This window comes from Pinus tabuliformis, chromosome 5_2 (genome assembly GCF_031772625.1).
Source record: "Pinus tabuliformis cultivar Carrire ecotype Pingquan chromosome 5_2, CPIR1, whole genome shotgun sequence".
NCBI classification, from domain to species: Eukaryota; Viridiplantae; Streptophyta; class Pinopsida; order Pinales; family Pinaceae; genus Pinus; species Pinus tabuliformis.
The window spans coordinates 1139886521-1139958609 of NC_142306.1; the positions used below are offsets into that span (position 1 = coordinate 1139886521).

The window sequence follows — 72089 nt, forward strand, 5'->3', positions numbered from 1 at the left end:
TGTTGGGTCTCCTGTAGTTTTGACAGTGTCTCCTGTAGAACTGTCTGAGCCTCCTATAGGACTGTTTTTGGGTCCTATAGTACTACCTTTTCCTTCCATGTGGAAGATCTAGGAGTCCCCCTTTCATATGTGATAGGTGCCTTGGAAGGGGATTCTTTCCCTTTGGCAGAGGGTGAATCTTCAATTGTAATTGGCACTTTTGAAGAGGGCTGAGGTTTGCCTGTTTTGATTCTTGTGCTCTTCCTAGCCCTGAAATACATGGAGGCTTCCCTTTTCCTCTTTTTCTTTGACTTGATTGGTGTATTGAGGGTAGCGAGGGCAGCTGCTGCCTCCCTTTCCAGAGTCTCAGGGGACCCTTCTCCTTATTCTGCCTTTTCTGCCACTTTTTCTCCTCTTTTTGTCTCTTTTTCTATCTTTGTTTGCTCTGTTTCTTCCTACTCTGTTTCTTCAGCTTTCTCCCCCTCTATCTTAGTTTCTTCCTCCTTCCTTTCTTGTTATACTAAGCCACCAGTGGCTTCACCTTCTCTCCCTTGCTGCTCTTCCTCCTCATTTCCAGTAGGACTGACATCATAGGTTAGGGCCTTTATGTCATCCTCAACTGTCATGTTAGGGAAGACTTCCCATGCTATAGGGAGTGTAAATGTATGCAGGGATTCTTCCACTAAAATTTTGATTAACCCATGGTGAGCTAGCTGCTCTGAATTCCCTACTTGAACCTTAGTGTTGGAGTCAATGAGGGACTGTAGGAGGAAGTAGGGGATGTTGAGCTTCTGAGGTGCTGGAGTGTCCATTCCATACCTTAATTCATGAAGGATTCTAAAGTGATAACCATAGACAATGTTGTACCTCCCCTCATAGGAAATGTATTTAATTATTTGGTAGCTAACCTCATCCCAAGGATATGGTATGCTAGCCCTTCTAATGCCATTTTTATCCTCTACAACAGTTTCATTGTTTTGGAAAAAGTTTTTCTTGGTAGCCTGGCCAATTGGTTTCTCATCCTTACTCCAAGGAAGCCCAAGAGGAAGGGTAGTGACCCTACTGATAAATTCAAGGGTTATCTCCATGGAAATACCTCTAAAGGTGACAGTGGCATGTGTCCTTGTGTGAGGGACCAAAGAGTGGGCAAATTCTTGGGCAATCTCCTCATCAAACCCTTGGAATTTCTCAAAAAAGTTCATCCAATTTGCTCTTTTGAATATGTCCACTACTTGGGGATGTGCATGGAGCCTAGTGGAGTTAGTGGGCTCATTTCTCATGAACCATCATGTCATTTTGTTGATACTCTTTTGGGAAACCAAATAAGGAGATGGAGAAAACAATTTTTGAGAAAAACAGAGAAACAAAGGAGATTGTGTTTTTTTTTTAAATAAGTAGGAAAATTTTCTTGTGTATTTTCTCCTCTCCTAAAGACTTTATTTTGTCCTCAATTTGAAACCACTTCTTGCATATATTGATATTCAATGGGGTCATGCATGGAATCTACCGCCTCAGACTGAAAATCGTGCTAAAACCCATGTTTTCTCCCTTCATAACAACTCACTGCCCCTCCTGTAGAAGCCTGTTGTCCCTCCAGTAGATTTCCTGTAGGTGCTCCTCTAGAACCTGTAGGTTCTCTTGTAGAAAACATTGAGAGCAAGAATATGGGAGAGATCAATGGAGGACGATGGTTACAAGGCTATGGGGGAACAAGGAAACTACTGTAGCTGAGTTACGAGAAGAGAATGAAGGAAAAGTTGGTGAGAATGCTCGGGGAAGAGTACTTATTACCCTTGATGGATATTTTTGCTGATGAGTGCTGAGCTGGCAAGGTATATGTTGGCCATATTTGGGCCATTGGTCCCAACTTTCTTGGTCATCATGGCCTCTCCTCATAATCATCTCTCATTATTGCATCGGAGTTCACACCTCCTCCACTACCTTTCCTTGGCATCTTGTGCTGGATTCGACTGTGCGCACGTGTGGGTGACATCTCGGATGAGTGGAGTCAACTAGATGAAGGTGGCCAAGTTAACTGGCCACATTTCCCTCGTTCAACCTCAACCATATCGTTGCTTTTGCATGACTTCTAATTACACAAATGCAAACAAAGGAGCAATTTAGTTACTTACCGGTGATCCGAATGTATTTGCTGTGAGGTGCTGTGGCTCTCTCTGCTGCATGCCTTTATTTTCCTTCATGCATGCTATCTCTGCTTGATGATGTGTTATTGTGTGTTGTTGCAGGTTCTTCTTTTGTTGGAGCTGAACTGCATGTGCTGTCCCTTGCTGTTGGTGCTGGACTTTTATGGGATTAGCTGCTGCAGGAATTCCTATAGGAGGTCTTATTTTATCCATATCTCCCAAATGGTAGACTGGATTGACCTGAAACTTTCTGAGCATGTTTCCATCATCATTATGCACCTCCCCATAGAAAAATTTTGGTTAATGGATGCACGGATCTCGAGAAAAACTAAAAATGGCTGAAGGTGATGGAGGCCGATTTCTTGGAAACCGTGCACTAGAATTTACTGAAATTGCTTGAGCATGTTACTATCATCCATATGCATCTCCCCATGAAATAGTTTTTTAAATGGATGCACGAATATTGAGAAAATGCAAAAATGGCTGAAGGTGATGGAGGCCAATTTCTTGGTAACCGTGCACTGGAATTTGCTGAAATTGCTTGAGCATGTTACCATCATCCATATGCATCTCCCCATGAAACAATTTTTTAAATGGATGCATAGTTTTCAAGTTAGGGAAAAACAAATTTCTGCTCTATGTATTTTTGTATCCTATAGTAAAACAAAGCATCCTGTAGTTTTTTTTTAGGACAGCAAGGAAAATGAGTGATAGAGGCTCGAGAATGATGGGTGGATGGTGAGAATAGATGACGGTGATGGATTGGCATGGCATTGGCCTTGTTGGAGCATTTCAGCGAAGTAGGAGAAAGTCAAATTTTGACTTCTTTTGACTAGGCTTGACCAATTTTCCTTTTGGTACCAACTTGTTCTTGTTGCTTGCAGATATTGGAGAGTACATGCAAGCATGGAGCAAGGATTATTATTATTTTTTTTCTCTTTTTTTTGTCTTTTTTCTAGGCCTACCAGCCGCCTCAACAAGGTTTTCAACTAGTAGGTCTGCCTAGGTGCCTCAAAGGAGGTTTTCACCTAGGATCTTTTTCTTTTGTTCTTCTTTCCAACCCCTTGACCGCCCCATGGAGGTTTTCAATCAATGAGCCAATTTGAGGCACCTCCAAAGAGGTTTTCACCTTAGATTTTTTTTTCTCTTATTTTTCATTTTTTTTTTTCTACCTTACCCTATTTGAAAAGCAAAATCACTTTCAAGTATAAGAATACTTCCAATGGATCCATGTGCACATCAAGATTATAGACAAAATGATGTGGAGGCTTGAAATGTATGCTTTGACATGTACCTGGATTTCAGAGACCAAATGATTTAATTTTGAAAGGATCAAGCATAGTTGAGGAAGAGAGTGATGCTGCAACTTAGTGACTGTCTGGAACCATGTTTCAATATAATTGGATGTCCTTGGTCCTTTTGCTGATCTGGATCATTCTTCATGTTTTCTTCTACCATGACCTGCACATATTCCTCTTTTTGTTGATTTTTCTCTTGAATACATGGAGGATTTGATGGTAACCATGAGGGAGCTCTCTCGATCTCTGATTTTGATGTCTTCTCTTCATCAAGTGCAGCCCGTGGTTCTTTGATCTTCTCTTTTGAATCTTCTTCTCGATGTGGTCCTTCAATGATATCAATATGATCTCTTTTTTGTAATACTCTTCCTGAGCTATGGTGAATACCATTGAGCTCAAGAGGAATTATTTGGAAGTGTTGTACCTCAGCATTGTAAATGGGTTGAGCTACTTCAATGTGTGGGTTTGGAAATGGTGGTACAGGTAGTTGAGTGGGAGTGTATCTTTGAGATGGATGTGGATGGGGTTGTGGTTGGGAAGGTGGTGGAGGCAGAAGAGTGGGAAGAGAGTGGTATTGGGCCTCCACCCCTGATGAGATGCATTCCACTGAGGTTGCGGCTGAGCATAGGATTGAAATGAATGGGTGGCTGGTTAGGCATGATATTGAGATGTGAAGGGCCAAGGAGGAGACGTGAACTAGGAAGGATGAGCAGGGGGCCCCAAGAAGGTATGGAGGTGACTTGGTTAAGATTGTAGGATACCCGAGATGTCCCTTACATCCCCTGCTAGTATGGTCTAGGTCCATGCGGCCTCCTTTGGTTTATGTAATAGATCTGTTTAGTGACTCCTCCGGCCTCTTGGTATACAGCTTTAAGTTCGGGCAAGGAAGGGCACTTATCTGTAGAATGATCTTCTTCGCAGACTGAACAAACCCCTGTAGAGTTCAATGGGCATTCATTCCTAGGATGCCTCCTAGTGCATCTACGGCAAAAAATGGCCAAAGCCCTCTCTGCTTCCTCTCGTTTTCTTTTGATATGTAAGGTATCCATTTGCATGGCAAGAATATGTAGCATCTGACTCTTGAAGTCTTCCAGCATGTTTCCAATTTCACCTTTAATGGATGAATTGGAAGAAAAGGTACTACCCCCATCTTTTCTGTTTTCAGCCATTGGCTCTAGAGGAATGTTTTCTTCTTCTTCTTCCTCTATAGGTTCTTCAAATATGTCTTGCTGTTCACCTAAGGGTTCTTCTTGATCGCAGCCACCAAAGAAGAGAGAAGGTTGGCTGTGTGAAGCAGTGGGGATGTTGGGCAAAAATTTTCCTGAGTTATCTCTATTCCTACGAGGCATGAAAGGAAATCTTTTTGGTTGTTTTTTGTTCCTTTTTCCCCACATTGATAGTACCTGCAAAATTGAAATTGATTGAACAAAACAAATTGCAACTAACTGAAATGAACTTGTTGAAATGGAAATTTGCATAATTGAAAAGGAAAGCAAGGAAATGTAGAACTTGAAAGGAAAAGAAATGATTAGTCTACTTTTGCTTAAATGAAATTTGCAGAATTGAAAAGGAAAGGAAGGAAATGTAGAACTGAAGGAAAGAAAGGACTAGTCTACTTTTACTGAAATAAACTATTACTAGAATGTTGCAATAGAAAATAGATGAAAGCAGTGATCATAGAATACTCTGACACCTCCCCGGCAATGGCACCAAAAAGTGGTGAGCACCAGTATTGCAGCGATAATGCTGCAACTCTTGGGTTGCCTACTTTACTCTTATCAACCCGGTAGTTCGTAACAAACTTGGAAGCATCGGTGCTGTATGCACAAGTACTAGTTCTTACTGCAGGTTGTCACTTGGTCAGCCGGCGCAAGATCACTAGGAGCTAAAACCAACTTCTATGGATTCCAGAAGAAGCTCTATATGTGATGAAAGGAAATAGAGATAGATGCTATTCTAACTGTAGAAAGGAGAAAGACTGAAATGTAAAGCAAGCCTAGTAAATCCTAATTAACCAACTAATTCTACTTTTGCATAAAGCACTATGAAAACCATGAAACGAATGCCATTACCTACTCAAGGAAGTAAACAAAATCTACATAAGCTATTTCTGGAAGCAAATAAGTAAAAAACATCTTTTTGTATTTTTATGTGAAATGACATGCATGTAATTTATTGTGTGTGAATGTGGCAGCGAAGCGGTGGTATTGGAGGGTGGTTTTGGGACTTGAGAGGATGTAGGATTGTGTGGATGGGTCCTAGGAGGTCTCAGGTGGCCTTCTAGAGGCTTTTCCCACACTTGGCCTTCAAAAGAAAGCCTACAGGAAAATCTACAGGAAGACACAAGAAATCTACAAGAGGAAAAACAACGTTCTACAGGAAGCCTACAGGAGGAGGCCGAGAGAAGTTTTCATTGTTTTGAGGGTGTGAGAGTGGGTGAAAGAGGTGGATGAAGGTTGGAATGAGGTGTTAGGGTGCCTATGGTCTACCATGAACCACCAAAAGAGAGAAAGATGATTGAATTTGCTCAAAGAGAGAGGAAGAAGTTCTACGGAAAATGCGGGAAACTAAGGTAGAATTGAGGTGAGACTTGGGCGACCTGTAGGGCATGGACCAGATGGAGGATGGGATGGATGATAGGCTAGCCTACTGCTACAAGAGATCTCCTGCAAAGGAACTGATAGTCCACTAATAATATCAAACAAGCAATGAAATGAGTGCATCTAGAAAAATAGAATTTTGCCTCAAACTACTCTAAACTATGATCTATGAAAGGAAATGTTGTGAAATATTGTAGGAAAGGAAAGCATGAAATAATAATATTGAAAATAAAGAAGTGAGCATGATGAAGAAGATCTGAAGCAAAGTAAAGCTGAACTATTAACCTACTGAAAAGCTGCAAACACTAGAAGTCCTATGAATGAGGAAAATATGTGTTTTTGGGGTAGCAAGAGGGTCTTTGCCTCAAATCATAGTCCCAAAGGGAGGAAGAGAGGCCAAGGCACTATTGCTAGCCTTTTGAATATTTTCTTTATCACTGCTTAACCTGCTATAGACAACAAAAATGGAAGCAAACTATTGAATCATCAAAAGCAACCTATTCTTAACCATAAAGGAAATACATCTAACAACAACCTAATCTATAACTGAAATAAAACATACAAATACAAGTAAACAGGAGCTTGGCTACTTGGATTGGGCCCTAACCCAAGAGCTTCAATCCTTTGAGGTAACTCAGTGCTAACTCAAAAAGGATTCCATCTTTATTTCCAAAACAATAGCATGATTACATGAAACTGTCCCAAAATAATAATCTCGAAGTTGAGCAGAGTTTACATAAGCAAAAATACAACAAAAATTCGACCGTAGTGAGGCCCTAGGCCTCTCTACTTATACAAATGAAGCTACCAACATCTTCCTTAAAATCAGGGAGGCTTGGCTCCCAAAACTCGAGATAATCATCAATCATCCTTCACTTGCTCGGCTGCCTCCTAGTGCATGATTTGGCTGCTTGTACTCCGAGCTGAATGAAGGGGAATTCGAAGTGAGGAGTAATAAATGAGGGTTATTCCCTCCTATAAGTCCTATCCTCTATCCACTTCGATTTATTGCTGCCATTTGTCCGCTGGATCCTTGACTTTGACTTCGAAAATCACCAATCATTTGCATTAAATACACATTACACCACATGGCACAATAACTAACTCAACTCACTCTATAAGCATCAATATAATCAGAAAATCATGTAATAAGATAAGAGAATGGTTGGTTTGACTAGGTTAGGAGGTAAAATGAGCCCATATAATTACCGATTTATGAGGCTCATCAATACTTAAGCTTACAAAAGATGTTGATGATTTATTGATTAGAGTGGATTAGCTACACAGTCAGTTGCATTAATCCAATTTCTTAATAGATGATCACTTCATGAGCTTATAGGAATCAATTGAAACTCTAATTCTTCCTATCTAGATATCTATATAAGTCATAAGCATATGAAGAAAAACATGATGATTGAAATTTGGAAAAACTTACAGGATAACACAAACTATGTGAAACCAAATTCAGAATCCTCTGCTTTATATTAAGGTTCTAGAAAAGCTGAGTACATCAAATGTCTAGAAAAGGCTTCCTCCAAAGGTGCAACTAGGTTCAAAGTAGAATTAACAGTCAAGACTTTACAAGCAATGATATATGAATCTTGAACTCTGAACCAATAACATCTCGAGAAGAGAGTTATTTATACAAAAACTAAAAATATCTTAAAACTGTTTAAGATTTATTCAAGGAAAGGAAAAGATCTTCATGCAAGAAGATAGGGGCAGCTCTTGAACTGCTTCTCACTGTCCCCTTTTTTCAGGTTGTGCTGGCTTCATTTGTTTGATATTTTTCCATTTATGCTGCTTTGTTGTTTGTATCCTCTACGCTGGCTATTTTCTTCATTTTGATCTTTCATCTGACTTCTTTAAACTCTGTAACTCTCTTTTGACCCTGCTGAGTAGATTTGACTGTGTGTTTCAGGTTTTAATATGTTTTTCAACAGGAAATCTTCATATTGTTTCTTCCAACTTTACACAGGATTTTTATTTGTAAGCCTGGAATAGAAACCTTTACCTGCAAAACACATAAACTGATAAGAAAAATTCAGGCGGCAGAGAAGGTCTTCATTGGCTTCGAAAGGATTATTGGAAGGATTCTGAGGCATATTGGAGGGTGAAACCATGGTTTATGGGTCGCAGAGGCTTATGCTGTGTAAACAGTCAAAACAAAGCAATAATGGATTTTTATGCATTTAATGGAGAAACAGTTAACTTTTTAACTATCGGGCGAAGGTGAACAGTAGTGGAGCAAAAGAAGGAATATGGAGGGATTAATCATGGCGGGAAAGGTTTTAATCTGGGTTTAAACTGAGATTATTGGTTAAATGAAGGTTTAAAGCTAACTTTTTCATTTAAATCGTAAAAAGATTTAACAAAGAAAATCTTCACAAAACACATATGGCGGACTTGAAATTTATGAATTGGAGCAGATAATGATATCGGGTCTGGGTCTTATTTGCATATCGCAATCGCAATATGGCGGGGGGAAAGCGCTTCGCAAAAGAATACGATAAGGGGCAGATGCAACGTGAAATGAAATATGACATATAACTATGTCGGGTCCAGGTCTATCGCAATCGGAGGTCGGAAAGCGGGGAGTAATGGCTTTGGTCGGGACTTGCGACAAGAGGCGGATGCGATGTGGCATTAAAATATTATATATATATATATATATATATATATGTATATGTATATGTATATGTATATGTATATGTATATGTATATGTATATGTATATGTATATGTATATGTATATATATATATATATATATACATATACATATACATATACATATACATATACATATACATATACATATACATATACATATACATATACATATAAATATGCGTCGGGTCCGGGTTTCCATATTGCAATCGGGGATCACAATACATGGAGGGTTATGCTATAAGCAAGACTGCGATGGAGGGTGGATGTGAAATGGGCGATGAAATATGATATATATAAGCCTCGGGTCTGGGTCTATCACATATCGCATATCACAATCGGGGAAAGGTGCATTTATATGAAAGGTTGCGATCCACCATCATTTGCGATGCGATATTTGTATAAAATACATAGATTTTAATAAAATTAAAGGTTTCAGGGTATGTTATTAAAGGAGTTTAATAATATACGGGAAAGGGATAATTAAGGATTTAATAAATAAAGTTAGTGTTAATATGAAATATGAGCGGAAAAGGGGAAAATGGGCTAAGTATGAATGTTTTTTAATGAATCATTTGACTTTTCATATAAGCATTAATACTTAGGGTAAAGATATTTTTATGGGTTTTTGTGTAAAAAGGGATTTTTACATGGAATTTTTACTTTTCCTAGGTAAAAAGGGTTTTGACCTTAGGAAAAGGTATTTTTATGGAAATGAATGAATATGAGTGTATGAAGGGGAAATTAGTGAATATATGAATGAATAGGGATGAGGGAGGTTAATTAATTGATGTTGTGGACCTTCATTTTCTTTGTGTAATTGGATCATGGACACAAAAAACATGATAAATGTACATTTTGTCCAATCAATAATCAAACTGCTGCAACCTTTCTCTACTTACCCTTTTTTTATCCTATCATTTTTTCTTCACTTAATGGGTGCATGTAAGCTAGCAAACCCTTTTCCTTTCTTCTTATTTTACAAAAGCAAACTATCTAAATCTACCCTTATAACCTCCAAGGGCTCAAATTAAACTGATGAGCACCTTATTATTCTCTACCTAACTACTAATCTGCCAAGATTAAACAGTTTGGCCAGATCTTTATTATCTAAATATAACATCAAATTTAAAACATGAAGCAGTCAAGATTAAACTGTTTGACTGACATGGGTTGTGGAATTTATGACAGGCTGCACACAACCAATATTTTGTAGAAAAAGTAGTAGCGGCATTTAGAATTGCTCACTTTCAAAGTATATTTGTATTCTTTTCTTTCTAACCTAACATTTTCTTTTTGCCTTGATTTTTTTAGAGCATCTAACCTAACATTTTCTTTTTTTCCGTGATTTTCTTAAAGCATCTAACCTAAAATTTTCTTTGATATGGACATTATCATCAAAAATATATTTGTTTCACTAACATTTTATTCACTATTGTTATGTCCATATCCTAACTTAACAATTTTTCAAATATTCTATCTTATCAAAAGAAAAAAATGCTACAACACCCCTAGAGGAAGTTTGTTGAATATTTTTGAACTTGTTTATCATGGCTTTGGCAGCTTCCATTGCCAACAGAAGATAAGTAGGGAGGGTTTGAAGGATATATTTGAGTAAGAACAAGAAACCAGTTAGATTGAGCGATCTAAAAGTTCAACAAGAAAATTTGGCTTCAAATTTAAGAAGAATATTTTCCCATACCTTTTTCTGGGAGGATTTATAGTTAAAAGGGATCTTGGGCATTTGGATGGAAGAGATTTCCTTTGAAAAGTAAGAAAATGAGATATGTGAATTTGGATAACTAATAGGGTATTAAAAAGGAATATTTGATACCTTTACATGTTAGTGGATGTTCCTAAAGCATAAGAGAAGTCTTGAAGGATGTTTTTAAGGGTAGTGGATTCTTTGATAGTGGGGATTCCAAAGAAAATATTATCATCTACAAACTATTGGTGAAAAGAAGAGAGATCATGGGAACCAAGAGGAATACATTTTAGTTGGCCAAGCTAAAGGGTTGAGTTTATATACTATACCTAACCCTTTAGCCATGAGGACAAATATATAAGGGGAAATGGTGTCTCCCTACCTATTACCTCTTGAAAGGGAAAAAGTGCAAGAGGGAGGCCCATTAACTAGGACAGAGAAGAAAGTTTTTGAAATAAGGGAAAGAGTCTAGTGAATCCATCTTTATGCAAACCCAAAAGTAGTGGGAATGTGAAAAAAAATTTCCAACTCAGTTTTTCAAATTCTTTTGACATATCAAGTTTGATGAGAATACCTGGAGACTTATTATAATTATGTGAGTGAATGCACTCATGGGCTAGTATTATGCTAGCCATAATTTGTGTGCCTTGCACATAAACAATTTTCTCATAAAAGATAAGTGAGCAGATAATGGGTTTTGGTCAGTTTGTGACAACTTTGGAGATGATTTTATAGATAAAATTACATAAGGCAATAAGCATGAAATATGAAGGACAATTAATGTTGGTTTTTTAGGAATAAGAGATACAAAGGTAGCATCAATGGTTGTTAAGATAGAGGAGAAGCACATAGAGTCTTTTAATACTTTTCAAACATCATACCTGAGAATTTTCCACAAAGCTTGTTAGAAATCAATGGTAAATCCCTATGGACACGGGGACATGTATTTAGGCATTTCCATAATCATTTCTTCCACTTCCTTCATGGTTATTTCCTTCAAAATAAGATCATTATGTTCCCTTGTAACAACTTTGGGAATGTGCTCTATTATTCTCTTGATAGCATGCCTTATGTTTGGAATCGTTTCTGTGAGTGTGGCTTCAAAATGATTCATGAGTTCCTAGGCTATTGCATCATGGATTTACATGTTTTGGTGACTGTGTGTTTTGATGCTTGATATTGTCTTACTTTTCCTATTGTTAATCATGGATATGTGGAATAATTTAGTGTTTTTGTCTCCCTTATTAATCCATTGTACTCATGATTTTTATCTCTAAAGGATTTCCTCTTGCTTCAACCTTTTCTCCAACTGGAGGTGAGTGACTGCTTCTTTATGTTCCAATTCCTTAGGTCTACCATTTGATATTATTGCTTATTGGATGGTTGCCATATTTTGTTTTAAATTTTGTTTTTATTTTTGGATGTTACCAAAATATTTAGTATTCTAGTTATTGATTTTCATTTTGATATATGTTAACCATTGCTAGAAGTGATGCATAAGGGTCCCAGGAAAATGATTTGATTCTTTCCACCATTTTTCTACAGTAGAGAGAAAATCAGGATGTTCTAACCAAAAAGCCTCAAATTTGAAGGGCCTATTCCTGGTGCTACCAATCCAGTCCACAGAGAGTTATATGGGCTAGTGTTCTAAACCATGGAAAGGGAGAATATAAGCCTCAAAATTACTTCTTGAAATATAAATGTACTTTGCTATGAGGAATATATAGAGTATTGAAGCTACTTGAGATGTGCCTCCTCGCTTATTGATCTAGGTGTAAAAGTTGTGTGTGCTCAAGTCTATAAGTTTGGATTTATTGAGAAATTCCACAAAGAGGGTATTTCTTCTTTGATTCTATGAATCCCACATTTCTTTTCATTGAGCTTTTTTATCAGGTTAAAATCCCCATCTATAATCCAAAAACTTTTCTTATAAGCTTGAGGCTCTTCGGAGGTTTTGAAGGAAGATTTTGTTGTTAGCATGAATACTAGAGCCATAAACACCAATTAAGAAACTCAAACTAGAAAAACCAATGGGATGAAAGTTAGTATTTAGGATTCTTAGCAAAGAAAAGGAATCTTGAAAAGTGATTAAGGAAGGGTTTCATGCGATAGCAATGCCTCCTAATTCTCCTTGAGGTAGATAATCATAATTTCTCTAGGAATTCTTTAAAAGGTTGCCTAAACACTTAGAAGAGAATCTTTTTTCCTAAATCATCATGATTTCAAGATGTTCTTAGTGGATTTTTTTGTTTAGTAGTCTTTTCTTGGATTTTCCCATTAAGAATCGTAACATTCCACGAATTGAGCTTCATTGATGATGTTGAGAGGAGGGTTGAAATATGGAATGAATTGGTGACATTGTATTGGTACTCACTAAGTAATCCCCTAGGTCCGGTAGTAATTGACAATCACTTTTCTGCCATTTTTTCTTTGGTTCTTTGTGAACACTAAGAATATTTTTGGGAGAATTTATTTTGATTCCATGATAGGAAAAAGGAGAGTTGTGGTTAGGGGTATTACCTAGTGTGAGAGCTTGATGGATAATTAGATCTTTATTTTGGATGTATACTTTGGTGATGATTTGAACTTACTCATTGGGAATGGTTGTTGGGTAAATTTGTTTCTCCATTCCTCTTAAAGAGATTATAGATCAATATCTTGAAGGTCCATTTCCTCGAAATATTCTACCTTAGAGAAATTTTGGGTGTTATCCTCCATTTGTAGATCCTCCTGGTAATCTTTGTCAGTCAGATCTACATGTGAATCTTTTGTTGGATGGGGTGGTTACTAATTAGTTTTCCAAATATCTTCTATTTTTGGCTTTTCTCCTTTAGTAGATGTCTCATTTTCTTCCAACTGCTAGAGGAATGTGTAACCGTAATGGCTCGCCACATTGTCAGAGGTTGGATTCTTTGTTCCCTTTTTGGTCATCTTCCCTTTATTGGTGACCTTGGTAAACCAACCTTGATCCGAGGATATATTTACTTGTGCATTTTGTTAGACTTGGTTTGTCGGGAATTCTCAGAATAAATGGTCGTATTAGTGGAATTTTTTGCATCTAAAGGGAATTTTTCATAATATATTGGTTGTTCCCATATTTCATCTTCATTGCTTAGCTAAATGCTTGATAGGAGGGGATTGGATGTGTCTATATAAGCATAAATGTGGGCATAGGAAGTGTATTGACCTTGCTTTGTGTTATCCGAGATCATAACAAAATGCCCTATGGAATTATCAATGCTTTCTAAGATTTCAGGGTCCCAAAACTCTTAAGGGAGAGAATAAAGATGGATCTAGACTGAGGTCACATAAAAATATTCTTTGTTAATGTGGAGTCTATAAACCAATGGCTTTATGAAAAAGCTAAATGAATTCATGAAATATGGACATACCTAAAATATGAGATATTTATCCTCTATATTGTTGAATATGGTTGTGAAGAAACATTTGGACCACAACTTGAGGTTAAGATCACCTTTGTGTGTTTAGTTATTTTGGATCCAATTGAGATGGGACTTTTCTGAGGGACAAAGACCTACAAATGTGCATATTATTGCATGTTTTTTCATATATTTTATTTTTCCCCTAATTTTTCTGATAAGATTTCCAAGTGAGGAGTTTGACTATCTAAGGAAGGCAAAAACCAATATATTTTGGATTGTTTTCTGCTAGAGTAGTAGAGATAGTAGCTGCAAATGCATTTATGGTCATATTAGATAGATTTTCCTCTCGATGTAAGTTTGTGAGCTAAGGAATTATTGAATTTGTGTGAGGTAGATGGATTGGCTTTGGAAGTGACTGCATTTCTGTAGAAGGGTCCTACTCGATCCCACCATGGGGGTTCCATTGGAAGGAAAGGTGATGGGACTCCTGAATAGGTATAAATCAATTCCCATCTAGCCATCCTTCAACATACATTTACCTCTATCTTTTCATTTGATAACACCCCTTTGGATTATAATGTGTTCATTAGGGAGATTAAGGAATATTTTTCATATCATGTAGCCTAACATGTTGAATGTGTAGGAAATAGAGTATTTATTATGCAAAAGTACATTGGATACTAGCTAGAATAAATGTAGGAGGCTTGTTCCCTACATTAATTCACTAACAACTCGGATAGCTATTGGGCAGTTACTACACTTAGTGGCTACAAGGATCTCAGGAGACTAGATCCCCTTTTATAGGGAATTCAGAGGGAAGCAACCCTCCTTCCAAGGAGTCTTCCACTCACTCATTTTGTATAAATAATGGAGCCCAAGAGCTCAGCACGATTCGAAATTTTGGAAGAGAATAATGATTGTTAGAGATGGAGCTTGTTACTTGTCATTTCGATCCCCATTTCATGTATTTGAACACCTTTTTAGATCAATGAAAATAATTTTGTTCTTTTTATTCTGAGTGTGTTTTAGAGGGATAAGCTCCCTTAGGTTAGCGCACAACCCAAGTACTCTAGTATCTCTCCCTTGTACATTTTTGAGATACATTTTCCTTTCTGCACTTAGTTTAGAAGAGTTTCCATTTTGCAAGATTTTCTTCTGTGAAAAAAAAATCTCTAAAAATTTATCAATCATTACTCTTAGAAAGTATGATTGTCGGTTTTGTAATGAAAAGCACAAAATTATAGTTCTTGTCTTGATTCTATACTTAGATCTTGATTAAAATTCAGCTCATATTTCCTTTACAATTTAATTTTCTACAGTTAGTATTTTTGACATTCCTTAGAATTTGATGTTTTGCTAGTTGAATAACTTTATTGTATGAAGGTGATACTACTCACTTGCTTGGAAAAGTGCCATCATTGTAATTTATGATCCTACCATTAGAAAGAGGGTGCTAATGGTCTGAAAATGGGTCGCTCGAATCATAAACTCCTCTGCACCATCACATTTCTAGTGAAAAATTGAGAAATATGAGTATAAACATGGCTCCTTTCTATCACGGTCAAATATGGGCTCCCCATGAATGATTCATCACAAGATTATCCCCTAGATATGAGTAAAAAAATAGGTTGCTTAGATAATGAGACAAACTGCATGGTTGAATTCCTAGAGAAAAATCATGAAATTTCACTAGAAAGTCGGCCAAATGTTGTCATCATAACCTCTAAGCTGCTAGGGAATCTAAATATTCCTTGAAATATTCCTCATAGGATATTCCAAGGAATATTCTTACAAAATATTCACTATAGATTCCCTCAACATTCATGCTCGTTGCACATCGTACGACTCCTAGTTTCATTGGTTCGACCCTATCGTATTCAGTTGCATGTATCCTCCCTATCTCACCTTCCACATTGTATGGATTAAATATTTGTGGGGAAGTGATAGAACCAATGGCCACAGTGTGGCGTATTGGTTAACAGTCCAAATTTGGGGCCTTAGTACCCCGAGGATCGCAAGTTCAAACTACAAATCCCAACCATATATATATATATATATATATGTATATATGTATGTATGTATGTATGTATGTATGTGTGTATGTATGTGTGTATGTATGTGTGTATGTATGTATGTATGTGTGTGTGTATATATATATATATATATATTAAATAACATAACAAACTGGGAACCCACCAACCAGTCGTTAGTTGACCAACTCAACTACCAACTAGGTGACACATGATGTGTTTTGATTGGACACATGGCCCCACCTCATTGGTCCATATCTAGCCTAGTTAGGCCCAACCAATGCCATGTGTCACCTCCTTATTGGTTCGTACTAATTATGTCGATGCAGAAGGGACTACTGATGAGGTTTCCCATACTACCATGTGTCACAACCTAATTGGTTCATGCTTCTAACTATATTGATTATGGAATCTTGGTTATGACTGACATCATCTACCACATTTCGTCCTCTGATTGGCCCTTATTTTATGAAAATATTGCCACATCATCATCCATATGGTTGACATTAGCATCCGTACTGCTGATGCCAACTACCGCATGGCAGTCTCTGGGTCCTCCCTACAAATTTTTTTGTTGTTTTCAAAAAACTTCAGTGGGGAATGACATTTGCATACAATGTCGAATTGAGGTGTCATTTGCATCATTGGATTCTGAATGACGAGCTCTTCGATTTGAGATAGGTTTCACTATGTTTTAAGGATTTCAAAATTTGGCCTTTTAGGATCCTCCTAGATCATTCCTCCTCACTAAGGAGCTTTGGATTCTCCAAAAGCATAAAATTACCTGCAATTTTGATTTGCATAACAGATGCCCTAAGATGCCACCTTCCCTTTCCTTCACCTTTGTACTTCAGAACTTGAAATGATGAAACTGCCACCTTTATCATAAGAAAAATTATGACTACTAATACATGTTTAGTTACAATACCAATCATGACCCAAGAAACCCTATACTTTCCAATAGTTTATAACATACTCATGGTCAATTTTACATCAGAAACCAAAACCTATGCTATCAACTAAAATGCCAAAAATATCACTATGTTTCTTTCCTAAGCGATGGAAAATGCTTCATCACTTTTACAAACATTTTTTAATGCAACATGTGATTTACAAATGTGGTCATGCTCGTAAAATTTTTTGATGCCACCATCTCTCATCCAAAAAGGTGAATGTGTCTTCTTCCTATAGTTGATTCTCTTGAACAACTTCACTGGTTGGTTCCTTCACAGGTGCTTCTTGACCATGGAGTTCACAACATGTAGCTTTCTTATGTCCATTCTTGTTGTAGTGACTGCAATGGTTCTTTCTCCTCTAGAATTTATTAGCCTTCCTTGAACATTTTTTTCCTGGTGCATCTGTGATGAGGAGAAATTTCTTTGGCTCTTCCTATGGAATCCTCAATATCACTCGAATGTGGTGATGAGATCTCGACACTCTTCGTTGATTGATCACTTGTTTTCTTTGAACATTCTCTAACCTCCTTTATAAATTAACCATGTCCTACATAACGAGTCAATTCTTTCGCTTTGATGGGATTCACAATGCCCTGGCCATTAATGCTAAGGCCTTTCCCTTGATACCCCATTTTCTTCATCAATCTTGAGCTAATTCTTATAGTGTGTTTCTCAAAAGGAGCGAAATCATCATCATAAAGAGAACATGAAATGAAATAATAACTTTTTACCTCAGGTGTCAAATCTGAAGGGGATGATGATGACTTGTAATGTTGCAATTGTTTGAAGGCCTCTTCTGTGGCTTGTAACTGATGCTGCAAATTATGTTTCTCATCCTCTACTTCTTGTAGAAGCCCCCTTAATTCATCATTCTCTACTTGAATGGTTTGGCTAATATCCTTAAGTTCTTGGAGCCATGCAACCTTTGGTACTCTTCTCATCTTTGACACAACATCTATCGCAATCTTTGTCTCATCACCTAAATTAGAATGCAAGTAAATAGGTCCATCACCTACAATCCCAAGAGTTGTGATATTCATCTCATCTCCTGAATTAGATCCCATTCAATTGGTCCAACACATGCAAACCCAACAGCTATGACCTTCACCTCATCATTTGAATCAAATTCTTGGTCTTGTTGTACATTGGCTACCATCTTCTGCTTCTCTTTTCTTCCACTCCTCTTTGGCTTTAATTCCGGATGCAATTTATAGCAATGCTCCTCATCATGTTGTTCCTTCTCACAATGAGTACAAGAGTGCTTTTCTTCCTTTTTCTTTGTTGTCGTTTCCTTCTTTGTATAGTTTCAATGTTTATACTTTCCTCTTCTTTCAAGGTGAATGCATGTCACACTAGCCAAGTCAAGAGTAGTGGGTTCAAACAACAACAAATAATGCCAGAGATAATCATGTAAGGAACCAATATACTTCATCAAAGTATCAGGTGAATTTAAAGGAATGCCTAATGTTAAAGCTTGTTTTCTAAATTCTTCTATGAGGCTTTGAACATCTTGAGCTTTGAATTGTTTTAAATGTTTCCATTCTATCATGGAAACCTGTCGAGATGCTAATCGATAAAATTGTCCTTTTAAATTAGAAACAAATTCAATCCAGTTAGAAAGGACTTTACCCACATGCTTACTGCCTCTCTGAAGTTTGCTCTCCCATCATTGAGATCAGTGCCTCCTAGTCAACGAGATGCTAACTAGAACTTGGCCTCATCTTCTTCAATTTGTTGAATCCAACATTACACTTCAAATTGTCTGATCTAGTTATTCAACTTTTCTACATTGGACTCTTTGTTAAACACATGAAAATAAAAATTTACATCCAACTTAAGAAAAAGGATTTTTATGAGCTTTTCTACTTTTATAAAGACGAGAAGATGAAGAATACGAGCTTTCACTAGAATAAGGAGATGGAGTTTTAGGAGGTTCTCCTCCATTTTATCCATTTATGAAGGTGCGATCATTATACTTTCTCTTCCTTTTTCTTTTCCTTTTTGATCATTTTCCTCTCATAATCTACAAAAAATATATCAACTTCGTTGTCCATGGTGTAAAACGATTTGTCAAATCTTTCTCATTCTTGAAATGAACATCATCTTCTACCATTTTCATTCTTCGTGTTGTATTCCCTACTTCTGGATCAAAGGACTTAATTTTACCTCCTTCCTATTTGAGTTTTTCCCTGGTTATCATACACACTCACAATTCACATCAATCGAAGACCCTCTTTGATACCAAACTTGATCTAAGATATTTTAATTCATTGATGTAATCTAAATTTCATGTAGAAAAACATGAAAAACACATGGGCATACACTTTAAAGAATAGGAAAACCAAAGGAAAACATAAAGGAAAGGAACACATAAAACTTGATAATGAAGTTCATCCAATGTGGACTACGTCTCTGGGGCCTGCTCAAAGTGGGGAGGCATCTTCATTAATTGGAAACAAAATCAAATGAATATATGGAAAAAATACACCTTATACCTCCAAATCTGTGGATGGCCTGAAAATGGGTGGCTCAGATCAGAAAAGGGTCTGCACCATCAGAGTTTTGGCGAAAAATTGTGAAATCTGAGTATAAAAATGATTCCTTTCTATCATTGTCAAATATCAGCTTCCTGAGAATTTTTTAGATTCCTCAAAAGATTATCTTTTGGAGACGAGCAAAAAAGTTGGCTTCTTGGATGAAGAAACAAACTACACAGTTGAATTCCCAGTGAACAATCGTGAAATTTGACTATAAATTCATCCAAATTTTGTCACTGTGACCTCTAGGGATATAGGGAATCTAAATATTCCTTGTAATATTCCTCACAAAATATTATATAGAATATTCCCCATAGATATCCTCAAAATTCGTGCTCACCATTCCTCATACATTTCCTGGTTCTGCTAGTTCAACCCTCTTGCACTCACTTGTGTGACACTCCCTCCATCGCTTAGTGCATGGTATGGATTAAATATTTGTGGGGTGAAATTATGACCAATGGAAACTGTGGGGAGTATTGGTTGGCGGCCCAAATTTGCGTCCTTGGCATCCTAGGGGTCGCGGATTCAAATGGTAGACCCTAACCATACATATGTGTGTGTGTGTGTGTTTTATATTAAAAAACAAAACAAATCAGCCACCCACCCGTCGGTTCCCTAATGATTGTTAAGGGTAACCAGAAAAATTAACTAAATGATAAATTGGTCATTGTCGATGAACACTGACTGACGAAATTGTAAATTGGTTAGTTGATGGGCTTGGTTACCAATTAGGTGCCGCATGGCATGTTTTTATTAGGCCACATGGCCCAACTCAGTAGTCCATCTCTCGCCTATTCAAGCCCAATCATCACCACATGTAACCACCTGATTGGTTTGTACCACTAATGTCAATGCTGATGGGGCTATCCGTACTTCTACGTGTCACAACCTAATTGGTTTCTATTGTTCATCGTACTGCTAACGTCATTTCTTTTATGGCTGGCGTCATTTGCCCCGTGTTGTACTCTAATTGCCTTGTATTTGTTGACCATACTATGACATCATTATCGGTACTACTAACATTAGCATCCATACTAGTAATGTCCGCTACCACGTGGCAATGTGTGGGTCATGCCAACAAATTTTTTCGTTATATGTCAAAAACTTCAATGAGCCATAAATTTTGCATACGATGTCCAATTGAGGTGTCATTTACACAGTTGGATTGAAAAGGAGGATCTCTTTGATTTGATATAAGTTTCGTTGAGCTTTTATGTCTTAAAAAATTTGGCCTTTTAGGATCCTCCTAGATCAACGTCTTCTAGGTATGGGGAATACACTTGAGGAAGATCAGAGACCTCCTAGGACTCTTCTTTTCATAACTGCAATTTCTTTATGAAATTGGGGTTATTTGTTTTATTCATGAATTCAATACCATAGGAATACCTTACATTGTTATTTCGTGAAGCATTTATTGAAGCTTGTAATTAGAATAATATTTTCTTTGGATGGAGCAGTTTAGGGCTGATTTCATTCCATTTACTTTGGTTTGCAAAAAATGGTCTCTGAACACTTCAGTTTGATTCACTGCCTCATAGAAGCTTGGGAAGAACTATGCTTATTGTGGATACATCATTGTCACCTCTTAAGTGTGTATGAATATCAGATTGATAAGTTAAATATGATAGACGTAGGAGTTGCAACCTTCTTGTTGTAATACCATAGCTCATCACAAGATATTGATGGTTGAGGTAGAAGCCCTAGAAGCAGAAGTATTAGAGCATATCTAAAGTAATATATTTACATCAATAGCTGAAATTTTATAATGTTGAACTATACAATTCTTCCATAAGTGGCTTCCATCTTCAACCCATTCCCATGAGGTTTGAACCTAAGGCTTGGATTGAACCCCACTCAAACTTACTAGTCCACACCTCATGGGTTATCAGGAATTAAAAAATTAAGTGCGCAAATATTGAATGTTTTGGATTTATTTATTAAATTGAAGATAATTTTATTTTTATTTTGTAAACTAATTTCATCCAAAAAAATTGTTTGTTAGTTTCTTTCTAATTAAAAAAATAGACCACTCACAAAACAACATATTATCATTCCAAAAAAAGTCAATATCCTAAGAATTTGTCTTAGAAAATAGAGGAGTTCCTAAACTCATAGTGTAATATAAGGCCTTATCACGATAATTAATAGTTGAGAGAACAAAAACTAAAAGTTACAGACCAGCCATAGAGGGATTGGAAGAACATAAAAAACCTAGCCAAAAAAAAACCAGAAATCATGATAAAGATTAGGAGGAACTGGATACATCCACCTCAATGTGATTGAAGTCCACATGGATCCAATCACATAGACCCTCACCAAGAGAAATAATGGCTTCCATTCACTTGTAGTGCACATTCATTTTATTCTTTTGAAGCACCACATCATATAACACTAACATAATGTCTTCCTTAGCATTGTTCTAGTGCATGAAAAATTGACCCAATGACACTTTCATTCTCTAGAATAGATAGATGGTTAGAAAATATTGGTTTTTATTGACTCGAATGTGACTCGTGTTAGGTACTATTTTCTCATGTCTGTAATCACCTTAGAGTTCAGCAAGAAATTCCTATCCATAAAAAATGTATTCTTCAAACTCACACAATTCCCCCTAGACCTTTGGTGGCACTTGCTTCGTGTACATTCTAGTAAAAGTATTTACACTCGAGCACTCCCTAGAGCCACTTTGGATCCTGTTAGAACTTAGAAATATCCTCTTGGATGTAGGAGAGAAATTACTAAGGTAACCATTCAAACCAACTTACAGATTGAAGGCTAGCCCCTTCAGTCTAGAGAGGGCTCTCTTTGACAACTTAATCACTAGGTTTAGTAATTGAATGTATTTCTACACAGTGGCTAGATCTTCAATTATGTTGTTTTGATGTAGGGTTTGGCTAGGCATGAGGTATACAGTCCATTGGGAAATGGAGTTAACAAGCTAGGGTTTATGGAAACTTGCCAATCTACTAGATGTTTGATCAATATTGACAAATGCAAGGTAGATAACACATTTTAGACATTGGTCATCACTATAGGTAGAGGGAGAAAATAGGAGAAAATCCAATACAATAGGGTATATGAAATGAATCCTAAAGTAGATTTAGAATATAGGAGTGAAACTATTTGAAATCTAAGAAAGATAGAATCAAAACAAGGATGAATTCTATAACATTTACTCTTATTCAAATATTTAGAGACCATACATTCAAATGACGTTACAAAGAAGGAAACATTGAAATTTTAGAAAACATGTACTAAAACATACCATCACATGAATATTTATATCACTGATCAAGATCTACTGATCTTGGAAAAATGTAGATTGACAAAGCTTTTCAATGCACACAAAATGATTATTCTTTCATAAAAAACCAACCCTTGGTCCTCCTTTTACATTTAATTTATAGAAATACTACATAGGTTTTAGATCCACAATGTGGAAAGTATTAATTACAATAACCATAAAGATACCAAAAAAATGGATCTAAAAAACCTCTTCACCCATATTTAGTCTGCTCCCATGTCATATTTGATGAGGGGGAATTTAGCTATTGACTTGTAATTTTTATAGGAAACAAAATTTTGAAAAATCTAGCAAATTTATGAAAACTAGGCTTCAAAGATGCATCTGTATCTCCCAAACCATGATATATATGTCAAAAATGAAAGAGTTCTTTTCCAATAATCTCCTTCTCCACAAAAACCACTTTCATATTTCTAAGATTCATCTTCATATTCTCTAAAACCTTGCCCAAAATGGATGACTAAAATAGGAAATAATTAAGGATTTAAATCCTGAAAAATAGGTTGAAACTATTCCTTCATATCCTTCAAACCATGGTAGTTGGGTAAAAACTGAGAGATTATTTTTTAAGCTAGTATTTCAAAAAGAAAAAGCTCTTCTTTTTTTTACAAATTCATCTCCATATTTTTGGAAACTGCATTTGAAAATAATGACTAAAACTGGAAAAATCTGAATTACAAAATCTAGAAAAATAAGCCTCAAACATTCCTTTGTAGTTTCCAATCCATGATGTCTAGGTAAAAGTTTAAAGAGGTTTTTTGAAATCACCCAGCTCCTAAACAAAACTTCCTTTTTTTTTTTAAAATTCCTTTTCAATTATTTAGAAACTATGCTTGAAGATGGTGACTAAAATAGGGAAAAACAAAGTGTTGCCATTTCTCCTTCTTGTTGACTATTTAACCAAAACCATAGGGAATTCATTTGCGTGCTTACAATCCAAAAGTTTATGTATAACATCATCATTCAACCCTAGAGTATGCTGCCTATACTATCAAAAAACTTCATGAAATATATTAGTCAAAATTATGGTTTTTACAAAAAAATAAATTCCAATGGTCTTCAGTAGCTTGAGTAAGGAGGTATAATCTATTGTGGCTTATTTATGACCTTCTAGTATCTTTTTGTATATTTTATCATCCTTTAGGGATTCTTTCTCCTTTCTGTTGGCATGCTCTATTTTCCTTTGTCTCTTTCTGCTCTTTTAAGCTTGCACAATCTCTTCCTCTGCATCAATAATCATTGTATCCTTGAGCCTAATGTCTATTTTAGTCTTGAAATTTAGTCTTAGCTTCTTTTTAGGGCAAGTATGAGGTTTTTTGCAGTAAACCCTAGGCTATGTTTCCATTTCTTCCTCCCCTATTTCCATTTTCAGTTTGTCTTTTCTACTTTGTGTTGCTCTTTGTTTTGACTCCTCTTATTCTAACATCAATTTCCATTGTCTTCTTGTTCTCCTTTAATAAACCCTAACCTCTGATTCTTTCATAGGGTTTTCATCATGTTTTTCAACAAGGATGTGACTAGGCTCTTCCTTTGTTTCCTTAGCTATGGATTTGATATAAACCTCTTCACATGACTTCATTGACTTTTCTTTGAAAAGACTCTAACACTGAAAATCCCTCTACAACCTTGAATTCTCTTGGTTAGACGTTGCAAACACTTTTAGAGCTTTCCTGCGCACTCTAAAGATATTTCTCAGTTTGCTGGAAAGTGCCATTTTAGTTTAATCTAGGCAATTTAGAGTTTGAATTCAAACTTCCTTCTTGGGATTTACAATGCAGCTAACTATCACATCATTGATGGAAATGGGTAGGGGTTTGTGAAAAAACTCTCAAGCACTTGAAATGATGGGGTTGGCAGCCCAAAAACACACATTTTAAAATTTCCAGTGAGCATTAGGAAAATATTTCATAGTGCCATTCAACAAAAATATTTCGTAGCGTCAGTTGTAGGCTTGTGGTAGTCTAATTACGCTGCGAAAAACTTAGGATAATCTTAGGGTTAGGTGAAAATACTTGATTAGACATGTCCCTAGGCTTATATAGAAATTTACAAAAGAAATTTTATAGGTCCTTTACATAACCATGACTTTACATAATGAACTGATAAAAATAGCCTTTGGAACTTTAGGGAAAGGTGCAAACATGATGCTAATAGATCCCACGCCCTCCACAACATGTTCAACTTTGAGCTCTCTATCTAACAATCCTTGTGAACTAGGGGAGGTAGACCGTTATTGACTTTGAAAAGAGGGTATGCATGTCCGAGTATAGGATTTGGGTGAGGGAATGTGCACAAAGAACCACCAACCATTAACAATGTCCATGGAAGGTAGAGAAAAGTTGGAGCTAAAGCTACCAAAGTGAAGGAAAAACTAGCAAGAACCAAAAAATATTCCACATGCTTAAATCCATAGGGGCCCAAGGATTAGGGAATTGAATGCCATTGCAATAAAATTCTTTGCTGATGATGGGAAGAGGGTTTGGTTCACGACCCCCCATATGAGAACTCACTCAAGAAACAAATCTTCATACAGATGATCGCAAGACCATAAATACAACATGACTTTCCCCTTGTGTCTTGTCAAAATCTCTACAACTATACATGATGTATGATAAGAGGGTAGAGCATCCTCACTTAGTAGGTGAGGTGGCAATGCCTACAACATATACAAGACAAGGCACATCCTATATCACCTCATTTAGGGGGGATAGATCATTTGTTGTTATTTCTTGAAATTATTCCGGTAATGCAGAGGAAGGAAGATCAACCCATGAGTTATGCAACAAAAGGGTAGACTTTAAACATCCTATGTTTGCTAGATGATCTACCAATTTGTTCCCTTTCTAATGGACATGAGAGGGGAGAATAACCAAGATCATTGGAATAATATCTATTATAATAAGAATACTTTCCGACCTCTAATTACTGTAAATATTTTGAAGGTTCAATCCATGAATTATTTTTTTAATCAAGGAGATCATAAGCGAAGAGTATCCTTCAATAAAAATCTTGGAATAATAATTGAGCCACATGAATAAAAAAACCTTTTACCAACATATGAAATTCAACGACGTTGTTGGTATTGATTCTTAGATTCCCAATGTAGAAAAACGTATGTTTCCCTCCTCATCCTTACACACACCTCCAAATCCAACGAACCTTAGACTCCCTTTTGAGGCACTATTGAAATTAAATTTGATAAAAAACAAGATTGGAGGAAAATATAAGTTCAAAGAGAAGACTAAGATAGTAGGGGACGTAGAGTTGGGAAAATGGGGTAGGAGATAGTGGAGGATCTAAAAGACCACTTAGTCTCATATAGAGGATTTCCAATCTTCATTGTTATAAGATATTTTTTTAATCTTGTTTCATAGATACCTTAATCTTATCCCATATTATCTCCAAAGAAGTTCTTTTCTATGAAAGATTCTCCAGTTTTTCTCTTTCCAGACTTTCTATAGAAGGAATATTGGTAGAAGGAACCAAGCTCTTTTTAATACTGGGTTGTAAAAATCCACCTTTCTCCATTTTCCAATCAGGTTCCAAATACTAGACTTATTCCAGTCCATTTTCCTAAAAAGAGTCATTGCTCAAGCCCACAACGCACTTGAGAAGTGGCAATAATGAAATAGATGGTTTGCATGTTTCTCATGAGCATGACAAAAAGATCATATTGATGGTCATTCAAAACCACTTTTGATGATTCTATCACAAATTAATGTCTAGTTGTGAGCTAGTAGTCAGAGGAAGAGAGAAATCTTTGGCTATTGCTACTATCCCCATATTTGTTTCCATATGTACTATTGAGGAAAAATATTGTGTTTATTTGTGAGAAAGTAGGCTTACTTAATAGAGAATTAACCCTTTGGATAGTTCCCTATCTAATTGTATCCTTCTCTTTTAATACAACAATATAACTCTACTATAGAGATGACTAGAAGGATGGCCAATCCACCGAATTTCAAAGAGGAAGCCAAACATAGAGAGTTAGCCACTCTCAATTTTGAGAGAGCTAGATCGATTGTTGTGAATAGTTTTTTACCTTAAATTTCTCTTTGGAGATCACCACACTCTTAAGGTTAGTGAGTAAGTCTTGGCTACAAAGTTTTGGTAGTTGGTTCCAAGAGTCATCCCAAAATAGGGCAGTTTGTCCACTATGAATTTCCCAAAGACTATGTTTTTGACTCATGATTTTGTTATTATTTGATAAATTCCATATGGAAGATCCTAAAAACACATTTTGAGTTCTTAATTTCCAATCTAAAGAAGAGTTTCATCCATATTTTTTGTCCCATATCTGAAAACATAATTCATCACCTTCATGATGCTAGTGCTACAATAGTTTGGCTCCTATTACTTTGGTGTGGATTTTTGGATCTTTGAGTATGAGTCCCCTTTTAAGCATAAGAAGACAAATCTTATCCCAGGAAATTGGGGCCCATTATTTTTTTTTTGCGATCTTCCCCCTATAGGGAGGTGCATTAGATTGCTAATATATTTAAGGATATACTTGGGAGTTGATAATGCTGAAAAAGGATTCATATGTAGGGCTTGCAAAAAAAACATTAAGAGGATGAATTGGTCTGCTATGTTAATAGAATGAATCATCCAATTATCTAAATTAGAAGACATTTTTTGCAACAAAGGAGTATAATACTTCGTCTTGAGCAAGTTGTTAATGAAAGGGGAGCCTAGATATTTAGAGGGTAAAGAGCATAAGTGGAAGCCAAGAATATGAGTGATGTGCCCTTAAATGGAGGGAGGGGTATTAAGGAAAAGGATATGAGATTTAGAATAATTGATGGAGGTGTTATACATCTCCATAAATTCATCCAAGACCTAAGAGAGGGCCCTTTCATCTCTAAGAGAAGGAACCCCATGAGCATACTATCATCGAAAAATTATTGGTGAGGGATTCAAGGGTCTCTTCCAAAGAGACGAGATCTTTGATTTTTCCCTTAGCAACAACAAATTCGAGAACTCTACCAAGATACTTATCAACCATGATGAAAAAAAGGGTGAAATAGGATCACCCCAATGAATACCTATCGAGGGATTGAAGGTGGAAGAAGGTGATCTATTAACAAGGATGGAGAAAAAAGAAAAGGAAATTAAAGAGCTAATATAATTAGACCAACTTATCCTGAGAGAAGTTAATGACTAGAAGATGTTTATAGATGTAATCCCAATTTAATTTATAAAATGCCTTTGAGAGTTATATGTTGATCAACATACCTTATTTCTTAGTGTTGGGTTGTGTTATATTCTTTCCACGACTAGCCCACGTAGTTAACTGGGGGGTTAGAAGGGGGGCGGGGCCTCCCCTTCATTGCACCGATTGCGTAGTGGGGGGATCACAGGGGGTTTGAGGGGTGCAGGTAACCCCACTCTATGGGGTCTGGGGCAGCACCCCGGAAAATTTTGTTTTTGGACCCTATATTAGGTTTGGCGGACCTACCTATGGTTTTGTGCATGATTTTCGCACATGGTTTTGGATGCGATGGTTTTCGGTCCATGGTTTTGGACGCGATGGTTTTTGGTCCATGGTATTGGATTCTTTGGCATGTATAAATATGTATTGTAACATTGAAAATAACATAATGAAAAATCAAGCTAGTAGTCCCAGTTTTGGGATCCAGGGGAAAATATCTATGTATATGTGTTTTATGTGTTATGCTCTTGCATTGTTTATTTTCTGTTTTTTAGAATTCGTATGTAGGTAATTTTTGTATGGGGTTAAAGCCTATATTTGGTATTAGAGCTGTTTTGGCTTCAAGGGGATGTCTTTGTTGCTAAGGGGTTTCTCTCGGGCCTGTGGTAGAACCTGTTTAGTGGGAGATCTGCGAGATCGATTCTAGTGGTGAAAGAAGATGGCGAGTAGTGGAAAGATAAAGATCGAGAAATTTAATGGTCAGAGTTTTGAGTTATGGAAACTCAAGATGGAGGATCTATTGGTAGATAAAGATCAGTGGATTGCGGTAGATCTGGGTACTAAACCAACGGGAGTGTCTAATGAAGAATGGAAGAAGTTGGATCAGAAGGAAAAAAGCACAATATGATTGTGTGTCTTAGGTTCAGTATTGCTGAATGTATCAAGGGAAGCTATGGTGAAGGCTTTGTGGGACAAGTTAGGGAGTTTGTACCAATCTAAGTCTCTGGTGAATAAATTGTTCCTGTGAAAAAATATGTATAACCTGAGGATGAAAGATGGAGACTCGGTGATAGAGCATTTGAACACATTTAATACAGTGGTAAGTCAGTTATTATCTGTTGATATTAAAATTTCAGATGAAGATAAGTGCATTAGTTTATTGTGTTCTCTACCAGATTCGTGGGATATTCTGGTTATTGCAATAGGTAGCAATACAACTATCTTGCAGTTTGATGAAATAGTCTCATCCTTGCTGATGGAGGAGATGAGACGGAAAAATATGGAGAGCTAGAACGTTGAGGCCTTGTATGTACGAGGACAGTCCCAGAACAGAAACAAAAATAAGTCATCAAGTGGGAGATTTAAATCTCCAGGAAAACCTCTAAAGGTAGTGTGCTAGAAATGTGGAAAGGAAGAGCACTACAAAAGGGACTGTAAATCTAAAGCTCCTGATAAAGGAAAGTGATCTGATGATGCTCCTTCTGCAGAGGTGAAAACCACCTCAGATGAAGGTGGGGATTTGTACTTGGCTTCTTCAAGTACACATGTAGATCATGAGGCATGGTTGATTGACTCAGATGCATCCTTTCACTTCACTCCCCATAGAGAGTGGTTATATGAGTATGAGAAATACGATGGTGGTGATGTCTTCTTAGGGGATGATAGGAAGGCTAGAATCGTTGGTCGCGGAAAAGTAAAGTTGAAGTTGCAAGGTGGAAGGGTTAGAACACTTCTGGGTGTTATGCATATTCCTGCATTGGCCAAAAATCTGATTTCTGTAAGCAAGTTGGATGATGCAGGTGTAAAAACAATGTTCGAGAAGGATACCTGCAAGATGGTTCGGGGAGTACTGGTATTGATGTGGGGAGTTCACGTTGGAACTCTGTACAAGCTGCAAGGTAGCACTGTTGTTGATGGGTGCAACAACTTTGTGGTTCCTGAAAGTGGAGCAGAAAATCTAGTGGTCTCTGGAGAGAAGACCATGTTGTGGCATCAAAGGCTTGGACATATTGGAGAGAAGGGCCTTTGAATACTTCATGGTAAAGGTATGGTAGAAGGTATGAGTAATAGCTCTCTGGATTTTGATTTCTGTGAAAATTGTGTATATGGGAAGCAGAATTAGGTGAGTTTCCCCTCTAGTGGTAAGAGGATGAAATAGATATTAGAACTTGTGCACAGTGATGTGTTTGGACCTGTGAAGGTTCCATCACTGGGTAAGTATGTGTACTATGTATCATTCATAGATGACTTGTCAAGGAATACATGGATATATTTCCTTAAGAAGAAATCTGAAGTCTTTGAGAGGTTTAAAGAATTTAAGGCTCTGGTGGAAAGCCAAATAGAGAAGAGGATAAAGGTGTTGAGGACAGATAACGGTGGAGAGTTTTGCAGTAAGGAATTTGAGGAATTCTGTAAGAAGTGTGGTATAGCACGGCAGAGGACTACTCCACACACACCTAAGAAAAATGGAGTTGCAGAAATAATGAACAACACGTTGATGGAAAGGGCAAGAATCATGCTCAATGGTGCCAGGTTAGGACAGGAATTTTGGGTAGAGGCGGTGGAGACAACATGTTACCTGGTCAACAGATCACCTTCATCAGTGTTGGAGGATAAGACTCCACAAGAGGTATAGACTGGTAAGAAACCCTCTCCTTCACATATGAGGGTATTTGGATGTGATGCATATGTACATGTTCCAAAGGAGAAAAGAACCAAGTTGGATAGTAAATCTGAAAAGTGCATATTTATTGGGTATAAGGATGGTTTAAAGGGTTATAATCTTTGGAACCCAGTAACAAGGAAGGTTGTGTATAGCTGAGATGTGGGGTTTAGAGAGGTGAAAGATGTTATTAAACATGAATTACAACCAAAGGAACCTAAGAAGATAGAGTTTGAGCTAAAGGAGGAAGAATCAAACTCTACAATAAAGGAGGAATCAGAAGAAGAGCCACAAACTCTGGGTGTGAGAAGATCAGTTAAAGAAAGTAGGCAGCTAGAAAGGTATAGTCCATCTACTTTCTGTTCAAATATTGCTTTATCTATTACTGATGATGATTCCAGAACTATGAAGGAAGCGGTAGATTTAGAGGATGGAAAACTTTGGAAAGAGGCCATGGTTGATGAAATGGCATCTTTGCACAAAAATGAGGCTTGGGATCTGGTGGAGTTGCCGGCTGGAAGGAAACCCATTGGCAGCAAATGGGTGTTCAAGAAGAAGACAAATGCAAAAGGAAAGTGGAGAAATACAAAGCTCGATTGGTAGCAAAAGTTTATTCCTAGGTGTCGGGAATTGATTTTGGTGATATTTTTTCTCCTGTTGCCAAGGTAACTTCTATTAGATTACTTTTATTTGTTGCTGCTGCTTTTGATTTTCAGGTAGAACAGATAGATGTGAAGACAACGTTTCTTCATGGGGATCTAGAATAGGAAATATACATGAAGCAACCCAAAGGTTTTGCAGTGAAGGGTAAGAAAGAACTGGTATGAAAGTTAAAGAAGTCTTTGTATGGGTTAAAACAGTCACCAAGGATGTGGTATCAGAAATTTGATACATTTATACGGGGACTTGGCTTCACCAGAAGCAAAGCAGATCACCGTGTGTATTTTAAATTAATTGGTGACCGTGTTATTTATCTGGTCTTCTATGTGGATGATATGTTGCTGGTTGGAAATGACAAAGAAATTATCCAGGATTTGAAGACCCAATTGTCCTCCAAATCCGACATGGAATATATTGGTGCTGCAAACTATATTTTGGGCATGGAAATTAAAAGAGACCACGAAAAGAGGAAGCTCTAGTTAAAACAGAGGAAGTATGTTGAGACAATACCGCAGAGGTTTAATATGTAGGATAGTAAACTGGTGAAGGCTCCTATTCCTGTAGGTGTGAGATTATCTGCTGAACAGTGTCCTAAGACACAAGAAGAGGAAGAGGACATGTCCCATGTTCCATATGCAAGGGCAGTCGGTAGCCTGATGTATGCAATGGTCTGTACTAGACCAGACATTGCACATGTAGTGGGATCATTGAGCAAGTTTATGTCAAAACTAGGGAAGGAGCACTCAACAGCAGTGAAGTGATTTTTTAGGTATTTGCGTGGCACTAGTGATTATGGTTTGTGCTACCAAGAAAGACCAGGATTGGACAGAGTGTTGGATATTCATGGCTTTGTTGATGCAAACTGGGCTGGAGATTTGGATCAAAGAAGATCTACAAGTGGGTATGTGTTTAACCTATTTGGAGGTGCAGTCAGTTGGATGAGTAAGAAACAATCTGTAGCAGCACTATCAACTACAGAGGTAGAATACATGGCAACTACTCATGCAAGCAAGGAAGTAGTTTGGTTGCAGAGATTGTGTTCAAGTATGGGGTTAGTACAAGGAGCTATAAGGATAGAATATGACAGCCAAAGTGCAATTTTATTGGCAAAGAACCCTGCATATCATTTAAAGACAAAGCACATTTATGTTCAGTATCGCTTTGTGAGGGATATGATAAAAGACAAAAATGTGTTTTTGGTAAAGGTGGACACTTTGAAGAATACTGCAGATGCATTGACAAAATCTATGAGCTTTGAGAAGTTCTCTTGGTGTAAGAAACAATGGGTGTTGCAAGGATGGATAAATGACTAAGCTCTCTTGTGGCCCCATATGGAAAGAAAACAAAAAGTGGGAGAATGTTGGGTTGTGTTATATTCTTTCCACGACTAGCCCACGTAGTTAATCGGGGGGTTAGAAGGGGGGCAGAGCCCCCCCTTTGTTGCGCCGATTGCGTAGCGAGGGGGGGTCACAGGGGGTTTGAGGGGTGCAGGTAACCCCACTCTATGGGGTCTGGGGCAGCGCCCCGGAAAATTTTGTTTTTGGATCCTATATTAGGTTTGGCAGACCTACCTATGGTTTTGTGCATGATTTTCCCACATGGTTTTGGACGCGGTGGTTTTCGGTCCATGGTTTTGGACGCGATGGTTTTCGGTCCATGGTATTGGATGCTTCGGCATGTATAAATTTGTATTGTAACATTGAAAGGAACACAATGAAAAATCAAGCTGGTAGTCTCGGTTTTGGGATCTAGGGGAAAATATCTGTGTATATGTGTTTTATGTGTTATGTTCTTGCATTGTTTATTTTCTGTGTTTTAGAATTCGTATGCAGGTAATTTCTATACGGGGTTAAAACCTACTCTTAGAGTGTGAAAGGGAGTGAATGACATTATGTGCCACTAGAATCCCATCCAATATTTAATGCCCCTCCGCATAACCTATTTGTTCCATTGAAATGAGATCTAGAAGAATGGGCTTAAGTTAATTTGTAATGACTTTGGATATGATATTGTAGGTGACATTGTGGAGGAAAATGGGTCACAAAATGTTAGGTTCATTTGCATTATCAAATTTGGGGGCTACTATTAGGAAGGAAGTAATGAGAGGTGGAAACAAAAAAGCCAAGCTTGTAGATTCTTCCACTAATGCAAGAATCTCTTTGCCTAGAGAGGGTAGAATTCTTGAAAAATGATTATAGTGAATTCATCTGGGCTCACAGATTTGTTTTTATCCATGTTTTTGGTCACTTCCTCAACCTCCTCTAAAGATACCTCTCGCATAATGGCTTCATTTTTCTCCCTACTTACTAAAGAAGGGATGTGTTGGGTGGTTTTCCATGATAACTTCCATTCAACATAGTTGTGGGTCCTTAAGGAGAAAAATATACATCTAACTAGATCCATCTTAATGTTCTTATGATCTACTAACTTGGCCCTGGCTTCATTCTTCAAGGAAGTGATCTTGATTCTATGACAATTCTAGTTTATAGAATTGTAGAAGAACTTAGTATTATTTTCACCCTCTTTGAGCCTTCTGATTTTGGATTTTTTTTTCCAAAGAATTTCCTCCTATTTTCTTTTTTCCTCTTGTTAGACTAGGAGATCCACCTCTTCTACTGTTACTTCTCTTAACCTTCCATCCAAAATGATGCATTACTATAATTGTTCCATTTTGTCTTGTAAGTCTTGTTTTTTCTTGAGAAATGTTTTCAAATTCTTCCTCGTTCCACTTCTTAATATTTACCTTTATGTAATTAATTTTTTGATGGAAATGAGCTAATCCTTATATAAAATTTTCTTCTACCCACTATGACTTAGCCTTATCCATGAAGGAGGAGTTTGAGAGCCACAATATTTCAAATTGGAATGGCATGAGATTAGGGCCTATGATGATGTTGATGTCCAAACATATTGGCCAATGATATTAACCACCACATGTAATAATAGAAGCTTCAATGAATGTATCATTTTTTATATTGTCTCTGAGATCATAAACTAATCTAGTCTTGAAGCTATTTGATGATGACCTCCTCTTCAATTATTCTAGGTGAAGGTCCCATTGATTGTTTCCATATCAATTAGATGTAAGTTTCTTAGAGCATCCTTACAGTGCTCTATTTCTTCCTCTAATTTTCTAATGCTCCCTTTCTTCTACAATAGGGATTTAATGAAAGTAGATTTTAAGCAAATGCCGACTAATTTCGCTATATTAGGGTCAATGATGTTATTAATGATGTCAATAGCCTTGTTAATAGGAATCTTAGTAAAAAGAGAAACAACATCAAAACTGACCAAAATATCATTAGGTTCAAGCCTAAAACCTTTAATTTCATTAATGAAAAAGGATTAGTCCTTAACTAAGGATTCAATATTACCAACCAGAGGCTTAAGCTTCAAGGTGAGATGCTTAGCAAGAGGATAAGTAGGCCCACCAATTGTATTCACAATAGGTCTTAGCGGAGTGCCATCTTTATGGATTTTTGGAAGACCATAGAGACGCGGCTTGAGTGGGTTGCTTTCAATAAGCTTTTACTAAAGGTGCTACACACACTGTCACTGGTCAAACATGATAACATTAGAGACCTCTTTAGAAATTTTTGAAAGCGGATTTTTGCTAAGCTTTTTATAGCTACCACTGTTGGTGAGGTGATCCATCATGTTATCGATGTAATCCTTTTTATCAAGAATGACAACGACATTATTTGCTTTGAGAATGACGGTCTAATGATTAAGTGAATGTTATGGTAACGTTCCCAAAACTTAGCTAGGATTTTTGGCCTCTTTCCAAGAGCGAACTTGTATAACATGCCACCTAAGTTGCCAAGAAACGCGGGTTCGTGTATTGTTATAGGTACGGGGACAAATACATCACTTTTTGAAATAGGGTGCATGGGTTCATCGAGGATATATACTATGTTATAGTTTATATATATTATATAAATTTTAATATGTTTGAAATTTGAATTATGAAATTCAAATTATGAATTTCAATTTTGAAATCTTCGAATTTACAAGCCATGTCATCACTCATTAACATCCGTGTCATCATGATCAACTCCATAGTAACTGGAGGTAGCTTAATAAGACCATCTGGTTGTATCTCCTCATCCACACATGCAACATCATCTATGTATTGGTCCCATCTCTTGAAAGGACCCTCCTTCTACCCTGAGTATTTCTGAGATATGAGACAAAGTGTGTTATGAATGTAGACTAAGTTCTTAGCCTTCTTCGATTCCAACTTGTATCTCTTCACTGACTGGGTGAAAGCATATGTGCTCCAATTCCTCTCACAAGGTGAGGAATTAGCTAATTAGGTATGTAAATTAAAATTTTAATTAATTAATAATCTAATACATAAACAATATGGAAAATTAGCTACCTGTTCGAGTAATCGTATCGCAAATTGCTGCAGCTCAGGACCATCAACACCATGAAGCCACCACCAATCAATTAGATCCTTCTATCAACCAAAGAATCATGTGAACCAAAGACACCTTGGCCACGTGAAAACTGGGGAATCATGCACCCTTCTAGAGGGTATTGAGTCCCTGTCACAAAGCATGAACCCATTTTTAAATTTCAGAGTATCGGGTTCTCCATACCCAAACTGGGTTCGGAAGGGTGCGTTTGAGAAGAACACGAATCGGTTTCCATTGTTTAGGTATGCGAACCGGGAACAAGTATGAGAACCCCACCCTTGGTTTCGTGTACCCCTGTTTCACAGCATGCCACATATCCAATTTTTCAAATATGATTATGAAATTTTTATTTGAGGTACCTTAGTATGTCTCCTTAGATCCCAACAAATTTCAGAATCCGAATCTTCTTTGGGCGAAAGTTACAACAAAAATTCTAAGATTACTCGTTTGGAACTGATTTCAGGGCTATTCACAAACCCTTACATCCACAGGGTATATCCATAAAACTATAGCGAACTAGAATCTAATTTTTTTACAATATGTACCCCTGGAATCTATACTTAGTCCCTTTAAAATTTTTCACAATATGAATTGTCCCCAAAAAAGATTATAGCGAAAATTCCAAGATCACGTGTTTGAAACTAATTTAAGGACTATTCACAAACCCTAACTTCCATAGGATATATCTCCCAAAGTATAGTGAACCAAAATTTGAAAGTTTTACCGATGTATTTCGAGATCTTTCCTCAATCTTCTCAAGTTTCATAGTCTAAAGCTTTCCATAAAAAAATTTATTGCGAAAATTTCAAGATCAAGACATTTACAAACCTGAAATCCCATAAGGTATATCTCCAAAAGTATAGCAAACTAGAATCTGAATTTTTGATTAGATGTACTTAGAGTTCTATCCTCAATCATCTCAAAATTTCACTTTGAAGCTTCCTAGAAAAAGGGTTTTAGTGGAAATGCCATGATTACTTGTTTGAAGCAGCAAAACCCTAGGCTCTTATGCTCAAATATCAAATGTTATGAACCATGTGCCTTAAAAATGATAAGAAAATGAATAAAATCCACTTTACAATGAATACAATACAATTCAAGATATGATTATCCTAAGACCAGGTCTCCTTGGTTTATATATAGGAGATAAAGGGTACAATTATAATGAAAGAGTACAATTAAAGGTCCTGACCTACATAACAATATAACAATAAAAATGTAATAACTCAATATCTAAGGCTTTAATAAGGGGGGGTTTACAGTTAACATGGGGCTTCTCTAGGGCTTAACACATCCTTTCCTGGTCGAGGCTATCTTTGGACCAATTTCACTACTTCATTGAGTTTGACACGTCATTGATTTGGTTGTCGGTATATATTGACGCCCTTACTTGCATACCACTATGTAAAGGCCATTGCCATTACCTTGATTGGTTCATCCTAGTGATTCCATTGTTGGTTTGCTAAGGTTATGTGCCCATTATGGTAAATGGGCATTTTGATGGAAAATCCCCCCCTTGTTTAGGTACTCCCTTTATGCACTTGGCCATCTCTTGTTGAATGAGCAGGAGGTGAACAAGATCATCAAAGAAGACATTTACACATGGTACATTGAGGTCACATGTATGGTCAAACCCAAGATGGCCTTCTATATAGAGGATTTCAAGGAGATGAGAGATGGCATCATTGTTAGACTGTCCTATGCACTTCACCACCTTATGCACACCCTTAGGATCCCTCTTGGGTATTTTCAGTTTGGTTCTCATTGGTTTTGGGTGGAGGCCATCATCATATTCCATAAGTGAATAGGGTTTGTTAACTGTAGCACCTATAGGAGACTGAGATGGAGGAACATTTCATTTTTTGATGCCCATTGATCATGAGATCTGAGTTCAATACCATTTCCTTTTTAGGAAGTCCCAAAACTTCCTGTCCATCGTTGTAAGGTATTTGGACTAGTAATGCTTGGCCTTATGCATGAGGGAGGCTTTTGGGCATAGATTGTCTTCACTCAAACCACCCCCACCACTAGATACTGTCGTGACGATCACTTCCTTCTTCTTGGTGCACATAACTATATGCACTGAGAGGCAGACAAAGGGTAATTCCTCAATCTTTATATTTGTGCGATCTTGGGAGAGACCCTTGATCTCTGCCCATGAGACCCTTATGACAATGTTGGGTTTGGGTCCAAGATAGTTCTTTTGTTCACAGAAAACACTCTTATTCGTTCTCAACTATATCGCAACAAAGACTTAACAATGACCACTTGGCAGCAGATTGCACCCAGATTATCCAATTCTTTGAGATCTTTTAGTTCATCTGGATAGTCCCCCACCAGGAGTTTTTTTTTGCTTTGACCTTGGATGGTAGAAGAGATTCACTTACTACAAGTTAGATTCAGAGGTTAGTAGCTTCTTCTCCATTAGTTGGGTATGGCACTTCAAGGCCTTGAGCACATTCTCTAGGCACGGTTAGTTGAAACATTTTTGTAGGTTCCTAAGATCTTGACAAGGATCCTTCTTTGGAACTCCTAGATTTGTATCTTTTTTTTTTTAGATGATAGACTTAGATTGGAGGTATTTGACTGTAGAGTTAGAGATGCTTTTATAGGAGCTGCACTCACATTCCCACTATGTTATTTTTGATGTACGTAGCAGTCCCTTCAACCTATTTATGGTCATTTGTTGGATATTATTAGAATTATATTATCTATAATTCTTAGGGTGGTTAAAAAAGAAAATTCACCCCAAATTCACATTTGCTTAATTAATAAAATGATAATAATAAAATAATTCTCTCTTTCACACATATAGATATATATAGACAAGCGTAGATCCATCTTAACCTTGGATCATTCAAGTGCGGGGAGGAATCAAATCTCTTGAGGGCCAAACATTTCCTCAAGTGTTTTGCAGTCCAAAAAGTTTGCATCTTAGAGGGATTTGATCCCCCTCAATGCTTGATAGATACCGGGTCATACTGGGTCAAGATCAATCTCCAGTGGATTTAGTTTACAGAGCAACTATATGCCTATATTTGCTTTATCCATTTTATTAGATATTTTAGCTTATCCCTTCTTGTGTCTTTATGCCATCTGAAAAGTTGTCTGACAGATCTGGTTTTCATATCTAGTTTACCACTCTCTACATGGTAAAAATTTGGGGGCAATATTAATTATCTTCTTCTTTCTATTTTCCATCTACTTACATTTACTTGTTGTGCAGGCATTTCTTTGATTGTGGATTAGATCCAACTTACTAAGATGGAGGCAAGTGCAAATTGCTAAATTTGAAAAGCAGAATATCTATGCTAGTCTCTTGAAAATAATCTTTCAGTTATAGTTGTTTTCTTGACCATAAATGGTGATTTTGATATTCCTTTTCAATCTGCTGGTCTTAGGCAGGAAGTGCTGTTTTTGGGAGAGATGTTGGAAAGTCAACGATATTAGAACCTGAGAAAGAAAGCAAAGGAGGACTTCAAATCCCTGGAAAAGATAGAGTTATATTCAATGCTCCTTTGGAAGGCAAATCTGTTCTTGGTACTGTGCTTGTTCCTCTGTAGTGGTTGTTGGTTTTCATTAAGGCATGTTGAGGCCTTGCACCTGCTTCTTTGAGTTCAGAACTAGAAATATTGGTTGCTTTAGCTTATGGTTTTAGAAACCATCCCTTTTTTGAAGCACAATTAGCACCTACTTATTTATGTCTTAAATTAATAATAAAATGATGCATTTTTTCCCCCAAATTAATTATCAGGTCCAGCATAATTCATTGACTTAATAATGGATGATGTTCACTATTGGTAACATTATTTAACCAATTGGAAATATTTAGGATTGGATGCTCTGGCGCGTGCGAAGAAGGCATCAGCTAATGATGGGTCAAATTCAACAAAAAACACAACTCTTACAACCATGGCGGAGCTTGACACAGAAGAAAATCCTGTCTCTATTGGTGATGAAAATAATTCTGAAACTCTTCATCACAAAAGAGATAGTAAGGCAATGCGCAGATATCGAGGAACTCATGTTGAAGAAACTCCATATTTGGGTAAATATTTTTGCCAATAAATATCTCATATAGATGATGTGAAACATCTCCATGAGTGTTTGGCATCCAGTGACAAAAGACACTTGATATAACATGTCATGATTGTGTGAAAGCATTTTGACCTATTACGTTTCCCATACAGCATGTTGCTAATCCCATTTTTACTTTTAGTAGTTTGATGTTATCCACAATATATACATGTTAAAATTTATTTTTCAATGCTGGAAACAAATGCGTATTAGTCCATTCTGTGTATGACTGCCAAAAGTTGCAAGGTAACTTGAGTGCCATGTTCTTGCAGAGCATTAATGCTATAGAATAACATTTGAAAATAGTCTTCTGACATTTAAACTTGCACATCATTATTATTGCTAAATAGAAAAATTGCATTGACAGGTGAAAGGAATGCCTCTGCTTCTGAGCGAAAGTATGATAAAGGGTCAGCCAAAGTATGTACTAATTTCAACTGAAATGAATGCAGTGGTCATTTAAAATATTATAATATTTCAATCTTAAGTTTTAAACTATGGACTTAATCTCAAGCACTTGGGGATTTTATCATTTATGGTTCTATGAATTCATAACTAGTGCTATATTTTTCTTGGCCTTGGCTTTTTGAGTGTCTGGTAAAATAATTTTGTCGTTTATCCTTTATTTGTTTTGAAGGCTTCAAGCTTAGACAATGGAAGTTCCTACAGAGGACGGGATCAATGCAGAGCGTCTAGCAGAGACAAAAATGATAATTGGGACAGTGACAGAGATGAATATGACTATGAAAGAAGGAGAAGATCCAGTAGAGATGCAAGGGATGATTGGGATACTGATAGAGACAAATGTAATCGTGAAGGGAGAAAAGAATCTAGCAGATATGTTACAGACAAATGGCACAGTGATAGAGATAGACAAAGTGGCAGAAGGATGGGTGAATCTGGTAGGGGTGATCAAGAGGAGCAGGACAGGAAACGAGAGAGATATGATCATGATACTAGGGATTCTATAAGAGATGTGGGAAAAGAGTGGGGTAGCAATAGAGATGGATACCAAAGACATGAATACGAGAGACAATTGTCTATGAGGCACGGTACAAAGCGAAACAAAAGTGAATATTCACCAAGAAGAGCAGGAGGTACACAATTTAGTATAAAAAAGATTATGTATAGCATACATATATGCTCTTTTTCAACTTTGTCTGCCATTTGAAGTAATAGATAGATATATGTAACACGCACCCAGCATTATGTTATTTGCCTTTGTCTGCATTATCAAGTACACAACATTTTATTTCTATGAGGCTTAATGTGGCATCTGTCCAGGTAGGTCTGATTGGGATGATGGAAGATGGGAATGGGATGATACACCACGTCACATTGCAACACCTGGACATGATAATAGGTCTCATTTTTCTATGCCATCTCCGATGTTAGTTGGTGCATCCCCTGATACACGTTTGGTATCGCCATGGCTGGGAGGGGATACACCCTATGCTGCAGGTAAAGATATAAGAAATGGGACAAGTACCCTTTCCTTAATTCTCAGATAAATTATAATTATAAGAGTTGGTATCTTTGCATCAGAAAGCATTTGAGAACTTATCGTTCCATTTAAAATGAAAATGTTCATGGTTAAACTGTTAATGATGAGTAACCAACATGGCAGAGTCTGCACAGTCTCCTTGGGACTATGTCTCCCCATCTCCTGTACCAATACGTGCTGGTGGATCTTCAGGTGGTGTAACAAATCCTCGTTCCAGTGTGCGGTCATATCAGTTAAGTTTTCATTCTAGAACCACACAATCTCTATCTCAGGTATGAAAATTGTTATATCAGTATCTGAGGACAATGAAAATGACTGTTTAATATAAATGTAGTTCCTTTTGGCACAGTTTTCTTTTGAGATTAATTCAGTAATTATATTAATAATGTCAATCATACCTACTAAACTAAATCAAGGTAACTTGTTTGTTTTTATTGCATCTTGTTTGATGGCTATCTTCCTTATTGCTATTGACATCCTATAGTTAATCTGTTTTATGATCTTTTATTAATCATTATCTGATAATGTGGGATTGCACTGAGCACAAGTATTTCAAGATCAGACAGCTTTTCAGGGTTTTGGTTAAATTACTTCTTTTATTTTCTGTTCAGAAATGTTAGCGTACCTCTGTGTTAAGTCTCAATACTCAACTATTTACATCTCTCTTTTATGTAAAAAGTTAAAACACATACAGAAATTGAGAACTTAAATTTGCTGGGAATTATTTGTACATGTTTACAATTTAGGAGGATTGCTGAAACAACGAATGCTCAGGTTAGGGGCAAACAACTCTTTGTAGTATGTACAGGCTGTCGTTTTCTCTCCAAATTCAAGGGGCTGTCAATCTATCACACACTTATTTGGTTACTTGCACACTTTTTCTACAACCTTACATCATATACAGAGTAACATATTCATGATCAAGTTATCAAATAAAAGACTGTATCCTCCCAATTATTTCCATGGAGATATAGGACAGTAGTGTCTTGACTGTGTTATTATCTGGAGTTAACTTACTATAAGCATTTTTTGATCGATAGCCAAACAATGTATTTGGTATCAGATGTAAGGATACTGGTTGCTTTATCTGTGTCAGAGAATCAGAAAATTGAAATAACTTTGTACGCCATGAGTAATTTTTGGGATTGACATCTTATTTGGTGGTTATGCAGTACATGACAGATGGAGTGTTGCTGCGGGAAACTCTCCGTGAACCAGACCTAGATCAGTACAGGTATAATTTAAATTCTTTTTGATTGGTTTTTCGGATATGCTTGCTTATGTTATCTATGTTTTCTAGTTTTTTTTGAGTTCTATAATAAATTTCAGTGTAGAAAAATTATAAAATACTCAAATTGAAATTTGTTCTAGGTTGTTATGGTGTTTACCGATGTTCCACCAGTTTCTGGGATGTAGCATTTGGTGGATGTGTAGAAGCACCTACCTGGCCCCAGATTCCAGAGAATATCATAGGGAATGTTGGGGTCTCCAACATAGAGGACCCCACCCGAAATACTAAAAAATAAAATTAATATATAAAAATTGAAACATAAATCATTGAAACCTTGTACATAACAATGCGGCAATATCATATATCAATACATGTTACAAAGCAAATTGGCTCATGCCCCATGAATCAGTGATATGATGCAGATTGCTAAGTTCTTCATAGCCAATTTCCCTATGCCTTTTCTCATGATCATTGTTCTTATCCCAGTCTAAAAGCTTCCTATTGTCTTCTCTGTGACAAAAAAACGCTCTTCATCTCAAATAGGAGATGCAATTTGTGTGCTTCCCTTATCCATTTTCCCAAAAGTTTTTGTAACACCATCTTCCCCCACCTTTTGCCCCTCCTGCCTGATCCAGATCCAAACTCCATGTTTTCCTATACCTCCACTATATATGATGTCCCTGGGCAGACCTTGATTCATGTTACCTCCCCCCTTGGCGCATACTGCTACTTATTCCCTTATTGAGGTATCCTGAGGTAGTTTGGGTGACGAACACCAACAAAGTTGTTGATAAGGAAGGGTTTTAGGTAGAGTTCTTCAAGGCCTTCTTGTCTAACCATGTTGTTTGTATGTGTTTTTTGTAGGCTTGGTCACACTCACATGACACTATTCACAATTAACTTGATCCATAAATTGAGCCCAAGTGTGGATCCAAACAACTACAGAATGATTATGGTGGGCCACACATATTTTCGAGCTCTATGCTATGGTATTTGATATGAAGATTTCTAGAGTGCTTGAGGGAAGACTCCTTAGAGCTCGGGGGTAGGTGGGGTTCCGTCTTGCACATCAGACCATTGATCATATTCTTACACTTCGGACCATCATTGAGGAGGCACAACATTTCCCTTTGAAAATCTATTGCCACTTTGTAGATATTCGGAAAGCATTTGACTTTGCCCCCTTAGGCCCTATTCCAGAGGCTTAGAGGCGTTGGCATTTTCAAGATGCTTTTGGCTGCTGTCATGAACCTACATGATTCAGTCCTTGGTTATCTCCATATTGTTTACATTGCATGTGATGTTCAACTTTATCAGGAGTATATCTAAAACCGTATGAATTGGTGGCATGATGCAGATTTATGTGCTTTCCGTATCCATTTTCCAAAAGTTTTTGGTGCACCATCTTTCCTTGCCATTCCACCTTCTTGCTCAATCTTGATCCAAACTGTCCATGTTTTCCCATACCTTCACTATATATGATTTCCTTGGGCAGACCTTAGATCTCCTTGGGCAGACCTTGATTCATGTTACCTCCCCTTTTGGCCCCTCCTTCTGCTTATTCCCTTACTGAGATATCTTGGAGGTAGTTTGGGTGATGAACACCAACAAAGTTATTTGTAGATAAAGGGTTTTAGGTAGAGTTCTCAAGGCCTACTTGTCTAACTATGTTGTTTGTACATGTTTCCTATAGACTTGGCCACAACACACTATTCACTATTAACTTGATCCATAAATTGAGCCGAAGAGTGGATCCTAACAGCTACAAAACGATTATGGTGGGCCACACTTTTTTTTGAGCTTTAGATGAAGCTTTCTAGAGTGCTTGAGGGAAGTCTCCTTAGAGCTAGGGGTAAGGCGGGGTTCTGACTTGCACATTAGACCATTGATCACATTCTTACACTTCAGACCATCATTGAGGCACAACATTGTTCTTTGAAAGTCTATTGCCACTTTGTAGGCTTTCGAAAAGAATTCGGCTTTGCCCCCTTAGGCCCTATTCAGTAGGCTTTGACATTTTCAAGACACTTTTGGCTATTGTCATGCTTCTATACAAGTCAATCGATGGTTATCTCTGTATTGTTCATGCCGCATGTGATGTGATTGACTTTCACTAAGTCTTGATATCTATTCCCTTCTTTGCTGATGATGTGGTCCTCGTAGCCTCATCTTTAAGGGCCTACAAAGACAACTAGATGCTCTAGAACTTTATTTTGATCTTCACTAGTTGATGGCTGTTGCTACCTAAGTCCACAACTAAGGTTAGCATGGAGAAAATCCCTAACTCCACTTGGTGTGGCCTTGGGGGCAAGTTGTGAGTTGGGGCTATCACCCAATTCCCAACTCCTTCATTTAGGCTCTCTCCTAGTTGAAGCCAAGGGGGGTAGAACTTAAGGAAATTTAGGGCTTGGTTAGTGCTATACCAAACGAATTCTAGGAGATGAATGATTAAGTTAGCCAAGAGATGCATCAACCATCAAATTACAAGATTACAATGGACCATTTGAAACATGTTTCAACAATTAAATGATATAACCATGGACATGTAGAGATAATCCAATATGAACAAATAGATAATCAATAATATCAACAAGAAAGATATTTGCAAGAAATAAAATGATGAGACCAGTTTCAAATAAGTAACTTGCAAGATAAAATGACCAAGGAAAGAAATGATACTTGTAAAGTAAAAACATGACAAGATAGCAAATTAAATGCTTGAGATACAATTTGTACTTGAAAGTAAGATGTGCTCACATGAAATATACTTGAAGGAAAAGTTGCATCCAATGAAATGAAAAATACTCCAAGATAAGTAAATAAGCTCCAAATACTTCAAGATAAACAAGTGAAATTCAAATGAAATGTTCCAAGTACAAGAATGTAAATGCTTGTAAAAGTAAATCCACAATACCTGCAAAGTGTGAAATGCTACTTGGAAGTGAATGATACTTGCAAATAAACCTTGATATTCAAGATAGCATAAACATATAAGATGTAGAAATGATGTGATCTAGAGTGCTCTTGGTTTATCTTATTAGTCCTATTCTATCTATTCTAAGGTCAAACTTTCTTGTTAAACTTTTACCCTTGTAAGGATAGGGATGGTTGCACGAGGCCTCAAGTGGAGAAGCTTAGCTTCATTAATGAGTATCCACCTAGTGCACCAAGTCAACCCACGTGCTAGCGCTCCAACATTGGACAAGCTGAACTTGAATTGGCTGGTCATGTGTTTATCTTTCTCACAAGCTTGAGTCTAAAAAGTAGAAAACCATATAAAACCATGCAAATTATTCGGCATTTAAGTGAATGGTTTTTCCATCTTTTCTCTCATCAAATAACGAAATGCCTGGAACAGGCTAATCTGTCAGATGTATTTTTTGTCTCATGCATGTTAATTCCACTTTTCATCATGCATACTGCAGTACATTGCCCTATCTAAACTGTTTGATTTTTAGCAGGAGCTGAAATTTGCTTTTTGCCTCTGCAGTGTAATTGTTATGGATGAAGCACATGAAAGATCTTTAAATACAGATGTATTATTCGGGATTTTGAAACAAATAGTTGCACGGCGTCGTGACTTCAAGCTTATTGTAACATCTGCAACTTTAAATGCACAAAAGTTTTCCGTTTTCTTTGGAGGGTATGCTTTCCTTTTAAATCAGCTCATATGATTGTCATTTAATTAATCTATAAATATTTACTGATTGACATATGATATTCTTTCTGTGACAGTGTACCTGTTTTCAATATACCTGGACGGACATTTCCTGTCAATATACTCTATAGCAAAACTCCTTGTGAAGACTATGTAGAAGCAGCTGTGAAACAAGCTATGACTATTCACATTACCTGCCCAGCAGGAGATATTCTTATTTTCATGACAGGTCAAGATGAAATTGAAGCTACTTGTTATGCATTGGCAGAACGTATGGATCAGCTAGAGGGAACTACAAAAAATAGAGTAACTGAACTATCAATACTCCCTATTTATTCTCAACTGCCTTCAGATCTTCAGGCCAAAATATTTCAGAAAGCAGAAAATGGTGCTCGCAAGTGTATTGTAGCCACCAATATTGCTGAGACATCACTTACTATTGATGGCATCTTATATGTGATTGATACTGGATATGGAAAGTTGAAAGTCTACAATCCAAGAATGGGTATGGATGCTCTTCAGGTTTTTCCTGCAAGCAGAGCTGCAGCAGATCAACGTGCTGGTAGAGCAGGTAGGACTGGTCCTGGGACATGCTATCGTTTGTACACTGAGACAGCATATCAGAATGAAATGCTGCCAAATCCGGTGCCTGAAATCCAACGTACCAACCTTGGAAATGTTGTTTTACTACTCAAGTCGTTGAACGTTGAAAACCTTTTGGATTTTGATTTTATGGATCCTCCTCCACAAGACAATATTCTCAATTCAATGTATCAGCTTTGGGTACTTGGTGCACTTGATAATGTGGGCAGATTGACCACTCTTGGAAGGAAGATGGTCGAGTTTCCTCTTGATCCTCCCCTTGCAAAAATGCTATTAATTGGGGAACAACTTGGCTGTGTCAATGAAGTCTTGACAATTGTTTCTATGCTTTCTGTTCCTTCTGTTTTTTTCCGCCCTAAAGACAGGGCTGAAGAAAGTGATGCAGCAAGGGAAAAGTTTTTTGTTCCTGAGAGTGATCACCTGACACTTTTAAATGTGTACCAACAATGGAAATCTAATCAGTATCGGGGAGACTGGTGCAATGATCACTTTTTACAGGTAAAGGGATTGCGCAAAGATCGCGAGGTGCGCTCTCAGCTTTTAGATATCCTCAAAATGCAAAAGATCACTCTGACAACTTGTGATCATGATTGGGATGTTATTAGGAAAGCAATTTGTTCTGCATACTTTCACAATGCAGCTAGGTTAAAAGGTATTGGTGAATATGTCAACAGCAGAACTGGAATGCCATGCCGTCTGCATCCAAGCAGTGCACTATATGGACTGGGATACACTCCTGATTACGTTGTATATCATGAACTGGTTCTCACAACAAAGGAATATATGCAATGTGTTACTGCTGTTGAGCCTCAGTGGCTTGCTGAACTTGGCCCCATGTTCTTTTCTATCAAGGATTCACATACCTCAATGTTAGAACAAAGGAAAGAGCAAAGGGAAGAGAAGACTGCAATGGAACAGGAAATGGAAGATTTAAGGAAAAAGCAGGCTGAACTGGAATATGAAATGAAGCAGAGGGAGAAAGAAAAACGTTCTAGAGAGAGGCAACAAGTAGCTATGCCTGGTTTGCGTCCCACTGGCACATATTTACGACCACCTAAACGACTGGGCCTGTAAACTTTCTGTACAATATTGTAAACTAGAATAGCATCGAGAAAATTTATGTGTTTGGCTTGTTGGTTTTAAGAAAAGCAATTAGTTTAAAGTTGCATATAAGTAAACATAAAATGTAATCAAACTTGTCTACATTCATGATAAAGCAGAGATGAAAAAACTATTGAATATGGCAAATTAGATTATTGTCAGATAAAATAAATTGTTGATTTGAATTTTTTATTTAGTTGCAGGATTGTTATTTTGTCTTGGAGGTTGGAAGCAGTAGTTAAATTTGTTGTTTAGTTAAATGCACCATTCCTTGGGGAAAAATCAGTAGGACATAAAAATAAATCTATGGAAAAAGGGGGTATTAGGGGGGGGATTTTCTAGGAAGTCTCCTAGGAGTTTTTGGGATGTTTGGATTTTAATTTCTCTTGTTAAGGACTTCAAAAACATCCCCCTAGGGGTTGCGTTGCAAAGACTGGGTTTCCTTTGGCTTAGGTACCAGGTCTGAGGAGTATCTATTCAACCAAAAATGCATTGGGCTTCCACTTGTGCACATCCCATTAAGTTTATAAGTTCATGCCATACAAGTGGGGCAGACATGTTAATGGTGGATGGCTCACCAACAATGAAATCTAAGGGCATGAAGTCTGCTATCACAAGAGGTACTATGCTCTAAGGCGCAAATCCTCTAGGAGTCATTTGGCAGGTTCTGCCTTTTTATTATTGCAAATGAGGACGATAAAGTTTGCAAGCACAAAATGTATGCTGCTGTCAAATTGTGGATGCTTAGGAAGGACATATTAAATGCTAGTGGTTCCAACCATGCTAGGCAGCCCAGGATAGACATATTAAACCCTAGTGGCTCTAACCTGGATCCCCAAGCTGGTAGATTTACAATCGTTGTATTGGCAAGAGGATGGCCTAGCAGGAAAAAACCAAAATAGAAGAAAAAGTGAGAAAGAAAAATAGAAATGAAATGGAATTATATTAATGACATTCATGGCCAAAACATGTCAATGCAATGAGTAGATTCAGGGGTGAAGGATTTTCACCTAGAATTCTCCAAAGTATCACCCCCCGTTTCAGTCAATGTATGCTTGTGATGTGGATTTTAATACTCCTCAATCTTCTGAAGGCAAGATTGAGAATGTTTTGGTATTTTCTTATCATGTCATGACTACATTTAAGAAATCAATGAATCTTCTAGAAATACAAGTGTGTAAAATCTTTTTTAAATCTGCTCTACTTGATATGAATGCTAAAAATGGTGAACCAAAATAAATGTTGGAAATGCTCCTCTGTCCCCATCTCCCGCCCTTGTAATACATGCTTACTCTCTCTCTCTTCCACTCCCACCATCGTTTCCTAGATAATATTTTCTCACTCTCTCCTTATCACCCCACCCTCATTTCCTAGATAATATTTGATTTACACTATCCCCCCGCCTCCACCCTTATTTCCAATATCTGTTCCACTGTCTCTCCCCCACCCTTACCCTTAATAAGATTTGCTCACACTCTCCATCCATGAGGGTGGGGAAGAGATGAGGGTTGGGCAGCCAGGGGAGAGCACGGGGTGGGGGGGGGGGGGTGTTGCAACAAATATTATAAATAATATCTGCTCACTCTCTCTCTCTTTCCATCAGATTGACCAATTAGACAGGATTTGTCAGCTATGCCATTTCCTAGAGATTGTGTTGAGTTATGGTATGTTCTATGCTTATAACACTTTACTTCTTTTTCTTATTATATTCCATAGATTAGCAATCACATGTACATAAAGTAGAGTGCAGATAGAACATTAAACGATCGACAGAAAACAAGCGAAGATGAGACGCAAGATGTGGCGGCTAGCCAGGGACAAACCCCACAATGTGTGGGGAAACCCTTTGATCAAATATTTTTTTATCTTCAATAATTCAGCAGAGAGAAATAGTACAATAACTCTGATCTATATCAGCAGTAGCAAACCCTAGATCAGCAGCATCAGCATTAGCGACTTCATCATCAAAATTAGGGCAGTCGATATCTCACTAACCGACCGTCGGATCGACTTGATTCCACCACCAAAAGTTGCAGCCTTCAGAGGCGGTTCAGATGAACCTACAACGCAGTTCAGATGAGGAGATCTTCTTATCTTCCTTCCAAAATGGAAGGAGAGAAGTTTAAACATTACAAAATGCTGAAGAGTCGTATCGTTTCATTTAGAACCTTTGGGCCAATATTGTTTCATTTACAACATTTTATGCCCTTTCAAAGTTCAACTTCAAAATCAAACATTTGTCATTCTTCAATTGACAATTTGACACTCATGATTAACAATTTTCATTCAACATTGAATAATTGTACACTGACTATGAAAACAATGAACTTGATCATTCTTATTAATAATTTTAAAGTCTTAAACCAAGTAAATTGATGCTACATAAAAAAATTTCCTTACGACATTTGCAAAATGTAGTCTTTTATGTTTGTTGCACTCTGTTGGAATTTCAAGGAAGATGATAAAATTCCTTAACATGATAATTACTTGTGAATATTATGTTCTTTTATTACCTTCAATCTTTCTTCATCAAGCAATTATCAAATCAACCATAGTACACATGAAAAGAGACAAAGATTTATCCTGGGAAAGCTTGAGGGAAAAACCCAACAACCTTCTTCTTATAGAAATCTTCAAATCAACAAGAGAAATCAAGTGCTAAGGTCCTCTTCACAGATTTCAAACTTGAGATCAGAGTTTAGCCTCAACTTCACAAATTTTGGATCTCTATTATTTATTTATAAACTGTGCATCTCTGTATCACAAACTTTAGTCCTTAGATCTTTGTATAAACTTCATAAACTTCTCTATATAAATTTCGGATCTTTGTATAAACTTCTCTGTATATATTTTGGATCTCTGTATAAAATTCTCTGTATAAACCTCATATCTCTGTATGAATTTCTCAAAGTTTTCTTGCCTTCTCTGAGGTCGTACTAAGTCCTTAGATGATGCAAGGTAGACTTTTAGAGCAGACTTCGTTCTTCTCATAAAAGTATGTTTCTTAAGTCCGGCCTTCCACTTTTGATTAGAGCGAGGTAAGACAGAGAAGATAAGAGCTTCAAATCTTAATCACCTTTCTTCGTGCTTTTTGATTGTAGAGGAAAACTAAACAGAACTTGGAGTTGCCTTGTTATAGCCTTCTTCTACGTCTTCCACAGAGTAATGTGAGTTATTCTATTACAGATCGAATTGTACTTCAAAGGGGAGCGAAATGATCTCTATTTATAGCCTTTTCAAAGTCCAAATGGGTGGCATATGAAGGCAAGCTGACTTGAATAGATATGAGGCCAACAATACTTGTGGAGGTTTCTTGTAATTACAAAATTGAATAATAATTTTTCTTTTTAATGTCATGAAGAACATTACTGACAAAAATACATTTTGACCAATACACAAGCATGAAAAACATGCTAGAAACAAAGTAATAATTTTGTTTTTCCAATGACATTATGAAGACAGACCATAGCTACATTCTTCAACACTCACTCCTAGCTAAGGAAGTATTCATAATGACTATCTAGATATTCCCTGTTGAAACATATCTTTAAGAATAATGTTACACACTTCATAGTACCATTATCCACGTTAACATTTCTAACCAATGGTACTACAACATACATGATTATGGTTCACTGTCAAATAGCTAGTCTCCATACATAGTTTAGGTGAAACTTCAAAAGCCTCATCTTAGGCTTAATACCAAACAAGCTCACTCTAGAGAGATCTGAGCATGATATTGGGAGGAACTTGCTCATCTCGACTTACTCCAGAACTTTCTTCGATCAAGGTCACAATGATAAGAGCTCTTTCTTTACAGCTAAGGCAACAACCCAACATACATGATGATCTAGGGATCTAGGTACCATTTAGGCTATTGCCAAGCCACATACTGTTTCAGGGATCTAGATACCATCTAGGCTACTAACGAGGTATTGTTGTTGGGAAAAGTATCCAATACGGAATGACCCTATCCCACTCTAAGGGTGATAGTACCTCAGCAACAACTGAATACAAAGCTATTCAAGATTACTTCTTTATGAGATGAGAGAGAGAAGAGAAGGATGATCTACTAACCGTTATCTTGCGCTAATAGTCGATCCAATCTTCACTCCTTGCTGCTTGCTCCTAGCTCCTTGCTCTTTCACCGGCCCAGCTACACAAAGATCCTGTAAAAGCACAAGAAAAAGGAAACTACAAGAAGCATACATCCATAACTGATTTAAGGATTAGAATAAATCAAATATACAAGCATCAATACGCCACAAAGATACATGCATATAGAAGAACCTCAAATACTTTATTAATGGAAGAAGTAAAGTTCTGAGAGTGTTACAACCATCATAGGCCCAATCCAGCAACACCTCCCAGCAGAAAGAAATCTCCTCTTCACCTCCTTCAAAGCAATCACCCAATAGTTCTATACACAAACCAACAGCACTTCCTTACTTGCACAAAATTCCAGCCTCCTTAGACCTCATGAGAGAGCTCTATATATAGGAGATTTGGAGAAAGGATGAGTCAGCTTGAGGCTGGCATGAAGCTGACTAGTGTCCTCTCCCACTTTAGTTAATCTTCAGTTCTTGAGTCCACTTGGAGATTCTTGCTTCCACTTGGAGATCAAGACCCTCTGACTCATCACAAGGCGAATTCCTTGACCCAAGTGTCAGTTTGGAAGCTTCCTGGGCAATTGACACCTTGCAGAATGACTATGCCACTTGGCCAATCTCGCCCAGCGCAGGTAGCCTTCATTAGATTTGACATTCAGCGCAGGTACAGAGTGGAGCAGTTGACATTCAGCGCAGATGCTCAGTGGAGCAGCTGACATGATCCAGAAACTGCTTGTTTTTGAGTGTTTTCAGGTGGAGAACTGATTTTCAGTGCTGTGGTTTGCTGACCTTGTTCCTCTAGGGGTAATAACAACATGTTTAGGGACTTTGGATCCCTTAGATTATTGACATTTCATGCTTCATGCTGTTAGGCACAGAAATGTCTATAACAGTTGCCCCCTAAAGTATGAGATCGTTCATCGGGTGAAATGCTTTATCAGGAGGATCCGAAGTTCATCCAATCGCTGAGAGGTGCCCTGTAATAAAATACAATACAATACATTATTTTTCATTCTGCTTTCATGATCTAGCTGAGGCGGGCATTCCCATTCTCAGCTTTATAAATTCATTTTGGTACACAGAACAGACGATCGTCTGATGGTAGACTGATAATTCTCTGCTGAAATTATCATCCTTTGAGTAGGATGATCATCTGCTGCAATGATGTACATAACAAATGTCTTTATATCCTGAATATATATCGCAGCCCGGATGGATGAAACTAGATCCGGGGTCTTCAAACTCGTTCGATCTTCACTCTAAGTACAAGTCGATCCATGTGAGAATTGCGTTGAAGTCGAACATGGAAAGACATCGCTTGATTACCGGTCAATAATGTAAACCGTTAACAAGCGCGAGAGGAATCACCAATAATGACAATGACCCTCAAGGTACTGCAGTACAATTCACGTGGTGTGAATAAAGGACTTGGCATCGAACACCACGCAAAATCTTCTGGTCGAAGGTCATTGATGTATACCTGTCGCCGGAAGTGAGAAACTTGCCATTGAGGCATGCAAGCTTCAAAGTACTGGGGGGTTTGTTCCTAGATCAACTTCTTGGATAATGAGTTGAAGTCGACAAGAAGCGATCCGTCAAAGGAGGGCCTTAATGAATCCCACATCAGTGACACGGAACGGAGCTAATGATTTTAGTGGAGGTGAAAACAATCTGTGAAATATGATTCAGGGTGGCGATCATGGGTGGATGAAGGATAATGTATGGCAGTGGATGGGACACGGTTGACTCTTTCTGAACACATCTCTTGAACATATAACGACACTGATGTGATGGATTGGTAGCATTACCCCAAATGTGGATGGTTTGGCGAGGACCATGGTGATGAGACTGGTGAATGAAACAACCCAACCCGATGTGATACGGAGGACAAAGTGTCATGTTCAAGAGCGACTTGCTACCATTAAAGCTTTGAGGTTCTCCCAATTTTTCCCCAGTCATTTCTGACCAGTACCTCTTTATTTTTGTCAAGCTTGAGGAGGATAACATATGCTTGTTCTATAACCTGCCCTTCGGGCAAGCCCATCGCTATGTTTTAACGAGCCTAGCGATAGGGAAACTCGTTCTCGTCTAAAGACAAGTTTGTCACTATTTAATCATTTTAACGAGTCTAACGACAAGGAAAACTCGGTCCTTTTCATTTTTAGAGAGTCTGAAAAGGTACAGAAAGTTAACTCCAAAATTCCTTTTTTGTCATCTAATCCCTTAAGTCCGAAAAAGTATAAAACAATACAGAAGGGATGATTTTTCGATAATTTTAACGAGCCGAATAAAACAAGCGCTCGACCTTTTTGTGTAATAATCCCTCAGGTCCAAAAAGATTAAAATCTAGAGGAGGGATAGCTCTTCCGGTCACTTTAACGAGCTGGAAGGCCAAAACTTGGCAAACTTTTCATATTTTACGAGTCAAATGAAAAGAGCTCAAAGAAGACTCGTCTTTTGAGGAACGAGTGATAAACAGGGATAGCAGCAGATTCCAGGTACAGGTTGGAATTTTCCAATCACGGCAGTGCCACAAGGATGGCTAAGTGAAATCACTCTTCGCAGCTGTTCCTCAAAATGGGTAAACAATCATATGGAGGTGAACGATTGGCCAAATGAAATGGAGGTGGCAGGTGCAAAACATGACCAAGGCTTTTGTGGCTAATAAATTTACGATCACAATGGTTATTTACCAGAATAGGTTCATTTTTTAATGAGCTTGAACTCTGGAGGAAACTCTTGCTCAAAAGCTTATGTTTATTTTTTAACGAGCATGAACTATGATGCTAAAACTGCTCGGATCTCGCTTTTCTATTTTTTAACGAGCATAAATTCCGCGGTAAAACTGCTCGATATACCAGTCATAGGATAAGAAATGTCTTCCTGCAAGATTCCAATTTTTATAGAGCTTGCACCTCACATAAGCTATGCTCTAAATTTGGCAATTCTTGACCTTTGCCCCCCATCCTTTCTTTATGTAAGTTAGGAAACGATCAATGACCGCTCTTTGCTTACACTCCAAAAGGTTTGCATGCCCCCAGGTATAAGGTACAATTTCAAGGCTGCCCCTACTTATCCTCCAAAACATTTGTTTTGATGGGTGAGGCTTGCCTCTTTCAGGTTATCCAAAAAATGGTTTTATTTGCTGCCGCAAATGAAAATCTTTCTTTGGCGATGTCTATCATTAGGTTATCCAAAGATGGTTACTACTTGTTGCAGCAAAGGAATCCCTTTCTTTGGAGGCTGCCCCTACTTATCCTCTAAAACATTAGTTTTAATGGGTGAGGCTTGCCTTTTACCCAAAGATGGTTACCATTTGCTGCCGCAATAGAATCTCTTTCCTTGGTAGCCTACCTGTTTAGACAAAGGTGAATGACTAAAATCATCAAACACATAACTTTGACAAAAGAGTCCTGTTCTAGAACAACCCCTCTTCCATCCACGGACAGGGTACGGACTAGTCATACTTTTTCGCGGAAATTCTACCTTATACCCAAGGTTTCCTCTGCCCGAAGCAGACCAGGATGCATGCCCCCTGGGTTCCAGCCCTATCTTTCCGAATCACTCGCACTCATCGGGAAGGAGGACTGGGGGTGGAGACATTTCCTGGGTGAATAGACCATTCAGGGTTGGTATTTGACTATTTGCGATGCGTGATCCTGGAAATGAAAGTTGGTCTACGAGCTTGACCATTCTTCCTTCGTGTGGAAAACACATTACTCTAAAGAGTGAGGAGACTATAGCTCCCATGCAATATATATAGTCTCGTCCAAGGAGTAGGTTATAATCCAAGGGTCCTTGAAAGACCATCACATTCAATTGAACGGTCTTCCCTTTCAATGTAATAGGTACATTGGGGAGGATCCCTAATGGTCGACTGGTTCCTTTATCAAAACCCGAGAGATTTCTTATCTCAGGCAAAAGCGCTGGGGAACCCAGTGCTTTCCAAGCAATAGAGGAAAGGATACTCACAGATGCCCCTTCATCAATGATAGTTCCAGCCATTACCATTCTGTAGATTTGGACTATGATTCTGAACGGTATATTGGCTGGTAACCGGGGTCTGCCTAGTTGGTTCCAATCAAAGGATATGACCAGGTTGCTTGGTGGTGGGACCGAATACACGGCCGGATACGATCCTGATGATGTTCCTTCCTGCGATAAAGGAATGGGCGCATTGCCCTGATGCTCATCAGAATCTGTGTTGATGAAAAGAATCTGGATGGTGTCATCCTTTTTCTCTTCAGTGAGGGTGTCACTTGAAGATGAATCTTCAGTGACGGTGTCATTTGAGGATGAAACCTCTGAAGGAAGAACCGGGTCAACTGTCGTATCGACCTTTAGACTCTCGTCTGGTCTAGATTCAGTAGGTTCATTTTCAATGACTGACGTTTCAGCTGACCACTTGAGCGGGCCAGCTGTATTTTCAACCAACGAAGGACTTGGCACGAGTTTTTTGTATCCAGGAGGAAGTATTACCGGTGAAACCGGATGATCTTCCAAAACTCTCTTCGCTTCATCTAAGAAGGGACAACGGTGGATGGCGTGACCGCCTTCACACAGTCTGCAGGGAGATCTTGATCCCCCTCTTCGTCTTGAACCTTCACTTTCGCTGGTTGACGGTAAGCAATCAACATGGCTATCAGAGGTTGATGCTCCCGAATTGTGCAACCGAGGGGACCAGTCCCTTAGTATCCGGGGAATACAGGGACAATCTCTATGGAAGTGGTCTCCTCTACATATGACACATGGCGATTTAGGCCCGGTCTGTGCTGTGTGTGGGTTTTTGTCAGATGTCTTTTGCTTGCCCCCAGTCGCCTTAGGCTCCTTCTTCTTCTTCTCTTTCTTCTTCTTTTCCTTCTTCTCCATGGGAGCTTGGCTTTTGCCAGCCTCACCTTGCGAAGATGGAGGATTAGAGGAAGAGTTATAAGAAGTGGAAGGCTGGTGGGCAGCGCTAGACTGATCTAACTGTTGACTCGACTGATCAGGAACCATGGTGGTCTGAACTACATTAGTTGAGAAAAGCCAAATAGGCAGGCCAATTGTCAGTCCTGGAAGCGACAATGTGGCCATGTGGGGCGCACCAACTTCTCCCCAAGAGGAGAATGGACTAGGATTTCCATCATGTGGAGTTCCTTGGTTGGGGCGTTCCATGTTCTCAACTTAAGATCAATGCGGGAATAGGAGGTGATTATGTTCCGTTTAAAATAAATTTTATAATGACGCTTAGACACAACTTGCTTTTTCACTTTTTAAGAGTCGAGAAAAAGCTAAAGATGACTCTAGTCTCCTTCGATGTTTTAACGAGCCCGAAGTGACAAATGCTCGGATGGACTTTTTCAGTTATAGAGTTTGAAAAAGGCCAAAAGAAACTGCTCTGGAGTTCTAGGCAGAGGGTGTGCCAAACTTTTCGCAAAACCACAGAATACGTTTTACGGTACGAGTGGTCGATCTTCGTGAATACTGTGTTCACTGCATTGCGATCAGTAGGGCGGCCGACACGGTTTCCTATTGGATAAAGGCTTTATTCCTATAGGGGTCTCCCAATATATACGCGACGGTACGTGGGAGCACAAGTCCGTATTGATACTTATCGCTTCACCGTGGAGGAATCACCCAACTACTCAACGCTAAGATATCACGTTTAACGACGCCGGAACACGTCTCTAGCTTAGACCTCTAGATGTTTGCGTTATGTTTCAATGCGTTGTTATGTAAATTCAATTTATTTTAAGGTTGATCTTGTTTAGCAGTTTGCCTTTATGGATCACCACGAGATGTATGATAACACTCCTAAATGCAGTCTAAGATGATAAGCAAGCTTTTCAATCTTTCAACTTTGAAAACCTTAACTACTGAGGGAAAAGAAAGATAACACCTTTTCACACAGATCATAAAACACACACTAATGCACTTTTTCCTAAATCAACATGCAAGCTGTCATAATGCACATGCACAATGCAAGTATTTCTTTTCTCTTTCTTAATGTTGGCGAAATGCAAAAAAGAAAGCTGTTGTATAATTTTGAATTCAATTTCAAGTGAAAGCAAACAAGTTTGTCCAAAATCAAACGACACCTTAAGATTTACTTGTTTCGACACTAGAAATATATAAACTCAAACCAAATGACGAAAGCAAAAGCTCAATCAGCCATGAACAGCAAATAAACTAACTCTTAAGATCAAAGCGACACTTTATCACAGGTCTAGATCTAAGAGGCCACAGCAAGACTAGTTCACTTTCGTTATGGGAAACTGCAAATGTACAAGAAATACATAAAGAACAAACACAGTTTCTTCATACAACTGAGGCGGAATAGTGACAAGGAAAGTTGGTTTCAGATAGGCCTACTGACTGGTAACAAACAGCAAAACAAGAGTGAAAACAGGGCAAGACACAGCAGGAAACCCCAGCAGCACAAGGCAAGACTGGTCCAGCGCAGGTGGAACACTGCCTGTTTGACCTTCAGCGCAGGTAGCCCCTTCGGGAACTGCGCTGAAATGCAAACAACCTTTGTACAGCCTGCACTGAAGAACGAAACTTTCGTTTCTGGTGGTTTCCGGGTCACCGATTGCTCAAAAATTCACAGTTTTTGCTCAAATCAGAAGCTATCAGTCAAGGACACACTAAGGGATGACAAGGAGGATGAAAAGCTATCACTAAGAGCTTATTAGAGTCCTTGTGAATCAGCTCTTCAAATCATAAACTTGCCCAGAAACTGAGCTAGAGTAGTTGCCCTCTACTTTGTATTTGAAAGATTCAAACACAGTTCGATTCAGTACTCCCTTTGTTTATGAAATGAATAGCAAAAACACAAACAACCAACAAGATACGATCCCCAGCGGAGTCGCCAATTTGTTGTTGGGAAAAGTATCCAATATGGAATGACCCTATCCCACTCTAAGGGTGATAGTACCTCAGCAACAACTGAATACAAAGCTATTCAAGATTACTTCTTTATGAGATGAGAGAGAGAAGAGAAGGATGATCTACTAACCGTTATCTTGTGCTAATAGTCGATCCAATCTTCACTCCTTGCTGCTTGCTCCTAGCTCCTTGCTCTTTCACCGGCCCAGCTACACAAAGATCCTGTAAAAGCACAAGAAAAAAGAAACTACAAGAAGCATACATCCATAACTGATTTAAGGATTAGAATAAATCAAATATACAAGCATCAATACGCCACAAAGATACATGCATATAGAAGAACCTCAAATACTTTATTAATGGAAGAAGTAAAGTTCTGAGAGTGTTACAACCATCATAGGCCCAATCCAGCAACACCTCCCAGCAGAAATAAATCTCCTCTTCACCTCCTTCAAAGCAATCACCCAATAGTTCTATACACAAACCAACAGCACTTCCTTACTTGCACAAAATTCCAGCCTCCTTAGACCTCATGAGAGAGCTCTATATATAGGAGATTTGGAGAAAGGATGAGTCAGCTTGAGGCTGGCATGAAGCTGACTAGTGTCCTCTCCCACTTTAGTTAATCTTCAGTTCTTGAGTCCACTTGGAGATTCTTGCTTCCACTTGGAGATCAAGACCCTCTAACTCATCACAAGGCGAATTCCTTGACCCAAGTGTCAGTTTGGAAGCTTCCTGGGCAATTGACACCTTGCAGAATGACTGTGCCACTTGGCCAATCTCGTCCAGCGCAGGTAGCCTTCATTAGATTTGACATTTAGCGCAGGTACAGAGTGGAGCAGTTGACATTCAGCGCAGATGCTCAGTGGAGCAGCTGACATGATCCAGAAACTGCTTGTTTTTGAGTGTTTTCAGGTGGAGAACTGATTTTCAGTGCTGTGGTTTGCTGACCTTGTTCCTCTAGGGGTAAGAACAACATGTTTAGGGACTTTGGATCCCTCAGATTATTGACATTTCATGCTTCATGCTGTTAGGCACAAAAATGTCTATAACAGGTATCACCTCAAAAAACACTGTTTCAGGGATCTAGATATCGTCTAGGCTATTGCCAAGGTATCAACCTAACAAATACTGTTTTAGGGATTTAGATGCAGTCTAGGCTACTACCAAGGTATCAACCCTACATATTTCAGGGATCTGGGTACCATCTAGGCTTTTGCCAAGGTACCAACCCTACATATTTAAGGGATTTGGGTACCATCTAGGCTTTTGCCAAGTTACCAACCCTATGTACCATTATACAGGCTATCCAACCTAAGGTATAGCAATTATATGTACCATCATACAAGCTACCTAGCGTAAGGTACACCAACTAGTCACCATGATCCGATTGGCGCCTCAACCTCATGGTATACAAACTAGTACATGTTTTGCCATCATAAAAAACATTTGCGTTCCAAATACATAGGGTTGGCCAAACCCTAGAGCACATTCCTCACACCATAGGATCAAACCTTAAAGGGTCCTTTACATCACAGGGTTGCCATTATCTTGCTCAAACCCTAACATCACATGCCTATCATAACTTTGGCTATAAAAAAAATATAAAGATAATACTTAAAGACATACCTCAAAACTTGAGAATTAGATTGCTCCTTTTGAGTCCAAAGCTTAAATTCAAGGTTCTTCAAAGGTCTTTTTGAATTCAAAGCCCTTTCAAGATTCAAAGCTCCCTTTGAATTTAGGACTTGTCACAAGCGTTTTGATATTATAGCTTCTTTTAGCTCAAATAATCATGTACTTGCAATTCTCATAAGAAAGATCATTAAAGAATAGTTATAATAAAGTAATGAAAATAAAGCAAGAGACTAGTTTTACTAAAAAAAAGCAATATAGTACAAGAAGGGAGATAAATCACTTATCTTTTATGAATGACATCTCCCTCTTGATCTTGTATTTCTTGCATCCATCCATTAGATTAATGTCCTCGATCTAGACATAATTATGGTTTCTTTGATTCAACAACTCATACCATGGTTTTGTCCAAATGCTAGGCATTCTCTTATCAAGCCTTTCTAGACTAGAAAACCCCAAAAAAAGTTGTAACACCCTAATTGTTCTTTTGCAAATAATGAATCTATCTAGAATTTTTGTTCAAAACCCCTAAAGTCAATTATGCATATGATTTAGATTAGAGTTTCGCTCAGAAACCTTAAATTCAAATCCCTAAATATATTTTTACACAAGGGATATATTACACTAGGATTTTGTCAAAAACCCTTAAAACCCTTTTTGTTCGATAGTATAAATCTCTAACATTAGAATCTACAATTTTGGCCTTTCTTGTTGGTTCATTAGTGTCAACAACAACAACCTGATCTCTTTCTCTTTTCCTATTGCTATTCATTCTCTCAGTACATTGATTTCTACAATGACCAAATTTGTGAGAATTGAAACATTGAGTCTTTGATAAATTTGTTTTCCTTTGTTGAGAAGGATTTTTACTTGATCCTTTGTTTTGAAAACCAAATTTGTTTTTTTTTTCCTTTCTTCTTGAGGTTAGTTGCATAAGCATTAGAGATGTAATTTTCTTCTTATGGTTTTCCTTCCATTAGTGTAAGGCTAGCTTCTTCTTGAAAGCAAGTTGTCCACAACTCTGTTGGAAATAGTACCAATGAGAGGTGTTACTAGGCATTTATTCCTTTTAGCGTAGTAGACACATTAATGACTTTTGTTTTGGTGACATTTATGAGTTCTATTAATGTCATCGGTGGAAAATATACTTAAATGTGTTATACCATGTACTTTTTTAATATTAAAGTCACTTGTACTTTATAAAGTGACTTTATGTGTAAAGTACTAAATGTACTTTTCTAATATTAAAGTGAGTTGAAAAATCACTTTATGAGAAAAATGGAAAAATGTACACAACTTGAAAAAAGTACTAGGGGACTTTTAAGTAATGGGGTTAATATGTGGGGAGGGGGGGGGGGGGTCAATTGGGAGAGTTAATCTCAACCACCTATTCTGAGATTTGGAGATTAAATCTCATCCATTGGATCTTAGGTTTAGGGATTCAATCTATTCTAAGAGACAAAAGGAGAAAAGGGAGGCTCATTCTTCACTTCACACTTGAGAGAGCACGAGGAGAAGATGAGAGGAGAAACTTCAAGGAGAGAAGGAGAGTTTTCTAAGGAGAATTTGCAGCTGAGATTGGAGGCTTGAATCCCAAGGAGGAGGCGGCGATTGTAGCATGGAAATCGAGGAGGTTTGGTGTTAGGCCTCTATACTACTAGTGATTCCCCCATTACTATTGTCATTGTATCAAGACATATGTCAGAAGGAGAGGAAGAATCAAACTTTGTCAAGAACCTTCAACGGGGTTGTGGAAGATTTAGAGTTAAGTTACCTTTTAAATTCTTTTCTTGCCAGTCACTATGCATCCAAGTGTCCACATAAAGATAAACTTGACAAAGGGAAGGAACCAGTTAGATGGAACATAAAACAAAATGTAAGTAAGAAGAGTTATTATACACATGAAGACAGTGATGGATTTTCAAATAGTGATGAAGATGAACAAGGTAATGATTATAGACTTTTGATGGCTTTTGAAGATGATGATTTCTTGGATGCTATAGATGAAGAAGGTCTTTATGAAGAAATTTCTAAACTTAAAATTTGTTTAGAAGAAAAAAATATGATTATAGATACTCTGAAATTCCAACTTGCTGAAAGGGAAAAACACAATGAAAAGTTAGAATGTGAAATTGTGGGACTTAGAAAAGATATTGAGAAAACAAAAGATCTTAATCTTAGATTTGATAAAGGATCTGAAACTTTAGATGAGATTATCAAAGTGTAGCGTTCTCCTCTAATCAAGACAGGTCTTGGGTATACTAAAGAAGCATCTCAAGCACAGAAGCCATATACCTCCAAAAGTTATCTTGAAGCAGCAAGGAGAAGTGAACAATTTGACAATCGACAGCAAAGGCACAATGCAGATCACCAGGTAAATTAGGGACAATTTACTTCAATGAACAAAGATCACCAAGTAAATCAAGGGAAATCTACTTCAAGGATGAACGGAAGCTACAATCAATTGCAGGTAAATCATTCTCAATTTTCCTCAAGAATGAATGGCTATTATAATCACCTAGACATAAAGTTTGATAATCGCAGGAATTTCTTCAATTGCCAATGTTTCTCCTGTCATAACTTTGGACACAAAGCAGCTCAATGTGTTTCCTACAAGACCATCATGACCAGAGAAGCACGAAATCAAAGGAGTGTGACAGGAATCATGAAAACAACCTACAATAACTTTTTTGCTCTTGAAAATGAAATAGAATGTTCTATTTGTAACAACTTCGGTCATGGAGATTCTGAATGCAGGAGTAGGTTTTAGCAAACAACTCAGAAGGAACAAGCTTCATTGAGTCCCAAAACATGGAGGAAGAAAGAACCACAACCAGAAAGATGTGGTATAGCCTTATATGTGGAAGGATAGGAAAATCAGTGGTACATCGACAGTGGTTGCTCAAAACATATGACAGGTGATAAAGAAAAACTTCAGTCATATAGTGCCTTTGAAAAGGAAAGGAAGGTCCCATTTGGAAATGACACACCTGCATTAATAAAAGGTAAAGGTTCTATTATTTTAAAAGAAAAATTCAAAGATGGAAATTTTATGTATGTTGATGGCTTAAAACATAATCTATTGAGTGTCAGTCAAATATGTGATCAAGGAAATGAGGTAATATTTCGATCAAATGGATGTATTGTTCGTGAGCTTGATACAGGAGAAACAGTGATCAAAGGCCTAAGAACTCCAAATAATTTATACATACTCAAGGGAGGACAAAAACAATGCTATCTAAGCAAGAATGATGAACACTGGCTATGGCACAGAAGATTGGGGCATCTAAGCTTCTCTCATATAAGGAAAGCATGCAAATATTAGGCAGTTCATGATCTCCCTGACATCAGAATTCCTGACGATACAATATGAAAATCATGTCAGTTTGGTAAACCAACCAGAACTAATTTCCCTGAGAAGGAAGGATTAGTTAGTAGGCCACTTGAACTTGTCCATACTGATGTATGTGGTCCAACTAGGAAGAGGTCACCTCGAGGAGAAGAATACTTAATATTGTTCATTGATGACTTTTCAAGGATGTGTTGGATAGGACTTCTGAAGCATAAAGACGAAGCTTTCAAAAAGTTCAAATCATTCAAAGCCTTGGTTGAAAATGAATCAGATTGCAGAATCAAATGCCTCAGGTCTGATAGAGGAGGGGAATTTACCTCGGATGAATTTTTCGATTTTTGTGAAGAACATGGAATAAGAAGGGAATTCTCTACTGCAAGGACTCCTTAGCAAAATGGATTAGTGGAAAGGATGAATAGAATGGTTTAACAAATGGCTTGTTCTATGCTTGATGAATCTGGAACTCCCGCAACCTTGCGGGGTGAAGCTGCATTTGCTGTCGTTACTATTCTCAACAAGACAAATGTCCGGGTGAACAACACTCAAACTCCTCATGAACTTTGGTATGGTAAGACTCCCACGGTTAAATACTTCAAAATTTTTGGAAGCAAATGTTACATCAAAAGGACTGATGAAAACCTTGGCAAGTTTGAACCTAGAGCAGATGAAGGCATTCTCCTTGGTTACTCTCCCCACAGCAAAGGATATAAGTGTTACAATAAAAGACTTGGAAAAATTGTTGAAAGTATTGATGTAGTGATTGATGAAGAAGGAAACATTCCTAGGCAGGTAAAATCTGAAGATTTCGAAGATGATGAGGACTATCCTTCAACATCAAATCAGACTTATGATGAAGAAGAAACCTATGAGGCACTAGAAGAACAGATAAAGATAGAAGAAAAGACTCCATCCAGGTACATTAAGAAAAATCATCCAGAAACTCAAATTTTTGGGCAGAAAGAGGCAGGTATACAAACAAGAAGAACTATTTCAGAAGCTTCAAGCTATCTAGCATTGCTCTTCTCCACTGAACCACAGAATGTAAAAGAAGCATGCAAAGATGAATGCTCAGTCAAGGCCATGAATGAAGAACTTGAGAAGATTGAAAAGAATAACACTTGGGAGTTGGTTCCTAGACCAAACGATAAGAATGCCATAGGGACAAAATGGATATTCAAAAACACGCTGAATGAAAATGGAGATGTTATTAGAAACAAGGCCAGACTTGTTTGTAAAGGGTATGCTCAACAAGAAGGTATAGACTTTGAAGAAAATTTTGCACTAGTTGCCAGACTTGAAGTGATAAGAATGTTTCTTGCTCTTTCTTGCTTTCAGAAGTTCAAAGCATATCAAATGGACGTGAAATCTGCCTTTTTGAATGGAGACTTGGAAGAAGAATTGTATATTGAGCAACTAGATGGGTTTATCCTTGGAAATGATCCAAATCTTGTACGCAAACTCAAAAAGGCTCTCTGTGGCCTTAAACAGGCTCCAAGGGCTTGGTATTATCATTTGGATAAGTACCTCCATCAACAAGGTTTTACAAAAGGATCAACAGATAGCAATCTATATATAAACATTGACATTGATAAGCTGCTAATACTTGTTGTGTATGTTGATGATATCATCTTTGGTAGCAATGAAGAAGACATGAGTCAAAACTTTGCCTTGGTGATGCAAAAAGAATTTGAAATGTCCCTGCTTGGTGAGCTCACATATTTTCTTGGCTTACAAGTCCAACAAAACAAAGACGATTTTTTTCTATCACAAACCAAGTACCTCAAGCAGATCTTGAAGAAATATGGGATGGAGGATTTGAAACTAGTATGTACCCCTATGGTAACAGGATGCAACCTCAGCACAAATGATGAATCAGCATCAGTACATCAACCAACATACAAATCCATGATTGGTAGTCTGCTCTATCTAACAGGTACCCAACCAGACATCATGCATGCAGTGGGAATAGTTGGAAGATTTCAGGAAAATCGAAAGGAAACTCATCTTCAGGCAGTTAAGAGAATTTTCAAGTATCTTCAAGGAACTCAAAACTATGGCTTATGGTATCCCAGAGATATAGATCTCACACTTCATGCATATACAGATGCAAATTGGGCAGGAAGCATGGATGACAGAAAAAGCACTAGTGGTGGTGCATTCTTTATGGGTTCCAGATTAGTATCTTGGTTCAGCAAGAAACAAAGTTCAATTGCATTATCTACAGCTGAAGCAGAATATGTGGCTGCTGCATCTTGCTGCACACAACTCCTTTGGATGATGCAAACATTGCAAGACATTCAAATCACTTGTACTCCACCTATCTCCATTTTTTGTGATAATACAAGTGCAATCAGTATTTCAAAGAATATAGTCATGCATTCGAAGACTAAGCACATACCTATAAAATATCATTTTCTCCAAGAACAAGTGCTTGAACAAAAGTTCAAATTGGAGTATGTTCCCTCCAAGGAACAGGTTGCTGATATACTCACCAAACCATTGCCCAGGGAGACATTTGAATACCTCAGACAAAAGCTAGGAGTAGTTGATGCATCATCTTGCTGTTGAAACTTGTCTGGTTCAGAGAAAAGTGGTTGTACGCGAGTTTAATGAGGAGAATCCACATACATACGCTGATTTATGTGGATACAGTCGCGTATATGTTGGTTTGAAGACAAATAGTGGGCCAGGCTCAGGATGAAAGGAGTCTGATATGGGTCTGACAGAGACCATTTAACACAGGTTTAGGAGGAGCATATATATTCTTCTAATAATGCATTGTTGGCATTATCCTAGAAGATCTTGGTTCAAGTTCACAGTGTTTTGGTTTCAGGGGGAACAGGTGCAGAAGGAGAACATGAATGATGATTGACAGATGCTGCTGATGATAGTTGTTGATAACTGTCATAGTCTAGTTGTAGATATTTTGTCTCTATGTCATGTAATTCTTTTGTTATCAAGGTCATGTAACAGCCTACTTTGGTTTCCCCACTATGCCTGGGATGGATTATGTAATGTTCTTGTTTTATCTTGTGTAAACTTTTGGTGTATCCCCACTTGGTTGGGTGGATGAGTCAATCCCCACTTGGTTGGGAGATGGATGTATGTATGAGTCTATGGTGGTAGGAAGGTTATTTATGATGTATAAATTTATGTATCTTCCTGTAGAACATCTTCTTGCAGACCTTGCCTACAGTCAAGGGGAGCATGGGCAACACAGCAGAGCAGAGATTTCATCATGAACTCAGGAGGAGCATAACCCTTTGCCCTTGATGTCAAAGGGGGAGAATGATTTTGAGTGATTTGGGGTTGCCATCAAGCCCAAAGGGGGAGATTGTTGGCATTATGACACAGGGTTGGCACTATTACATAGGTGTTGTCCTTGATGGCAACTCACTCAGATGGTAGATCACTGTTTAGGCTCTCAGAATGAAATAAAAAGAGGTATACGTAGGTTCCCTTTGACGAAGTCATGTATACATGCGGGATTGCCGATCACAAGTCACGTATGCATATGCACGCACTTTCATGCACGAAAAAGCGTGTACGTGTGGGAAAACTTATTTTTGTTCCATGGTATTTAGTCCTTGGTATTTGGACCTATGGTTTTGGACCATGGTATCTCATTTGAAGTGTTGAACCCAGGTATTTGGTCCAAGGTATTGATTCCTTATGATTTTGGACCATGGTATTCTGTAAGGCCTAAGACTATAAAAGGGGAAGGAGATCATTAGGCATTGGTATTGTCTCAAGTATTGAATATCTTATGAAAATCTAGATCTAGAATACTGGTCATTGGGTTATTGTGCATAGCTGGATCTCAATCAAGGAGGAACCTGAGCGTAAGAAGAAGGATAAGTACTATTGATGGATCAAGATCTTAAGGCTTGAATAGTAGTATCTTTGTGTGATTTTGATCTCTTATTTTGGCGTATGACTTGATCTATAAATCTGATAATCTGGGTGTAACTGATGTTTGAATAAGTGAAAAGGATAAATTATCTTTTATAGATCTGTACACAGGTTCAACGAAGAAAAGGAGAGTATACACGCTAGTTTTGTAATGCAGAATAGAGTATACGCTATTTGGACTAGCGTATGCACGCAGGTTGTACACATTGAAGTAGCGTACGTCTCTTGAAATATATTTTGGCTACTTTTGATATTGCTGCAGTGTTCTGGGTTCAGAATTGGTGTCTGGTTACTGTTACTGTTTTCTGGGTACAACATTGAGAGAAGTGACTATTTGATTCAATTTTGTTTGGTGCAAAGGAGATTGGTTGATACAGATATACTTGATGTTTGATTGATGTTATTTATGGATCCAGTCTGAAAATTTATGAAACATGGTCCCTGAAATAAAAGAGAAGGTTGTAACCTTTTGTAGGTCAGCACCTACATACTAGTACCTCAGCTAGTACAAGAGCTAAGGGGGTTGTAGCTCCCTTCTAGAAGAAGCTGGAGAACGAGAGAAGGTTGTAGTCTTCTGCAGGTAGCAGCTTGCATACTTGTATAAGACTGCACTAGTACAAAATCATTGTAAAAATAAGTTTCTAATTAAAATAAGATAGAGATGAATTGCAACAGGTGGTTTTCACCCACATTGGGTTTACGCTTTATATCTTTGTGTCCATGTGTGTGATGATCTGTTCTGTTTTACTGCTCCTATTTACTGTTCTTATGATTAATGAAGTCCTGATGCACTGATTAAAGATCATCAATTAATGAATCTTAAGTTTTCTAATATAAGTTGGTTCTTTAGAGACAGTAGCGTATATACGTAGTTTCCCATAGCTAAAGTAGCGTATACAGATCTGATTGTGAAATACAAATAATTGATTTGATAATACTGATTCACTCCCCCTCTCAGTATTATTTCCAACACCATTGACATGAATGGGGTAATCAACTTGAATAAGCGAAAGATGATATTTGGAAAGAAGTCGCTCCGCATAGTGGTGTCACTAGATCCTACAGAAGGACCATGCTATATGGAAACAGTCTGTGATTATGAAAGTGATGACGATTTGGACCAAATTTACAAGATAATGACGTGAGACCAGGATTGGGTAAATCTGACAACAGACGAGCCTATCGCATGGGACCAAGTCATTGTGATGCATGTCATCGAAGGAAAGGAATTTGCCTCACTATGATGGGCTAACTGATGTTGATCACTTTTTGGATGCATTTGAGAGAGAAGTGTAGGAGAATCATCGCTTCCAAGCCTTGGATTGGGCACTGCGCACTACGCCTGCAAGATGGTGGGGTACACACAAGGATAATTTCGGTGATTGGCATGACTATGGGAGGATGATGAGAATATGTTTTGGACAGCTAAAAGTGTGGATGACAGACAAGTATGACAGAAGTGATGATCTGTAGGATCACCTGGCCAAATGGACCAAAGGTTATGGAGCAGAGCCCCAACCTGAATGGGTGCATCTATTTTGTCATACCCTGGATGTCATACCAATGAATTGGTACGTGGAAGAAGAGCTCCACCATGGCACTGAAGAATGGGACATCTTGCTCCAGAGATTTATAATGGTGTTCAACTTTGAGGATGGGTTTGATTGTATTGACGTGGTGCTACAGGAGGCTGAAGCAGCGATCTTTAGGATACCGCAGGATCCTTTGGACCTGATTCAACATGATTGAACTACCTAGCTGAACCACATGTTGGAATGCTATAACGTGACCACTGAAGAAGAAAACGAGGATCCAGAAATATTAATATTCCAGAAACTGAGGTTCACTGTGAGGTTGAAGGTCTGTAGATAGAGGATCCAGACATAATTGTGCCATTGAAAACAAGGCAAGTCAACATTGGCGTAGAGGCGGAGCCGAAATTTGCAAAGATTGGGGACTATTGGGATGATGTGACAGTAGACAAGGTCGTTGAGCTCCTCTGCGAATATCAAGATTTGTTCCCCATGAAGTTTTCTAATCTGAAGAGAATATTAGGAGACTTGGGTGTCATGAGGATCACCTTGAAACCAGATGCGAAACCTGTGAAACAAAGACCTTACCACCTTAATCTGAAGTATAAGGAAAGGGTCCGTGCTAAGTTAGATAAGATGCTTGCAATAGGAATTTTTGAATCAGTGGAAGAATATAATTGGGTAAGCCCAATAGTGGTTCAGGAAAAGAAACAGAAAGAAGAAATAAGGATATGCATGGATCTCCGGAAATTGAATGATGGTTATGTGCATGATCCTTTCCCGACCTTGTTCACTGATGAGGTCCTGGATAATGTTGGAGGTCAAGAAGCATACTCTTTTACTGACACGTTCTCTAGGTACCATCAGATCAAAATCACGCCTGAGGATAGAAGCAAGACGACCTTCGTGACTGAATGGGGCTGTTTTCAATACACTGTAATGCCTTTTGGGCTGAAGAATGTGCCAACATTCTTTTCGTGCATAGTCATTACGGCATTCAAAAAATTCATTCATAAATTTCTGGAGATATACTTTGACGATTGGACAGTGTTTGGATTGGTCAAGCACCATGTGGTAAGTCTTTGTTTGATGCTAGATACATATCGGAGATACTAGATTACGCTCAATCTGAAGAGTGTCTGTTTTGTGTCCCTTTTGGGATCCTGCTAGGTCATGTGGTATGTAGACAAGGATTGATGGTAGACCCCGTGAAGATCGTGGTGATAATCAACTTGGAGGCACCGAGGAATGTGAAACAACTACGTGCAACTCTAGGGCATACCGGATACTATAGGAAGTTCATCAAGAGTTATGCGTAGATCACCGTGCCTATGGAGAAATTGTTTAAAAAGGATGCTATGTTCTATTGGAATGATGAATGTTAGAAGAGCTTGGACATGCTGAAAGAGAAAATGGTCACCGTACCGATCCTAGTCTTCCCAGACTGGAAGAAGGAATTTCATGTGCACGTGGACACATCATGTATTGCGCTGGGGGCTGTGCTAACACAGGCAAGGGGGGGAGAACTGGATCATCCTATAGCGTTTGCAAGTAGGAAGCTGTCTAAAACAGAGAAAAATTATTCCACGACAGAGCATGAAGGATTAGCTATGGTGTATGCGCTCTAGAAGTTCAAGCACTATTTGTTTGGTGGACACTTTAAGATGTATACAGATCATTCCGTGTTGAAGTAATTGGTCAATAAGCCTGTGTTGGGGGGAAAAATATGTAGGTGGTTGCTATTGTTCCAGGAATATGACTTTGAAGTTATTGTGAAGCCAGGATGACTGAACGCAGGACCTGATTATCTGTCGCGCATTGGAAAGGGAGAAGAACCTACTAATTTGGAGGAAGGGCTACCTGACGCGCAGCTCTTTGCGATGCATGTCGTGGACAACCACTTTGAAGATATTATCCACTACCTGACGACATGGTTGAATCTGGAAGGTTATACAAGTCAACAAAAGAAGGAACTAATAGTGTGCGCGACATATTTTTCTATCATTGCAGGGCATTTGTACAAAATGGGGTTAAACGAAATATTGTGACATTATGTGCCTGAATTTGAATGAAGCATTATCCTCACTGAGGCTCATGGAGGAGTTGCAGGAGGACATTATGCAGGGAAAGCAACAGCACAAAGGGTTCTACGTGATGGGTTGTGGTGGCCAACCCTGCATAAGGATTCAAAAGAATATTGTAGGGCATGTGACACATGTCAAAGGACTGGTAGGCCATCGTGGAGGGATGACCTGCCTCTGATGCCGCAGGTGATGTTACAACCATTCAAGAAATGGGCGATTGACTTTGTGGGTCCAATTCAACCCCAAGGAAAGAAGACGGGTGCACGGTACATCATCATCACGACTAAGTACTTAACCAGGTGGGCAGAGGCCTAGCCTTTGAAGGACTGTGCAAGAGTGACAACAACAAAGTTTATTTTTGAATATGTGTTGACAAGTTTTGGCTATCCAAAGATCTTGATGAACAATCGCGGTACGTGGTTTCATAACGAAACAATCAACACGTTGACAGAAGAATTTTAGGTGTATCATCAGAAAAGTATGCCTTATCATTTGCAAGCTAATGGGACGGTGGAAGAATTCAATAAAATACTATAGAGTGCACTGACGAAGGTCTGCAATGCTCAGATAAATGACTGGGATGTGTGCGTACCCATGGTGCTATGGGCCTACAGAACGATTTGCAAGAAGATGACTAGGCAAATGTCTTTCAGACTGGTGTATGGCGTAGAAGCTGTGATGCCAATGGAATACATTGTACTTAGTATGTGCTTAGCAGCACTCACAGGAATGGCGGACTGTCGAGCCCTGGAAGAGAGGCTTGCGTAGCTAGTAGAGCTTGAGGAGGACCGATTTCTAGTTGGATTTCATCAATAAGTTCAAAAGGAGCGCGAAAAGGCATAGCACAATTGGCACATCAAACAGCGCACCTTCAAGGTAAATGATCTCGTCTTGTTATATTACAGTAAATTTGATAAATTTCT

The 72089-nt window shown here is 38.0% G+C and overlaps 1 protein-coding gene across 1 annotated transcript; it reads left to right on the forward strand.

The window, feature by feature from the left end:
• Positions 1-38639: 38639 nt before the first annotated feature.
• On the forward strand, positions 38640-47700 carry LOC149163207 (pre-mRNA-splicing factor ATP-dependent RNA helicase DEAH7-like). The gene is made up of 10 exons (XM_089435374.1): positions 38640-38775; positions 38907-39041; positions 39334-39549; positions 39946-39998; positions 40216-40675; positions 40863-41039; positions 41206-41354; positions 42222-42316; positions 45804-45956; positions 46049-47700. Exons 1-10 carry the CDS (start codon positions 38766-38768, stop codon positions 47646-47648), a joined length of 3048 nt encoding a protein of 1015 aa, XP_089291500.1. The 5' UTR covers positions 38640-38765; the 3' UTR covers positions 47649-47700.
• Positions 47701-72089: the final 24389 nt, after the last annotated feature.

Bases quoted from the DNA above. Each gene is read 5' to 3' on its own strand.
- LOC149163207 (XM_089435374.1), top strand. The intron at 41,040-41,205 runs GTAAAGATATAA...CCAACATGGCAG, and splicing joins GGATACACCCTATGCTGCAG to AGTCTGCACAGTCTCCTTGG. The intron at 41,355-42,221 runs GTATGAAAATTG...CATGAGTAATTT, and splicing joins CCACACAATCTCTATCTCAG to TTGGGATTGACATCTTATTT.